Source organism: Homo sapiens, chromosome 4 (genome assembly GCF_000001405.40).
Source record: "Homo sapiens chromosome 4, GRCh38.p14 Primary Assembly".
Taxonomy (NCBI): Eukaryota; Metazoa; Chordata; class Mammalia; order Primates; family Hominidae; genus Homo; species Homo sapiens.
The window spans coordinates 187,213,548-187,285,636 of NC_000004.12; the positions used below are offsets into that span (position 1 = coordinate 187,213,548).

A 72,089-nucleotide genomic window follows, 5' to 3' on the forward strand; every position below is an offset into this window, starting at 1 on the left:
TGATTCAGTTTTCCATACTTCAGCCATCAGTCTACCATCAAGCACATTTTTTACTGGGCAAATGAAAAGTCATTGCTTTCAATTTTTTTTTTTTTTTTTTAGACTGAATCTCACCTGTCACCCAGGCTGGAGTGCAGTGGCACAATCTCGGCTCACTGCAACCTCTGCCTCCCAGGTTCTAGCAATTCTCCTGCCTCAGCCTCCCAAGTGGCTGGGATTGCAGGTGCCCACCACCATGTCCAGCTAATTTTTTTGTATTTTGAGTAGAGACGGGGTTTCACCATGTTGACTAGGCTGGTTTTAAACTCCTGACCTCAAATGATCCACCCACCTCAGCCTCCCAAAGTACTAGGATAATAGGTGTGAGCCACAGCACCCCGCCAATATTTTTGTTTCTAATAAAACAAGAACTAGTAGTGCACTCCGTCTAGAGCAAGATAGTGTGGTGGGGACAGGGAGCAAGTAGGTAGGGGATAAATAGGTCAAGAACTGAATTCACAATTGAGGCTTTAAGCTTGATAAGAAATAAAGCAAGTTTGAATCATCTGGGTCCCTGGGGAAGCATTTGTTTAGAAAAAGATCAATAGTAAATAAAAATACCACGCACCTAGTTTCCAGGTATTGATTTATCTAAAAGGGACCTGGCTTTCACATATTTACGATATGCAAGTGCATTTCAAAGCTTTGCCTGACAGCTGGATGCAAGCTGGGTGAGGCTGTAGGGGTGACAGTGTCATCACATGTGAGAGAGGCTGTGGGGGTGCAGGTGTCATCACATGTGAGAGAGGCTGTGGGGGTGACAGTGTCATCACATGTGAGAGAGGCTGTGGGGGTGACAGTGTCATCATATGTGAGAGGCTGTGGGGGTGACAGTGTCATCACATGTGAGAGAGGCTGTGGGGGTGACAGTGTCATCACATGTGAGAGAGGCTGTGGGGGTGACAGTGTCATCACATGTGAGAGAGGCTGTGGGGGTGACAGTGTCATCACATGTGAGAGAGGCTGTGGGGGTGACAGTGTCATCACATGTGTGAGAGGCTGTGGGGGTTCAGGTGTCATCACATGTGAGAGAGGCTGTGGGGGTGACAGTGTCATCACATGTGAGAGAGGCTGTGGGGGTGACAGTGTCATCACATGTGAGAGAGGCTGTGGGGGTTCAGGTGCCACCACATGGGAGACAGGCTGTGGGGGTGACAGTGTCATCACATGTGAGAGAGGCTGTGGGGGTGACAGTGTCATCACATGTGAGAGAGGCTGTGGGGGTGACAGTGTCATCACATGTGTGAGAGGCTGTGGGGGTTCAGGTGTCATCACATGTGAGAGAGGCTGTGGGGGTGACAGTGTCATCACATGTGAGAGAGGCTGTGGGGGTTCAGGTGCCACCACATGGGAGACAGGCTGTGGGGGTGCTGGGTACCACCACATGTGAGAATACAGAAAACACAAAGCCGTCAGCTACGGAGAATTAAAATCAAATTCGCATAGCTCTGTACTCTTTCAGGGGATGATTCTTGGCCTATTTTAAATATTCTGAATTAACTTTTTCATTTCCTACATTTTTTCCCTGACACAAGCACATTCCCTTAGAAAGAGAAGAATCATACCGTATCTCTATGGAGATAAATATATTCCTTGGTTTAAAACAAAATCCTTTCTTTCTTCCTTATTTCCTTCATTTCCTTTCTCTCCCCCTTCCTCCTTCTCCTCCTCTCCATCTCTTTCTTTCTTTCTTTTTTTTTTTTTTTTCTGAGATGGAGTCTTGCTCTGTCGCCCAGGCTAGAGTGCAGTGGCACCATATTGGCTCACTGCAACCTCCGCCTCCCAAGTTTGAGCGATTCTCCTGCCTCAGCCTCAGAGTAGCTGGGATTACAGGCACCTGCCACCGTGCCCGGCTAATTTTTGTATTTTTAGTAGACATAGGGTTTCACCATTTTGGCCAGGCTGGTCTCGAACTCCTGACCTTGTGATCCACCCACCTCGGCCTCCTACAGCGCTGAGATTGCAGGCGTGAGCCACCGCGCCCGGCCTCCATCCCTTTCTTATTATTATTTTAGCTGAGCAGCCCTCAGGCGAGGGTGTCATCTGCGCAGCGGGAGGCAGAGTCTGAGTTAGGTGCATGGTGGAGTCACACTGCCAGCCGCTGTGGACCGTGGGAACGATGCCTGGCAGGGTAAGGGTGGCAGGGGTGCAGCGTGGGCTGTTGGTGATTGGGAGAGGAAAGACGGCATCCACAAAGGGTGTGACGGGGTGATGCCCACGGAGGGTGCTGAGGGAGATGATGGCTTTGACAGGCGTTGAGTACCTTTATTGGTACTCTGGTGCCGAGAATCACCAATATGGAAAAGGAGAAAACTGGGATGAACCCGTTAATGTTGGACTGGAAATGGAAATATCGTGTGGATTTCAATAGAGAGATAAACAGATACTATAATTACATGCAATATAATTCATCTGTTTCCTAGTTCTGTCCTCTGAGAGTCAGAGAGAAGTGACACCTCAAGAGCAGTCGGCACATCTTTTCCGTGGTCTGTAAATGCCATTCTCCACTGAGAGGACTCATGGCTCCTTGGAGAGCTCGCTGAATCCTGAGCTGGGGAACGGAAGGTACAGATGGGCCAGAAACACCTTTTTGTATGGGAAGATAAGAAAATGGTCCCGAAATTATAAAACTATGTTGAGAAGACATTGTCAAATCTGGGATCATTTGATTGTCAAATAAGTAATGACAGTGACAGATTATAACCAGTTGAATAAGATGGGAATCCATGAGTCTATGCAGATATGAATGAATGAATGAGAGAGGTAAAATATTTTCCTTTTATCTCTGATTTAAGCAATTCAGCAAAAACATCAAGGCATGTAAAACATGTGGGTGAAAGTTAGATGAGGTACAAACTACTTGGATAGTCTCAAGGTACCTCTGCACAAAATACTTCCAATTCCAAAGGTAGAAGAGAATAGATTTACTATGAGGGAACCTGGAAGATATGACCTTAATCCAGTGCTCATGTTTAATATCACCAGTAATGGGACAAAGTGCATTTGTTTGCAACCTGAGGGGACACAATGAGGAAAACATGGAATCACTGCTCTGATATTTCTGCTCAAAATGCTCAACTTGCATCTGGACATGAAGAAAAATCACATAAACCTAAATAGGAGGACACAGTACAAAATACCTAGCCTCTAATTTTCAAAAGTTTCAAGTTTACACACCAGTCAGGTAAAGAGGGAGAAGGCATGAATCCAGCCTGAGGGTAACTAAACAGACATGACAACTGTATTAGTCCGATTGTACATGGCTATAAAAAACTCCCTGAGACTGGGTGATTTATAAAGAAAAGAGGTTGAATTGACTCACAGTTCTGCATGGCTGGGGAGGCCTCAAGAGACTTACAATCATGGCGGAGGGGGAAGGGGAAGCAGATGCCTTCATCACATGACAGCAGGAAAGAGAGAGTGAGGGAGGATCTGCCACACTTTTAAAGCTTCAGATCTCATGAGAACTCCCTCCTATCACGAGAACAGCATGAGGGAAACTGCCCCATGATCCAAACATCTCCCGCCAGGTCCTGACACAAAGGGATTACAATTTGAGATGAGATTTGGATGGGGACACAGCCAAACCATATCAACAACTGAATATTAATATAACTGGATTCTTTCTATTGGAAAAATGGTGAAGCTTGAATCAACTATATGGATTAGATGGTAGTAATATACCCATTTGACTTCCTGATTTTGGTGGTTATATTATGGTTATGTAGAACGATGTCCTCATTTATTAGAAATTTATACTAACATATTTGGGAGGTGATGGGGCATAAGGTTGCAACTTAATTTAAAATGATTTTAAAAAGAAAGAACTTCTTGTACTATTATTTTAAATTTTGTAAGTTTAAAATTATTTTAAAATAAAAATGTGAATACATACACAAAGAAGTGCAAACAAAATCGGAAATTTGAACAAGATCTGTGGGTTGTATGAATTTCACATCCTAGCTATAATAGTGTACTATTGTTTTGCAAAATGTTACTATTGAGGAAAATTGGTTAAAGGTATAACAAAACTTGTGTATCATTTCATGCAATTGCATGTGAATCTATAATTAGTTCAAAAAGATTTTAATTATAGAAAATAGTTTTAAAATGTTCGATTTGAGGGAACTAGCATTGAACGAGCAAAGCTTTTCAGTGAATCATCATAACAGTTCTATGACATTTCACATTATTTTATTCAATACACAGACTAAGAACATAAAGGGAGAGAATTTAAGAAATATGCTTAAGACTTGATTGTTATTAACTAGAATGAATGAAATTAGATTAAAAATGTCTGGGTCTACAGATAGAATAAAATATTCCAAATATACTCAATTACCATTACTGATGAAACTAATAAATGCATAATTTTTGTCAAATAAAGTAGATCTAAATTTTTTTAAAAAAAATAGGTACTTAGTTCTCTGTGCAGGTTATGAGGGTAAATAATTTTTATTACTAAGATTCCACAGAACCTAAATTTCAATATGAACCTGAAAATAATATTTTCGTAATTCACCTACAAACAGACCCAACCTCTAAAAGTTCATAAGGAATGACTTTGGTATTTTCTTGGCAGAAATTGCAATTTTATAAATCAAACAGTTAGCAGTTGACATGAAAATACTTAAGAAAAATATAGAAACAGAAATAAGACGTGAGAATAGATGTACTGATTACCTAAGTAGGAGATTCTGTCCTCTAAAATTAGCTCACTTTTAGTGTTGGACACATGTGATAGGCTGAGGGAAAATAGATTCTTCTTTAAGAACATGGAACATCATTAGGCAAATTAAGTTATTGCTGGTTATCTGCTCTCTGAAAAAAAAAAAGGCCCCTATTCTAACACTGGAACTCCAGATGCAGCTCATGGAATCAGCATGTGTTGAACTAAACGTAGAGCACATGACAGGTGAGAGCTGCTGGGAGACGTAGGGAATGGCCACGCGTGGGAGCAAACAATGAGACCAATTCCTCTTTGGCAATAATAAACAGTCTTGTTTGTCTGAGACGCAGTCTCACTCTGTCACCCAGGCTGGAGTGCAGTGGCGCGACCTCGGCTCACTGCAACCTCCGCCTCCCAGGTTCAAGCGATTCTTGAGCCTCAGCCTCCCAAGTAGCTGGGACTACAGGCGCGCACCAGGATGCCCAGCTAAGATTTTTGTATTTTTAGTAAAGGCAGGATTTCACCATGTTGGCCAGGCTGGTCTGGAACTCCTGATCTCAAGTGATCCGCCCACCTCGGCCTCCCAAAGTGCTGGGTTTACAGGCATGAGCCACCGCGCCCGGCCAATAAACAGAGTCTTAAAAATGTAAATTCAAAATCATAGGGAACATATTTCCGACTTATCTCTGGCCGCAGTAAAGAAAACAACGGAGATGGAAAAGCTCAAGAATGCAGTCAGCTTTCTCCATCCACCCTGACATACAGTGTGAAATATGACTGACTGAAGCTCCGCTTTCAAGATAAAGGATGATCGTCACAACGGCTAGTATTTGTGGGCTTCCCGTAGTTGTCTAGAGTTACCAAGTGGCAAGTGGCTGCCGCGAGATGAACGCGGAGTAGCTTGGCCGTAAAGACCATGTTCTCGGTAATTAATTAGTCCTTTGTGAGCAGTTCAGTACAACTTTGAAATGTATTTACAAACTTCAGAAGTTATAACAGATTTTTGGAAAGGACACTATTATTTAAACTGTAAACGGATCTTGCTGGAAATCTATAAAGACAGTTTGGATGTATTTACACTGACATTTAAAAAATATCTTTTTTTTTTTTAACCAAAGGAAATTCTTTATTGTAAATAAGATATAAAGTACAACAAAAGAACTATTGTGCAAATTGTAAGTCATAAGGATTTTTTTAATTAAAACTTTTGTTTTCTAAGGATCCAAGTTTTGATGTCAGAAATCTACACCCAATATACAAAAACAATGTTAAATGGGAAGATATAGTGACATTTTTCATTACATATTTTAAGCAATTTACTTTTGTTTTGCCACTGTGTATATCATCCACTATATAACAGAATAAAAGAGAAATACTGTTAACAAAAGCAAATGTTCTAATAATAATTTTTCTACCCAACTACCTCCACATTCCCAAAAAACTCCTACAAATTAACAGGACAACATTTGTAATTTAATTGCTTTGAAGCATAGCTACGATTTGTTTTTGCATTTTTGTTTTGAAAGTTTAACAAATGACTGTATCTAGGCATTTCATTAGCTTAGAACTTTAGTTTGCCTGCAGTTTCTTGTGCAGATTTGAAAACTGTATACCAGTGTGTTTTCTGTAGACTCTAAGATACACTGCACTTTGTTTAGAAAAAAAATCTGAAGATGAAATATATATTGTAAAGAAGGGATATTAAGAATCTTAGATAACTTCTTGAAAAAGATGGCTTATGTCATCAGTAAAGTACTTTTATGTTATGAGGATATAATGTGTGCTTTATTGAATTACAAAATTAGTGACCATTAAAAAATATCTTTGTGTACTTTGCTGGCTACATCTCAAGGACTTTTTTAAATCTTTTGGGAATTATAGTTCAAATTTCCATATTTTTCTACCAAGTGTAAGGATATAGCTGGGCTATTCTCATATTAACATCCAGACCTCCTAAAAGCATGATTAACTGAGAGATTTAAACCAATGTCCTTTTTCTGCTCTTTTAAGACACAAAAAAACTTGAAAGAACTATATTTAGTGTCTACTAGAATCACTATCCAGTACATTTAAATAATGCACATTTAAATGAATAATATATAATTTAGATCAAAATTTTTTTTTATGTTAAGTGTGATTAAATACATTTCCCCTAATCTTCAATTATTATTCATGTTGATTTGCTCCTTCTTGAGTAAAGCCAGCTCACACCAAATCATTACTGGGTTATCCATGATTTTATGGCACTTGTCACTGGCTCCTCATTTGGGAATTAAGGTACCTTACTCAAGTATCAAAAATTTTACAGCCCTTTCTCTCTATCTTCTGTAGACTTATTATCCCTCTATTAAGAGAGACATAATTAATTTCTCTTAGAAACTCTCAGTACAAAGTCATAACTTACATTCCAAGTTCTAAGCTTTCTCTCCGCTTTGACTAATTTTTATGTTGTAACAAAAACTATGCAGCTGAACAATATAATGGTCTGAAAAAAGTGACAATATTTTTAAAAATTTTATGCAAATGTTATTTGCACAAGAATTTTAAAGTTTTCCTCTTAATGCAGTCCCCAATCAGATATTCCACAAATTGATTTTTACCTTCCTCTCCTATTTAAGAATAGAAATGTCTTAATAAATTGAAGTATGTTAAGACACTGTGAGAGTCTCTTTAAAATTGTTGTGTTCAAGAAAAGGATGGGCCAGGTGTGGTGGCTCACGCCTGGTATCCCAGCAGTTTGGGAGGCCAAGGCAGGCGGATCACTTGAGGTCAGGAGTTCAAGACCAGCCTGGCCAACATGGTGAAACCCATCTCTACTAAAAATACAAAAAAGTAGCCGGGCATGGTGGTGGGCGTCTGTAATCCCAGCTACTCGGGAGGCTGAGGCAGGAGAATTGCTTGAACCCGGGAGGCGGAAGTTGCAGTGAGCCGAGATGACGCCACGGAACTGCAGCCTGGGTGACAGAGTGAGACTCTGTCTCAAAAAAGAAAAAAAAAAACGGTGAAGATAAAATACTTAGGAAAAAAAACTTAGAGATGCTGCTAGACTACTCACTAGATATTATTATACAATTATTGGAAAATAATTTTCAGACTGACAAATGTTGACTATATTTTGCCAACGAATCCAGCTGCAGGGAGAATCCTGACCTGCTGACAACATAGCTTGCAAGTTTACTGCACAGTGCTCCATTTTAGCCCCGCCTCCAGGAGGTGCCGGGTCTTCGGCGATGAAATTATTCAAAAAGTATGTCTGAAATGATTCATTCTTTTCCCCTTTCGTTTGCTTTTGAGGCCCCTTTTCTTAGCAGAGAATTTAGAAAAGTCAGATTGGGATCAGGTACTGTGATGCAAGGGCCTGGTCTCTTCAGTTCTGGTTTAGGCCTTAACAGAAAGGACAAGTAGAATGCTTGAGGCTTTCACAGTCAACCAGTTCAACCAACATTTGGTGACCAGATAGGATTTGAGGGCAGAAGCCCAACCAGGAACAAATAGTTTTATTTGTTAGAGTATAGCCTGCATCCCATCCTTTAGAACTTAAGAATAACCAACAGCTAAGTGGGGAGGTGAGTTAGGTATGGCCGAGGCAAGGGGACAGCATCCAGAGAAGTTAGCCGGGTGTTACCCCAAATCTGGGCCATAGTGGACAGTTTTCCATGTTCAGTGTCATTAGTTGTTTTAATAACAATTGTCATGATTAATGAAAAATCCTTCATTAAGGAAATGCTGAAATGTGTCTTATGATCTTATTCCCCTAGATTTTAGATTGGGATCTCAGGAAGACAAGAGGTCAATATTACTCTGAGCAATTGCCATCCACAGGGAAATGGATACACGAAGGTGATGGGGAGCTGATTCTGGGCTCCTCAACACCAGCAAGTAAAGATAACCCTTCCCCGCATAACGTTAAGTCTCTTCTATTGATAAAGAGTGTGTCAGGGAATTTTAATTATCTATTGCATTAGATACTTATGAAACTTTGTAGAAAAACAAAATACTTGTGCACATGAAAAGAAAAGGTATTTGCATCCTATAAATTTCTATTTTAATTTTTGCTAGTATTCATGTTTGTGTATTTTATACTTTTAATGTGTTGAAACATACATTTTTATTTTGACTTTTGCAATTCATGGTAATATTTATGCTTCCATCTACTAACAGAATTGACAATTATATATAGGATTTTATTATAAATATTATATTATTATAATATTATCCATGTAGTCTGATTCTGACCAACGATGTTGCACTTGACCAGGTTGCTCTGAAGTTGAAATGAGCCAGTTCATAGTGCTGTAGGCTTAGGCAGCATTGTGCGTTACTGAAATTTATTTTTGAAGTTTTAATTGCAAAATGTAATAAAAACAAAATTGTTTTTATTTTTGTTTCTGTACATTTTTTTTCAGCATATGGCTTATGATTTCTATTTCCTTATAGGTGAGCTTTTAATTTATAATGATCATTTGCTCAGCAGGAGAAGGCCTGTAACTTTGTATACTTGTATGCACGTGTGTGAGATCAAGCTTTTATCAGTTATATTGTTATATATCTTGTCATTTATGTGTGTCCTCACTATCATTTATAGAAATTATTTTAATTTTAATATATATAAATATTCATTGGCTATTTTTCCTTTGATGATGTGTGTTCTTAGTATTGCACTTGTTCCCCTACCAACCCAGGCTTTATTTAAACAGAATTGCCTACAGCTCCATGGTGCCTTAAGAAAGCAGTCATATAGCAAAAGTAAACTGAGGGAACAGATCGCCCCACCAAAGTTGCAAAAACTCCTTGTGTCTCTAGCTGTAATTTACCATTTTTAAGGGAGTATTTTGCCAGCTGAAAATGAGTTATTTAACCCAAAATGTATATCCCTAACAATGTACACATCTCCATTTGTATCTACTAATATTCTGGTAATTGTTTTATTTTTGCTTCCATCATAACATATCTTTCCAAATTTACATGGCAATATATTATTTTAATAATTCTTTTTATGATGGGATAATTTCAATTGTGTAGACATTTAAACGCACCATTTTTAAAGTCTGAGAATTGATCATTTTTCATTATTATCTAAATATTTAAGATTCTAAGTATGAACTAAATCTGTACAGTGACTCTATACTGTCTTAACTGGGACCATTATCCACTGGAAATTATCCACCAGATCTATCTATTGATCTATTGATCTATCTATTTATCTATCTCATCATCTATCTGTCTTAGCCCCGGGGGTAGGTTTTTAGCACCTAGATCAGTTTTTCACAGCTATTCTCCATGCATTCGCTTGCTTTAGGTCATGTGAGGTGATGATTTCAGAGTTGATTCCGAGGTTATGACCAACCTATTGGATTTGTTTCCGTGGTGGAGCTGCAGATGTATGAATTTATAACAAATTCTCCAGTTGATTCTTATACACACTAAATGCGAAAACTAGAGCTCTAGGAGTTTTCCTTTTCTAGGCTCATCTAAGTACAATCAAATATAATGTAAGTTTTATTACCCAAGTTAAAGAACATTTAAAAATAACCAATATTTAAGGATGAAATATAAATTATTTTTTCCACATCAATCATATGAAATTGTTAAATATCTCTCCAAGAGATTTTAAAGAAAATTAGTTCCTCTACCTGTAAAAATATACAGGTGACCATTTTCTAGACATGCGTTACTTGAATTTCTTTAAATTACTCTCTTCTGAATGAATAAAATTTACTATCTATTGATTGGCGAATATTTACTGTTTTATTAAAGTGTAACATACATACATAGAAAAACTGTCCAAAGCCTAAGAGCACAGTTTTGTAAATTTTTACGAATTGAGCACACCTATGCAACCAGCACACATATCCAGGAAGACAGCACTGTCAGAACTCATCCCTCCTACCAGTCACTACCATCTCCCCAGGGAGCATTTCACCTATTCCGATTTATAATACCACACTTCTGTGGTTAGCCTAAACTACAGGTTTGTTTAGGCTAACTTTGAACTTCACACAATTATAAGCCCTTCATTTCTGGCTTATTGTGCCCCAGCATTACGTTTCTGAGACCCAGCCATGATGCTGCCTGTTATTACTTTATTCTCATTGCTGTATGATATTCCATTTTATGAATATTCCATACTTTACCAAAGATAGAAATGCCTGGATCATAGATGACCCAGCTAGGAGTATGAGGATGCTGGATGCTGATGGTGTTTAACAACCAGAGTCTGAGAAAAAAGAAGAAAAAGCACTCTGATTTACAGCACTTGCCAATTTCTGAGGTGCAAATCTTTTCACCTTTGCCAATTTCAAGCAACCAGTGGTGCATCTCGCAAGCTGGTCAGCCAGCCCAGCACCCCTTTGGCAGATAGTACCAAGCAGACTTCTCGAGCGGCTTCAGCCCCACCAGCAGTCTGTGACAGTTCTAGTTGCTCCACATACTTAAAGAGGATTTTTACTGCTGTGGATTAGTTTGCTTTTAGCAGTTCTGGTAGGGACGAAGTGGAATTGACTGTGATTTTTAATGGGCATTCCCTTGTTGACCAATGACATTAGTCAGCATATTTATATTAGCAGCATATTTTAATATATTCATTGGCTATTTAAATATTCATTAATTGGAGTTCCTGTTAAGTCTACTATCCGTGTTTTCTAAGTTGTCTTTTATTTTGGTGTGAATTTTTAAAATGTAACATAAATAAGTTTCTCTCTTATTCATCATAACTCTTACACAACTGGATATCTGTTTCGGAATCTCAGAGTATCAAGCCTAGACTTTGTGTTACTAATAGAGCCCACTAAATCTTTTCAACAGCAACTTCCCTGATCTTTAAAAGCAGATTAGAGCTTCACCCTCCACTTAGAGTGGAGAAAGGTTTTTACCTTCTAACGACTTCTTTGTGAAGTTAGAATAAAAACATTCCCTGTGCCATCTGCCAGACCTTGGCCTGCTTTGTGCCTCTGTCTGCCCCCATCACTTCTTCCCGGTTCCTGTCCCGAGGACCTGCTGAGCTCACTGTGCCTTTGCACTTACTCATTTCTGTACCTGGAATAATCTCCCCTCGGTTTGCACTTGACTCTCTGCTTCTCTTCACTCGGTCCTCATAGAAGCCTTTCCTGACCACTCCTCCTTTAGAAACACTCTATCCAACTACTGAGCTTTAATCACATCATAGCAATTACTAACATGAGAAATGGCCATATGTATTTGTTTACATCTTTATTTTCTGTCTCCCACCTTTTAAATACATGATGCAATAAAGATACTTAATCTGTCATTTCATTCCTGCATCTAATACTTAAAACACGGCCAGGTACATAATTAGAATTATTGAATGAATAAATTAAATGCTTATTTGAAAAAATTGGTTTCTTCGCAAACTTCAACTCCTAGAGCATTGTACACAATTGCAAACATCATTTATCCCCTTAGCCATATTTTCTTAACAAAAGATTTTCCCGCACTTTACAAAAGTGTGATTTTTCATACTTTCTAAAAAGTTTTGGCTGGGCACAGTGGCTTACGCCTGTAATCCCAGCACTTTGGGAGGCCGAGGTTGGTGGATCACAAGGTCAGGAGATTGAGACCATCCTGGCTAACACGGTGAAACCCCACCTCTACTAAAAATGCAAAAAATTAGCTAGGTGTGGTGGTACCTGCCTGTAGTACCAGCTACTTGGGAGGCTGAGGCGTGAGAATCGCTTGAACCTGGGAGGTAGAGGTTGCAGTGAGCCAAGATTGCACCACTGCACTCCAGCCTGGGCGACTGAGTGAGACTCCATCTCAAAAGAAAAAAAAAGTTTTATTTTCTTGTGGTAAGAACACATAACATAAATAAGTTCTACCCTGTTAACAAATTTTAAGTGTATAGCATATTATTGTTGATTATAAAGACAGTGTTGTGTAGCTGATCTCTGAAGCTTATTCATCTTGCTTAACTGATTGGTAACTCTATTTTCCCTTTCCCCTGCCCTGACAACCACCATTCCACTGTTTGATCCTATAAATTTGACTGTTCGAGATACCTCATGTAATTGGAACCCTGCAGTATTCATCTTTCTGTGACTGGCTTATTCCATTTAACATAACGTCCTCAAAGTTCATTCATGTTGTGACATATTGCAGAATTTACTCCTTTGTAAAGGCTGACTAGCATTCCATTGTATGTGTGCACCACATTTTCTCTATCTATTCATTTGTGGATGGACCTTTAGTTGTTTCTACATCTTGGTTATTAATAGCGCTGCAACAGACATGAGAATGTCAATATCTCTTTGGATCCTGATTTTAATTCTGGTAACAAAAACAAAATAAACAAATGGTACTATATCAAACTAAAAAGCTTATGCATAGCAAAGGAAACAATTGGCAGAGTGAAAAGACAACCAATGGAATGGGAAAAAATATTTGAAACACATATATCTGATAAAGGGTCATCTCCAATATTTAGAAGGCTCTCCTACAAGGCAATAGAAAAAGAAAAAAAAATGAATGACCTGATTAAAAACTGGATTAAGGACTTGAAAAGACATTTTTCCAATGAAGACATACAAATGACCATCAGGTATATGAAAAAATGCCCAATGCCCCTAGTCATCAAAGAACTACAAATCAAAACAACAGTGATTTAAAAAAAAGACAAGTGTTAATGCAGATATGGAGAAATTGGAATCTTTGCACACCACCGATGGGAGTGCAATATAGTATAATGCTGTGGACAACAGTATGGAGGTTTCTCAATTAAAAATACAATTACCATATGATCCAGCAATTCCACTTCTGGGTAATTATCCCAAAGAATTGAAATCTTCCCTATTTTTATTTCAATATTATAAACAGCATATTTTTCCTTTGATGATTAAAGCTGGTTCAGATCCTTTTATTCCAACCAGATTCTACTTGGAATGCATAGTTTCAACTGTTGGACCTGAGACAAAAGTGAAGAAGAGAACAGGATGTACGTAAGGCAAGGTCAAATAGATGCATGTCCTATGAGGCAAATATTGTTCTAGGTGCCAGGAATGCCACAATGGACGCAATAGGTAGATTTTTGGGAAACACGAAATTAAGAACCGGGACAATCTTTATAAGACAGAGAATTGCAAATCAAATAAAAGCAAACACGAGGCTACACTTGTGAGGGGTAATAACAAAAGTGGCAAGAAAAGTAAGGGACCAGGGAAGTTGCACAGTAAATCCAGAAAAATTCTTGAGAAGACCTTTCTATTATGCTGGGGTTTCTTCCGAAGTTATGTGCAAAATCTTGAGGCTACTCTTGTGGCATCTGAACCTGGCCTGTAACATATTTCCAGTGTTACCCCGCCCCATCTGTTGGCAGAGGGAGATCTGGTCCTCTTGCAGCAGTGGTGGAGAAAGAATTCCATCAAGTTTGGGGGGATTTCTTGCTGGATCCTCGTTCCTCGGGTTGTCTCTTCAGAACCGTGCAATTTCGCAAGTCCTTCAACCAGTCGAGTCACAGCAAGGCTTCAATATGCTCAGACGACAGATTTGTCTCAAGTGAGATGCTGGGTGTGATGTGGTTAGGCTGAAAGAGATTAATGCAAAATAAAAGATGAGTTAATTGTAAAGCTGAGAGAAATTTGAGATGGAATGTAGTTGGGTTGCTGATGATTGCTGTGCCAATTTCTGTTAGGTAGATGAAGCAGTAATTTTGGCATGGAAGCCAGGCTTGCCCTTTGGTATTGGAGCATTCCCTGGGATTCGCTCATCAGGTGGAAGATGGTTTTTATTCTAATTTTACCTGTGAGAAAGTGGTCAGCACGAATTATTCAGTTCTTGACTGGGAGATTATATATACCTAAGCTGTGTCTCCACATGACTCAGCCTTTGCAAGTCACATTGAAAAGGAATACAACTATGACTGCAGAAGCTTTGAGGTATTCCCATTGCTTTTAACAAGTCCAGCCTAGGCATTTCACTCTGCTCCTCACACAGGAAATTTACCATACATCTGTTTAGGTACAGTTTCCTCTTTCTGTAATTACACATTCGTGAAAGCCACACATACGCAAAATAAATAAAAATATTTTTGTGTGTTGATGTCATTCTGCTCCTTTATTCTACTTGCTCCTACCTCTGTCTCCACCCTCACTAAACACACTCATGCACAATGTCCAGCCCATGCTACTCACCCGAGCCCTCTAGCCTAGCTTGCTGCACCATTCCTGTGCCCTGGTGCAGCTGTTAGACAAGCATAGCCTCACAGGCAGCCTGCTTACTTGGATTTAGGGCTGCAGCTGAGAGGCCTATAGATGACTTTTCAAACAAGAATCTCTAGGGTTCAGGGGAGGAGAGCTGTGAATGTTTGTATAACTTGTTTTTCCTGTTACATTGCTAGTGTGAACATAACATTGGGCAGATAGTTTTGAGAATTAGAGGAGGAAGCCATAAAGAGGAGAGTTTTCTTGGTAGATGTGGACCGTACTCTTAAAAAATTTTGCCATGAGCAATGGAATAGCTTAGTTTGTTTGTTCATTAGTTATATAGTGCCAGAAGTTTTATTTAAAAGTTCACTTTAAATGTTTAGTATTCATCTGACAAGAAGAGGTAAAATGATGATACACGAACTTTAGTTTGAAAACTGAAGGTAACATCCTGAAACTAGGAGATAAACTGAGTCTTGAAGTTAGATATTATATAACCCAAAAAACGATCACTCTAGATTATTTCTGAAGTTATGGTCTGAAGGAGGCCATCTTTGAAAGGGTATCTGCATTCACAGAAAGAATGTCACAGAACTGGGATAGGGATTGATCCATGATGAAATGTAAGAATAAAGATGACCAGACAGAGAGGGAGAAAGAGACAAGAACTAAAGACAAATTCAAATGGATTCTAGATTCCTAATTCAGCTCTTAATAGTGGCATATAATGTGATCTTTAAGGGAAAAAAGGTAGGAAAAACTATTTGGACAAATGAAACTTTACAGAGCATAATCTTGTTGAAAGCAATTTAGTTAAAAGCAAGATGGTCAGCAGATTACTTTGGCAGAAATATGATGGGTTCTCAATGACAATACCTAGACACTAGTTTTTTTTTTAATCCTAGTCATCTTTGGTGCACCATGGGGACACTTTGTAGAACTTCATACATGATTAGCTATTTTTTCCCCAATTTTGGGGTATTTTTCTACTTTTTTCATTTTGATATCTAATATGGTTTCAGACTTAGTTGTGTTTAACCAATAATTCCTCATTATTTTGCTTTTTGTTTTTACATTAATAATTCAAATTAAAATGATTTCCACACTACTCTGCTTACCATAAGAGGATGTTGGAATAAAACATTTGGGAAATTGCCTAAATAAATTATGGTAGGTTACAAAATATGATCCTATTTTGGCTAACATATATATTTGTATAATAAGTAATAAACTAACTTCATATTTTAGAAATAGATTTGTATGGATAATAAAAAGGTTAATGGATGATTTGGATGAGTAAAATTTCATTATTTATTTATTTATTCTAGAGATGGGGTCTCACTCTGTGACCAAGGCTGAAGTGCAGTGGCACAATCATAGCTCAATGCAGCCTCAAACTCGTGGGCTGAAGTGATCCTCCCAGCTCAGCCTCAGGTGCACACACTAAGCTTGGCTAATTTTTATTTTTATTTTTGTAGAGATGGGGTCTCACTTTTTTTCCCAGGCAGATCTTATACTCCTAGCTTTAGGTGCCTCCCACTTTGGCCTCCTAAAGTGTCAGGATTGCAAGCATAAGCCACCATGCCTGGCAAATCCCATTTTTTTTTATGCTCTCATTTTTTCTAATTTTATTTTTTATTAAAAAATACATTTGACTTTTAATACGGGAAAATAGAAAGAGAAACAAATCATAAATTGGATTATTAATTTAAGAGACATAAAATTTTGAAGAATGAGGTTTTTGTACTTTAATAATATTAATTTTAAAAGAATCATGCCTATTCTATTTATTTGGCTGTGTTTCCAACTTTGTACAAGGACATAAAATAAACAGCTTTTTTAAAAAACTCATCCACCTTTGTTAGAGTTTTAGGTCATTCTAATGTTTCCCTATTGAAAATGTGAAAGAGTAGGCATAATTAGATAAGAGTGAATTAGAAATACTGGTAAAATATAGAGAAATAAACAGGTAATGTGGGAATAATTGGCTGATAATTGGCATTAAAAATTAGACAATCTGGTCGGGCACAGTGTCTCAGGCCTGTAATCTCAGCACTTTGGGAAGCCAAGGTGGGCAGATAACCTGAGGTCAGGAGTTCGAGACTAGCCTGACCAACATGGCGAAACCCCATCTCTACTAAAAAAAATGCAAAAATTAGGTGTGGTGGCATGCCCCTGTAATCCTAGCTACTCGGGAGGCGGAGGCAGGAGAATTGCTTGATCCTGGGAGGCAGAGGTTGCAGTGAGCTAAGGTCATGCCACTGCACTGCAGCCTGGGCGACAGAGCAAGACTCTGTCTCCAAAAAAAAAAAAAAATTAGACTATCTAAAAAGTTCTAATGGGTGGAAAAATGCAAACTTTCTACGATATGCATCAAAATAGTCTAAATAAATAACGACAGATTACAAAATTGTGTCATGATCTCATTTCTCCTCATAAATAAGACACAATTATTTATATAATGTATAATATGCACATTTTGCATTTTAGAAATGAGTCTTTATGAATATTAAAAAGGTTAATGTGAGGTTGCACAATATACAACAAAAGAATACTTGAATAATCAGTTCCTATTGACATTCATTTTTGACACAATTCTTATACACACTAATTTTGAGCAAATTGTTGGGTTGAATCGCAGGTTTCAGCTGAACTATGTTCAGTCAAATTTAAGCAATTTTTTTTCTACCATGTATCTTGAATTGTATCATATATTAGGCAACCCAGGGCTACTAGAAATTGTGGCTAACCTGAAGAAGAATCTTGCAGGATCTGATAGAGGTGATTGAATATGGAAAATATGGAATACTTGGGCATGAAAATTTGATGGGAGACATATTGAGAAACACATAAATGAATTTAAAGGAGTCTTCAGGATGTGTGCTGTAGGTTGAGGGAGAAGGTGTGTGAGTTCGGGGACCATGAGTCCCCAGTTCTGCTAATGCAAGAACGTGTAGGTGAGGAAGTCTTGGTGGATTTTAATTTTCCTTTGGGAAAATAGAATCTCCAAGTACCTTCATGATACTTGTTCACTCATGTAAAAGGTGTCACGTGTGAGTATTCACTCCAGGAGAGTCAAAATATACACATAGATTGGTATAAATATTATACATTTTCATTGATAATCAAATAGTTAGATGATATCCCAAATCATATAAAGAACTACTGTGTGGCAGTTGAATGAAAAGATCTGAATATATTAACATGGAAATATTTTTATGATATTATTATGAGAAAATAATTTTGCACAAATTTTTATATCACATGACCCCATTTATACTAAAACATTGTACATGGCCTAACTTTTTATTCATTTATGTATATCTGTATGTAAATGCATAGAAAAACATTCAAAAGTAACAAAGCACATTGTTCTTATTCCTGAGAATGAAATGAGAATAGGTGACGACAGTGGGCGATCTGTACTTTTACCCAAAATACATTAGTATCGTATGCATTTGTTACATAAAAATATATTCCCATGTTACTAGCAGGTGTGGCAAATATGAAAAGCTTGAGTAACTCAAAGAAGTAAATAAAGAACTAAATGGAAGAACATCTAAAATTTAAATTTTTAAAGTAGCTAACATTTAAATGAGTCTTCAAGTGTTTCCTCCTCAGAAAGATATTTTTTCCTCCACATGGAGGAAAGAAGAGGGCAAGTGAGAAGATAAAAATTATTGAAGATGTACATGCTCAGGAGTTAGTCATATAGTTGTAAAGATTTGCTTTTCGTAAGGGTAGAGCCAGGAATTGTATCTCTACAACTATTTGGGTCAGGTCTGGATAAATATTATAGTGCTTTCAATAGAAGTTTAAAAAAGAATTTTTAATAATGAAAAAAATTCTCTTAAGTATTTTCTTCGTATAACTTTTCCCTAGAAAGTGTTACATGATGACCAAAGGTAATAAATTACGACATAATGGTTAGCTAGTTGGAGTTTCATTTCAAAGGTATTTAAGTACCTCAGGTTGACAAAGGCTTGTCTACATATGCAAGATGGATTAGGTAATTATACACAATAAATCAGGGTGAAAAACCTATTACAAAGCAAAGGTAGGGGTGAGGGCTGTTTCTGTGTCTAAGATTGATTGCTTAAATTAGTTAAACTCACTGTGTTCTTTACTTTGCAAGAACACTAGTGACCAAACGAACACTTTTCCTACTGGGTCAGTATCTTGCATATACAAGGTTCTCAATGAATATTTGTCATAAAAAATTGAATTTAAATGTAAGAATGCTTTCAAAACACTACGTATTCATTTAAAACTCTGTTGTTTTGCCTAATTTATAATATTTTGGTTTTAGTTTAATGCTCTATGATATTTTATTTACTCTTTTAAAAGCTAAAAAATAAGTTATTAATAAATTATTCAACATGTTAATTTTTGAATCAGAAGAAAGCAGAAATTAAGAAACTGATGGTAAAAGCTCTTGGATAGTTTGGCTCAAACTTGAGTGATAAATGGACAATTTAGAAGGAATTCACCCAGACATCTTCCACACATGAAGGTACCCCAGTGGCTTTTTCACTGCTCTCATTCTTCTCTTTATCAGTGTTAAACAGCTTATCACGTGCATCTCAGCTCTAAAGTGCTTGCGCACTTCCTCCAGCCTTTTCCAAAGCATTTCTACACTCTCTTTACCTTAAAGCAATGAGAAAACCCAAAACAATCTACACAGCACTGGGATTGATATGGTTTGGCTGTGTCCCCACCCAAATTTCAACTTGAATTGTACCTCCCAGAATTTCCCCATGTTGTGAGAGGGACCCAGAGGGAGGTATTTGAATCATGGGGGCCGGTCTTTCCCATGCTATTCTCGTGATAGTGAATAAGTCTCGTGAGATTTGATGGGTTTATCCGGGGTTTCCTCTTTCACTCATTTTCTCTTGCTGCTGCCTGTAAAGAGTGCCTTTCACCCCCTGCCATGATTCTGAGGCCTCCCCAGCCATGTGGTACTGTAAGTCCAATTAAACCTCTTTTCCTTCCCAGTCTTGGGTATGTCTTTATCAGCTGCGTGAAAACAGAGTAACACAGAGATTAACAATGTGGTTTAACAAGTTTGCTGTATAATGCTTAGAAATTCCATACAAAATAAACTATTTACAATGGCAGCAAAAATATGTGGCATAGGAATAAATGTAAAAGCGACATCACATATTTTTGCTGCCACTGTAAATAGTATATTTTGTATGCAATTTCTATTTTGGAATATTATAAAACATTAGCTGAAAAATATCAAAGAAGACTTAAATAAATAGAAAGTTATACCATTTCATTGGCAGGGAGAACTCAGTATCATACATTTGTCAGTTTTCCCAAAATTGATCCAGAGATTATTGACATTTCCAAGAAGAATTCTAAAATAGGTTGTCATCAAACTAAATAAGCAGATTAAAATATAGATATAGAAAAGCAAAGGGCATGAATGTCCAGTCACACCTGAAGAAGGAGATTAGGTCAGGAAGACGTCCCCTATGAAAGACAATGCTTATTAAAAAGCTGTAGTTGTGATATAGTGGATATTAATTCAAGAAAAGCCAAATAGTTGAATGCAATGAATAAAGAATCTAGAAACAAAGACACATGTGTGTAAAAATATAGATGCATGACAGAAATGAAACTGTAAATTGGTGGATTGGTTTTGGAGCAGTTAGCTAAAAATCCATTCCAGACTGATCAAAAAATTAAATAATAAGGAACACTAACAAATGTTAAAGACCACATATGATAATATATTTATGACTTGGTGGTGGCAACATGATTGTCAAATAAGAACAAAATGCACTAGCCGTAAAGGAAATATGGTTAAATTTTATCACATTAAAATTAGGACTTCATGTTCATCATAACACACAAAAAGAGAGTGAGAAAACAAGCAAACTATGACACAAGACCAGCAACACATACTAGTGATAAAAGTCAGGGTCCAGAATATATAAACTTGAATATATATAGAAACAAACAGCTCGACGGAAAATTGTGCAAAAATATGAACAGGTAGCTTACAAAAGTGCAATCATGAATTACTAATACATCTATGAAAAAAAATGTTGTTAAATCCCACTAGAAATCATGAGGATGAAGGTAAAAATCACAGTTAGCTGCCATTTGACACCAACAGACTGGGAAAACAAATTTAAATCTGATAGTACAAATGTTCAGAAGATTGTGACTCCCATTAATCAGCGGTCTTTGGGGCTTTACCTAGTAATGGTAAACACGTACGTTACCTATAAACACAGAAATTCCACTCCTTGGCATATAAGCTAAAGAAACTCTTGCCTATATGCACCAAGAGATATATACAACAATGTTTGTAGCTGCATTTTCACAAAAGCAAAACTTGGAAACAATTTGGTGTTTTCTAAAACCAGAATAAACAAATGAAAGTCACATATTTAAACATGTATGCATCTCAAAAACATAATACTGAGCAGTAAAAGAAAATCACATGCGCACAAATACACATTTATATTTGGTAAGATTTATTATTATAAAAGCTAAAATTAGGCAAAACTAAATATTGTTCAGGAATATTAATATTTTCATATAAGTATTGATAAATTCAACATAATAAAATACCAAAGCTATTGATAATGTACAATGGTGGCTAAATGGGTAGTAGCCTTTTTATCATTCTTACATATTATCCGTTATATATAGTTGGCATATATTTTAAAACAACAATATGAAATAACGTGATGAAAAAATTAACGAAGCTACAACATGAATCCCTTTTTGAGCAAGTTGTAAAAAGAGATCTGGGAGAGTTTCTCCTCTCTGTATCTAAAAGTACCATCTCATCTATATTTAAGACGTCGAATATAGACTCATGCAGTTTTGGTTTAACTCTTTAAAAACGGCTTTCAACAGGGTTTCATGCTCCCTTAATTGCTTGTTGTTAAAAAAAAACCTATTTTCTCTGATGTCTTATTTTAATTTTTATAAACCAGTTTAGTTTAAAAAACAGTGAGTTACTCTAGCATTTACACTTGATTTGCTTTTTAAAAATACCTTCTAATTAAGAAAAAAATCATAGTTTAATATAGAGTCATTAGGACAGGTGGGGGTGGGCGGCGAGGGGGTGGCTGGACTTCCTCGGGAGCGCAGATCTGTGTCCTCGCGGAGATCATCGTTCTGCACAGAGGAAGTCTGTGACGTGCGCTGCCACCCGTTGCTCCTGGCAGCAGTGAGGAAAACCAGCTTAGGGAGGCCCGGGGAGCACAGCAGAATGGCAAGCAGACTGCCAGCCAGAGGGACACTGTTCAGTACAAACTTGTTGACTCGGGGCACAGTCTGGACAGGCCGTGTGACAGCCTTGTGTTTCAATTACTCCAGCCCAAGGAGGCAGGAAAAAGGACCATCTAATTGAGAAACAGGCATTGTATCTAAATTGAGATTTCCAAGGGTGCATCCTTGTTAAAAAGGAGAACTCATGGTTAGGTGCAGCCTGCCCTGCAAAGCCTGGGTCACTGAGCATCAGCAAGCTTATTTTTAAATCATCTTTTTTTTTTTTTATGATGACACCTCCGACTGGAAATCATTGACTTGGCAGAATAGCAAGTCACACATTAAGCAACAAGCGAAATACACTAATCGTAGCTTGACTGTTTTGTAAAGAATTTCACAGCACAAAAAGTTAATATCATTGATTTGGAGGAAGTATGTAGGGGAAACCCATATGTAGTGAGTATACTAATTGTGACAGCTCTTTTAAAAGCAGGCAGAAGGCATTATTGCTGAGGCAGCTTGAGGAGCTGTTTGTCATTTTAAAAAAGCATGGAAGCCACAAAAAAGAGTTGGGCAAGGCTTGGGAGAACTGAGGAATTATGAGAATAAAAAACAAAAACCGGTAAAAATTCTCTTCCATTTCATTTGAGGAGCTCGGAATTCAATGCTTTCTCTTAGATAATGAGAGAGAGCAGTTAGAGGCAGACGGAAACAGCACGAAGTGCTCATTACTTTTAAATGTGCAATTTAAATACTCAAGTGTATCCATGGAAAAAAAGATTTAAATAGCAAGCTTCATTACTATTTGCTCCTAGAAGACAATGATCTCTGCAGATTGCCCCATTCTGTTGAAGTCAACATGGAGATGAATAGCAATTTTGCAGTTTGAGAAGAAGAGGGGTATGTGGGAAAACTGAAATGTGAACAAAACAACAGTTGGGCCTTTTTCCATTGTTTATGGGTGCTTTGGGAATTCTCTGCAGCTTTATCTTTCATGATGGCTTAATAAGTAAAAATACAGGACATAGTCTACATGTTTGAGACATGATTCACAGAATGGTACTAATTCACCTAAGGGCCTCTGCCTGGCTTAGTCCACATAGCACATCTAAGCATCTGGAATCACAATGGCAATCTTCCCAAAGGCCAAGGGCTTTAGTTATTTTGCTGGTTATGTACATAGACCAGCATAAACTATGCAGCCATCTGTATTTTTCTGTACCAAGACTGAGTAAAATGAATTTATAATTTTGAAAGTGTTCATCCTTGATGACCCCTTCACGCTAATTTTTATTCTTTTCAAACAACTGTAGGGTCTGGGATGCCCGGAACTCTGTTCACTCCAAATGTCCCATCCATCCTCATTTGCCTGGTTGCCCACAGCTTTGCCATCTCAGTATGTTCCCCACACAACGCCATGGGCAATTTGTAAGATCGCTAGCAGAGCAGGCTCTTGAACCACGCTGCCTAGGTTAAAATATCCACTCCCAGCTTGCTGTGTGGAATGTTGGGCAAATAACTTAGGTTCTCTGTGCTTTCTTTCCTGGCTTCTGAAATTTACCGAAGAGTAATAATACATTCCCATTCAGTTACTGTGAGGGAGAACAGAGCTCAGCACACTGGCATGCAATAGGTGCTCAGTAAGCGTTATATGTAGTCATCCACACCACGCATCACTACTGTGACTGTGTTCCACCCTGAATCAAATCACTTTCTCTGTCAGCACCAACTCCTTCGACTGGGGTGAGTGTCAGCAGCGAGTGACATGCAGAGCCACACCAGGGCCCACAGCGTTTCCCAGAGAGGAGAGGTAATCCACAGGGGAGGTTCAGAATATGGAGCCTCCTAAGATAGCATCCGTAATGTCGCAACCTTGGGGATATCAGAAGAATGGCAGGTGATTTTTTTTTTTTTTTTTGAGACGGGGTCTTGCTCTGTCACCCAGGCTGGAGTGTAGTGGTGCCATCTCGGCTCACTGCAACCTCTGCCTCCCGGATTCAAGCCGATTCTCCTGCCTCAGCCTCCCGAGTAGGGACTACAGGCGCCCGCCACCACGCCCGGCTAATTTTTTTTTTTTTTTTTTTGTATTTTTGGTAGAGATGGGTTTTCACCATGATATTTTACTGAAACTACCAAGGGGGGAAATTGAATAACAGAGAACTCCAGAGTGTGCATTATCACAAAGGGCAACTTCAGGTAGAAGTCTCACTGATGTTCCTGGAGCCTGGGGATCTTGGTCATCAAGGAAAAGCTGCACAAAAAAAAGACAGGGTAAAAGGACTTCTGATTTTGCCAGAAGAGCAGCCAATGTTATGTAAAGAAAGACAGTTGAACCCTTAGGTTATTTTAGGTCATAAAAAAAGACTTGATTAAAACACATATTGTAGAGAAAATTTATAAAAATTTTAAGGATGCCAGTTCATGTGTGGACATAAGCTAATGAACTGGCTGGGGCAAAACCACTGGATTTTTGATGATATTCTAAGGAAGATGGCTTGATTCCTGGAAATGAAATTTATTAATAGAAGAGATTACCAGGCCTAAGGCATATATGCTATTTTATATTAATTTTTAAAGAACTGAGTTAGGATGTATTTTACATCCTAATAGGAATTGTAAATAAAAAATAACTGTTTGACAATTATGCAGAAATGGTTTTGTATTCAGTCTTGTTGTCTGTCATTGTCATCATACTCTTCCAAGGGTATATATTTTTGTGCAACTTACAGTCCAAAGGCAGGAAAGAACCCACAAGGCCTTTGCTTCCACTTAGATGGAGTTAGAAGTTGTTTCCATAAGGTGATAAGAGAGGGAATTTAGTTCTCATTATTTCACCTGCCCCTACACCCTCCATTCATCCAGATAGAAAGCCTTTTGATAGAATTACTCATTGCCCTTCTAGATATTTAGGTAGCTTCTTTAAAAATACAATTCATTAGATGGGCAGTGGAAGTTGACCAAAATATTCAGGGACCTATCATAGTAAGTATTGATTTATGAGAGCACTTTTCTCCTGACAGGGGGTGCTAGGGAAGCATGGAGAACAGGAGACCAACTCCATGGGGGAAAGATGAAGAGCAATGGTGTTTTTGAGCATGGGCCCTGAATTAAGTAAGACATATGTTCAATTTCTAATGTTGACACTTACTAGCTGTGTAAATGGCCTTGGGCAAGTTCATGGTACAAGCTAAGCCTCATATTTCTTCATCTAAAACAACAGGGATTTTAGTTTCTGTTGTATTATGAAATAGATATTAATAATAATTATTGAGCAATTAGTGAAACTGTTCATAACCAGACTGACTGTAGGCAAGTATGAACTCTAACAGATTAACTATGTGTACAGCATAGAGACACACAAGTGGATAATGTGAAGATAGAGGAAAGGACATATGCATTCGAATTTCAATTTGAATTTCACAGCGGTAGTCAAATAATACCTACCATCACCAGAAGCATAAGAAGTCCCCATGCAGAGCTGTGGTTTTCTAGCCCTTCTTCACGCTTCCCCATAGCCTTGATGGGCTAGATGCTGGCCATGGTTACCATGCACTCACCTGGCGAGGGCTTTGTTATAGCTTCATGAGTCTCAGAAGTTGGACCTGCTGGCTTTAGAGTCCGACTAATTTTGTTTTTCTCCTAGAAGTTGTTTCTGAATGGATAATTTGGTGTTAGACAATTAGAAATTCACTGGATTTCTGGTCTAGGCAAGATACATTTGATTGATTTTTCTTTTCATGTAATCGTTTCTGGTAAGTCTCTGAATGAGCATGTTTTCAAGCTTTTTATTATAAATAACAAAGCAAAATACAAGTTATAGAAAGACATTAGAGCTTTCTTCTAATCTTCTTGCCTGTTGTCAGTCTCCTTTCTCCTTTCTTCCCTCCATTCCTTCTTCCTCCTTCCCTTCCTTCCTCCCTTTGTACCTGCCTTCCTTTCCTTTTTTTTTTTTTTTGTTTGTAGTGGACAAATTAGTTATCATCAATTTATTTCTGAATATCTCAAAACTTGAAATGCACAAACATATGCTGTTAGTCACAATACTTAAATCACCAAGTGTCCTTTTTATTTTTTACATTAACCATAGCTTTGGGTTCAACTATACTGGAGAATTCTATTCCATTGAATTAAAAATTGCACTTCAATATCAATACTGCACTAAAAGCTCTGGCATTGAATTGGTGTAATTTTAACCTTCTAATAGAAATGGTTGGTGTGGGGTTTCTATCCAGCCAGCACATGCTTTAATTTTGAGAGAAGTTCTTTGAAGAATGTCTAATTGTTTTCGGAAGTATGTCCTTTTGTTTTCATAAAGCTCACTTTTCCATTCCCTGTGCCAACATTTTTAGCCGTTGTGGGATTTTCTACACTGTTGCTTGAAAGTCAAATTTAAGGTCTTAGGCAATTTCTGCTTAAAAATTCCATGTGACAGATAGAATGGAGGTTGAGACTGAATTGTACCAGTGATCAAATTAGGTCAGCTCTACACAGCCATGGCTGAATATGTATAAAACCAAAACATTTAGGCTTTCACGTTATTACTAAGTCAGTCTCTCCCCCTGCCCCACCAAATAGAATCTATCTTTTTATTGTTAGAGGAAAAATTGTTCTATGGTTTGTTTTTTTAATAGATTTACAAACCTCTGAGTTTTTATAAAATACAATGGGTATTTAATTAACTTATGAACTTAAAGCTTAAACCACATTATTTCCTTTTTTAAATGCCGAATGGAAGGAGCTCTTCTGATGGGTGAACCTACCCTTCCTTCATATAGCTCAGTCCGTCAATATCTTGTCTCAGCATGTCTTTTTTACAATTTTACCCAAAGAGAGATGGATAGAACAAGGTTGGCTAATGGCCAGATCAAGGTGGGGAAAGGAATCCTAGTGTAGATAATTTAACCCCTTTCCTCCTGCCTGTCCTTACATCCACAGCCCTATGTGGCTAAGCATAAAGAGAAGTGCTGCACCTTGACTGCTGAATTCTGAAAAGGTACAGAAAAAGTAAGTGGACAGAATAGAGAAGAATTACAAGTCAGATAGATATTCCTCTGATGAGTGGAGGGTGGGTGCAGAAAGGCAGGAGGAAGGTTGCGGAAAACCTAGTAACACCCATGTAGTAGAGCGTTCCCATGAAACAACTTCCAGACTCGGAGAATGAAACCTGTTTACCAATGTACCTGCTCAAGGAGGATTTTCCTGATCCCCTTTTCCACCCTCATTCGCTCATGCCCCAACCTGGAAGAACAGAAGTAATAGCTATTGAAAAAGATAGAAAAGGAGAGAGAAGCTGGTCACTCCTTTCCTTAGCTACATGAAAGAGAATCTTCAAGTGAAGATCAAGGTGTTGTTTCATGGAACTAAACGTTCTATATATTTTTTAAATTCGTGTATATTTTATGTCTTGAATGTCATGATAGGACCAAATTCCATGAGGTCCTCTATAACTAGGACAGTGAAAAAAACCTGACTTGTGAGATACTTATCACAAAGCAACCTTATCTGAATTCTCAATTTAAGTTTTCCAGGATAATTTACCCTACTTTTGGATTAAGAAATAAAAATCTGGCTGGGCGCAGTGGCTCACGCCTGTAATCCCAGCACTTTGGGAGGCCAAGGCGGGCAGATCATGAGGTCAGGAGATCAAGACCATCCTGGCTAACATGGCGAAAACTCTGTCTCTACTAAAAATACAAAAAATTAGCCGGGCGTAGTGGTAGGCGCCTGTAGTCCCAGCTACTTGGGAGGCTGAGGCAGGAGAATGGCGTGAACCTGGGAGATGGAGCTTGCAGTGAGCCCAGATCGTGCCACTGCACTCCAGCCTGGGCGACAGAGGGAGACTCTGTCTCAAAAAAAAAAAAAAAAAAAAAAAAAAAATCTAATCTCTCTATGACATACCGGAAAAGCATAGAAAATCCACACTATTTGGAATAGTTCATGTTCGTGGATAAATATTTGATAATTTATAATACCTTCAGCAGCTAGGCTCGCAAAAGAGCTTGAAAAAAGTGTAACATTATGAATGACATATTTACTAATTTTTGGTCTACCTCGAATGATATCAAATTTCATCTTTGGTCATGAACATTCCTAAATCCTGATAGAGATATACAAGGACTTTGAGGCATCTTGCTGTTGCATCTTGAATGTAATCCAACTTCTCCATGTTGTATTTACCTGAATAGTCAAGATGACTTGACACAGGAGGGCATAGGGCATACTACAGTTCTTGAGTTTTTAAAAAGCATTATAAATGTAAACTTTAGAAACTTACAAAGAAAAAATGCACTGATCTTATTTGTGCAACTTCCTGAGTTGTGATAAATGCAACCACTCATGAAACCACTGTCCACATCAAGATATAGGATATTTTTTATCATGCCTGAAAATTTTCTTTTAGCCCCTTTCAGTTAATCTGCATAGCCACAGGAAACCACTATTCTGATTTCCATAATGATAAATTAGTTCACCTAGTCTAGAACTTCATGTAAATGAAATTATATAATATATACTCTTCTCTTTCCAGGTTCCTTCACTTGGTATAATGTCTGAGATTCAACCATGTTGAGAGTATCAGTAGTTAATTCATTCTATTGTATGAATCTACAACAACTTGTTTATCCTTTCTCCTGTTCGACATTGGTTGTTTCCAGTTTGTAACTACCATTAACAGAGATGTTCTCAACATTTTGTACAAGTGTTTTCAAAAGTAATTTTCAAAATATAAACTTTGTACTTTTTTGTTGTGTACTCCTATGCACATTTACTTTATTGTTTTTGATGAAAATATCAATAGGATTGTTTTTCCCAGATTTATTGAAATATAATTGACATATAATTGTATATATCTAATGTATACAATGTGGTGTCTTATACATATACAATGTGAAATGATTACCACAATCAAGCTAACATATCCACCAACTCACATGGTGACAATAACCATTCTAACAGTTATGAGGTGATATCTCCTTGTGGTTTTAATTTGCATTTCCCTGATAATTAGCAATGTTGAGCATTTCTCCATATACCTGTTGGTCATTTGCATGTCTTCTTTTGAGAAATGTCTATTCAGGTCCATTGCCTATTTGCTAATCATGATATTTGCTTGCTATTGAGTTATTAGAGTCCTTGGCATATTTTGAATATTAATCTCTTATCATATATTTACTTGCAAATATTTTCTCACATTCCATGGGTTGTCTCTTTATTTTATTGATTTTCTTAGCTTTGTAGAAGCTTTTTAGTTTGATGCAGTCTATTTTTGCTTGTTTTGCATGTGCTTTTTGCTATTTTATCAAAAAAATCATTCTCCAAATCTACATCAAATAGCTCCATGTTTTCTTCTAGTTGTTTTGAGTTTCAGGTCTTACATTTAAGACTAACCCATTTTGAGTTGATTTTTATATATGATGTGACATAAGGATACAATTTCATTCTTCTGCATGTAGATATTCAGTTTTCCTAACACCACTTATTGAAGAGACTGTCTTTTATTCGTGCGTGTTATTGGTGCCTTTGTGAGAGAGCAATTGACTGTAAATGGGTGCATTTATTTCTGAACTGACAATTCTTTATTATTACCATTTTTAATTGACACATAATAATTGTACATATTTATGGAGTACGGTGTGGCATTTTGATAAATGTGTACAATGTGTAATAATCAAATCAGCACAATTAGTAAATTCATTACCTCAAACACTTATTTCTTTGTGCTGGGAACATTCAAAATCTTCTCTTCTAGCTATTTTAAAGTATACAAAAATTGTTGACTATAGTCATGCTACAATGCTATACAACAGTGGAACTAATTCCTCCTAGATAGCTATGATTTTGTATTCATTAACTGACCTCTCCCCAGCCTCCTCTCCTGACTACACTTCCTAGTCTCTTTATTCTACTCTCTACTTCTGTAAGATCAACTTTTTTAGCTTTCACATATGAGTGAGAACATGCAATATTCATCTTTCTGTGCCTGGACTATTTTATTGCACATAATGTCTTCCAGACTCATCTATATTTATGTGATTGACAAAATTTCATTCGTTTTTATGGCTGATTAGTGTTCCAACATGCATATACACCACATTTTCTTTATCCGTTCATCTGTTGTTGGACACTTAGGTTGGTTTCATATCTTGGATATCATGAATTGTACTGCAATAAACATAAGAGTGTAGATATCTCTTCAGCATACTGATTTTTTTTTCCTTTGAATACACAACCAGTAGTAAGATTGCTGGACTATATAGTAATTCTATTTTTAGTTTTTTGAGGAACCACCATACTCTTTTCCATAATGGCTGTACTAATTTACATTCCCACCAACAGTGTATGAGTTGCTGGTTTGTGTATTCTGTTCCTTTGGTTAATATGTCTGTTTATATAACAGTACCATGCTGTTTTGTTTATTATAGCTTTGCAGTATATTTTGAAACCAGGCAGTGGGATGTTTCTAGCTTTGTTCTTGCTCCAGGGTATTTTGTTTACTTGGGGTCTTTTGTGGTGCCAAACAAATATTAGAATTTCTTTTTCTATGTCTGTGAAAAGTGCCATTAAAATTTTGGTAGATATTTCATTAAATCTGAAGATGTCCCTGGGTCGTATGTACATTTTAACAATATTAATTCTTCCAATTCATGAACACATGATATCTTTCCATTTATTTATATTTTTCAATTTTTGTCATCAATGTTTTATACTTTTGAGTGTACAAATCTTTTATCTCCTTAAATTTATTTCTAAGTATCTTTTTTTTTGATGCTACTGTAAAAAGGATTGTTTTCTTCATTTCTTTTTTGGAATAGTTCATTGTTAGTGTATAGAAATTCTACTAATTTTTGTATGTTGATTTTATGTCTTTCAACTTTACTGAATTTATTTGTTAGTTCTGACAGGTTTTGTGGAGCTTTTAGTTTTTTTATATAAAAAATTCATGTCATTTACTAACAGAGACAATTTAACTTCTTCCTTTTCAATTTGGAGGTTTTTTGTTTCTTTCTCTTACATAATTTGCTAGAACTTTCAGTACTACGTTGACAAGTGGTGACAGTGGGCATCTTTCTCTTGTTTCTGGCCTTAGAGGAAAAGGTTTTAGCTTTTCTCCATTGAGTGTGATGTTTTCCATGGGCTTGTCCATGTGTGGTCTTTATTGTGGTCTGGTACATTTTTTCAATACCTAATTTGTTGAGTTTTCATCATGAGAGAATGTTGAATTTTGTCAAATGCTTTTTTTTTTTGCATCTACTGAAATGATTATATACTTTTTGTCCTTCATTATGTTAATCTGATGTATCACATTTGTTGATTTGTGTATGATGAACCATCCTTGTATTCCAGGCATAAGTCCCACTCAATCACAGTGAGTGATCCTTTGAACGTGGTATTGAATTCAGTTTGCCAGTATTTTGTTGAGGATTTTTACATCTGTATTCATCAGTGACATTTGCCTGTAGTTTTCTTTTCTTGTAGCCTTCTTGTCTGATTTTAGTATCAAGATAAGGCTGGCCTTGTAAAATGAGCTTGAAAGTATTCCTTTTTCTTCAATTTTTTGGAAGAGTTAGAGAAGAACTTGTATAATTTCTTTAAATGTTTGGTAGAATTCAGCAGTGAAGCTATCAAGTCATGAGGTTTTCTTTGATGTTTTTGAGGGTTTTTTTTTTATCATTTCTAATTCAATGTCCTTAATCTTTATTGGTCTATTCATGTTTTCTACTCCTTCATCAGTTAATCTTGGTAGGTTGTTTGTCTCCAGGAATGTATCTGTTTCTTCTAGGTTATCCATATTGTTGGTATACCTTTTGCACCTCTGTGGTGTCAGTTGTAATGTCATCTCTTTCATTTATGATTTTATTTTTATGTCTTATATTTTTCTTAGTCTAGCTAAAGGTTTTGGAATTTTGTTTATCTTTTCAAAAAATCAGCTCAATTTGGTTAATATTTTTATTGTTTTTTCTGATGTCTATTTATTTTTGCTCTGATCTTTATTATTTTCTTTCTTCTACTAAATTTGGGCTTACTTTGTTCTTATTCTAATTCTTGGAGATGTAACATTAAGTTGTTTGAGATTTCTCCATTTTTGATGTGGGTGTTTATTGCTGTAAATCTATTAGAAATGTTTTTGTTGTATCCCATATATTTTGGTATATTGCATGTTCATTTTTATGTCTTGAAATATTTTTAAATTTTCTTTTAATTTTTTTCTTTGACACATTGATTGTTCAGGAACATGTTTAATTTCTACATATTTGGGAATTTTCCAAAATTCCTCCTGTCATTGATTTCTACTTTTATAGTATTGTGGTTAGAAAAGATACTTGATATGATTTTAATCTTCTTAAATTTGTTAAGGCTTGTTTTGCGACCTAACATATAATCTATCCTGGAGAATGTTCCCTGTGTACTTGAAAAGAATGTGTATTCTGCTGCTGTTGGATGGAGTGTCGAATATATGTCTGTTAGGTCCATGTAATCTTTATTGTTGCTCAAGTTTGCTGCCTTTGACCTGGAGCCCGTGTCTGCAGGGGCTGGCCTAACACCAGGGTTTAATGGGGTGGGCTTGGTAGCAGGGTCTGTGGCAAAGTCAGGTTCTCATTTTCCTCTCTTTTACCTTTGTGGAGGTATCTCTCAGCACAGTGCTTCCTGGGCTTAGGAGAGGAGTTTCAAAAGTAATATGAAACTCTCCTACCCTCTTCAATGTGTGTTTTCTTATTCCTGTGCTCTACCCAGGTGCTGTAACCTCTCATCTGGTTCCCTTGGCTCTTGTGAAAGTATTTTTATTTGTGAATAATTGTTCAAATTAATGTTTCTGGAAGGGATGAGGGCTGGAAACTTCTATCTACTATCTTGCTGATGTTGTTCTGTCTTGAGCTGCGTTTTTAAGTAGCATGCTGCTTCTTGCTGAAAGAGCATCTAACAACCTTAAAATAGGACTCTGGTGAATACTTCCACACCTTCAAGCATCAGAAGTCTGCCAGTCTGTGATTCCAATCCTTTCCCAACAAAAGTCAAATGCTAGCATAATTGAGAGAACAAGATGGTTGTCACCTTGGGAAGTAAGGAGTATGAAGAATTATTCAGGCATGTGTCACTGGGGATATAGGTGCCACTGATGCAAACAGGAAAGTGAGGAAGAAAAAGTATGATAGGGTTTGAGTTTAACTTTAGGTAAAAACAACACTACTTATGAACTGTAATGGTGATTAGGCAATAGGAGATATTTACAGCGTGGACTACAGTGTTTGATATCAGTATTTAGAAATGGTCAATAGAAAGGTAATTCAGGTTGAGGCTATTAGAAAAATGCTGATTTGACACTGCGAGATGTTGGAGTTACAAGAGAAAAATGAAAAGCCTCAAAGGTAAGAGAAAGAAAGAAAATGTTCCTTATTTTGATGATCCAAATTCTTAGGAGTCAAAAGTTAAAAAAAAAGCTTATTGTAAAAATTTATGATTATTAAGTAACTTGATTACCATTAGTAAAAATACCACTTTTTAAAAGTCATAGTTAAATAAAAGTGTTTGAAAATAAAGATGGAAGGATTTCATATTAGGGGAAAATATTGTTTATAAAATGTAAGTATATTTAAATATATTTAATTTAGAATACATCAAATGCCCTTGTAAAATATTAGAAAATTAAAACAAGAAAACAGATCTATGAACTTAACTTATCCCAGAGATTGACATATTTTTCTTCATAGTTCCAACTTATTCTAAAAGTAAATTTTACTCAGAAGTTTAAAAATACTATTAATCATTAAGAGTTGTGTTTATTGGAATCTTTTTATGGTAGCCTTGCCTAATTACAATTAAGCTTATATTTAACTTCTGCAAATGTCAAAATAATTAATAAAGTAATCCAACAGCTCTCTCTCTCACTCTCTTTTCTCTCTTTCTCTCTCTGTTCTCCTACAAATGTATATATATCCATGTTCAACGTGCTGCACTAGGTGCTTTGGCTGACAACAATAAGGTAGAGTCCAGAGGTAATATAAACACATACGCAAATAATTATAATACAAGTTAGAATATTTTCTGGTTCATTAGATATGAATTATTGAGTGGTGGTTATAAATGTTGAATACATTCTCTATTCATTCCTGATTGATTATAGTTAGGTAGCGGTGTAAGGCAAATTTTGATGGAATGATGGCTAATTTCAAAAATCTCAATGCTATAATTTTTAGAAAATAAATAGGTATATTATGAAGCAAATAAGCCTTTTGCTCCGTTTAGAATTTCACATTGATTTATGTAGTTTCCTGAAGAATATTTACGGCAATGTAATTAATTTTGAATGTTCAGATAATGTTATTGTCAGGCCATGCAGACTTAATTCATAGCAAGCTCTTAGGCAGAAGAAGTACATAAAATCCAAGCTGTTGACTATTAGTTTCAGTAAGTGCATTGAAGCAATTTTTAACAAGTGCTCTTTAGGTAATTCAGATTTTAGACTTAATCATAAACCTTTCTAGAGCATTTCTATGCCAACTAAACTTTAAATATAAACAGAAAAATCTGTATGCCAATATGTTAATAAAATCTAAGCATGATAAAGAAAAAATAGACATGCTCACTGAGATTTTAAAAGTTAAAACATTGCTTACTACATACTAGTCATAGTTGAAGAGAATTTACTAAAGATTTTGGACTCACTTAGCAGTGTGCACACATATCTTACTTACATAATTACTTGAAGCAACCACTTGAATCCATCTTGTTCATTTTGCATTTTATAAGAAAGAACAAACTAATTATGACTCTACACAGAAGACAAATATAAGCCTTGTTTGCTGGGTTCATTTAGTCGTATACCTCTGCCGCTCAGAAGAGCATAAAGTAGAGAAAAAGCAGAAGTGGTCATTATTCTGCATGTTGTAGCAGTGTGCTTAAAAGGTTAAATATCCCCTGGAGCCAACTGTCACTAAAGGATGGAAGGGATGCTGGTTTTCTTCCATGCTAGGGCACAGGCAGCAACATGCTGATCAGGAAGCCATACCTCGAGAGAATGACTTGAAATGGGCTAATGTGGACAGAGTGAAGATTTATGTGCTGTGATGGAAGAATGAGGAAAGTGCTAGCACAAGACACAAGTCAGCCCGATGGCAAGCGAACCGTTAACGTGAGCTGAAATTCAGTGCAATATACAAACAAGGGGCATGACAGAGAGAAAATATTTGAATATCTGCGTATGTAGGCTTACTCTAAAGGAGAACAATGTTGCCTCTTCAAAGGTCTTCAGTTGAACTATGATAACTTGATATGTGCTCCCTTAAACTTATGTTTAGAGAGAAATAGACAATTTGAGAACACAAGAGCCAAAGTATTATAATGCGATATATTTAAAGATTTCAAGCCATGGTTACTTTCACAGACAACAGCGTGAAGCTCAGGTGGCCCAAGATATTCAATTCTGTCTAGAGCTCACTAGGTGTGGTCTTGGATCAAGTTGGTGCTGGAACAATGATGGATATACAACTCGAAAGATTTATATTCATTCTGTGGCAACTCCTAAAAATGCCCTACTTGTTTAGGGTCTTCTATATGAGGTGCCAACCCTGCAGCTACGAGTGTAGGCAGGGCTCACCTGCCCAAAGTGAGAGACGAGCATCCTTCATAAGCAGAAATATGCTTGGAAGTGGAATCATAGCTTGTGCCGAACAGTGAGCAAAGCTTCTATGTAAGCCATGTGAATGGGTGATGGCACTTTACAGATCTGTCAAATTTACAGCCAAAATATTGGTGTCACTTCAGTTGCTTTATTAAATATTACAGGGTATTATATGTCAAATTTTATTTCTAGTTAGCAATCCTATTACTTCATTACAGATTTGGATTATAAAATCTGAAGTGAGTTGTCATTTTGTAGCATAACTGTATCATGTTTATTTTAGTCAATTACATAGTTGATTTAAAAAACTGATTTTCTGGGTCACACAAAATTAATTTTCATATTTTTTACAAATTTGTCACAAAGACGAATCAATGACTAATACGTACTGCATTATGTTTAAATGATTGATTGTATATGGGTGAAGCTACTTCTCTAATTATAAAACTTTCCCCTGACTGCTTTCTATGTGTTTACCCTGTTGGAGTAAGAAAGGGATAAATGGCAACAATTTTCTTTTGAAATGTTATATTTTCTGAATTTATATATGGACAGTATTTTTCCCACAGTTACATGATAGTAATTGATTGATTAAATTACTATCATGTAACTGTGGGAAAAATACTGTCAATCAATTCATAAACATTATGTTGAAAACTATCGACCACTATTAGTTTAATTGGGTTTATGTTGCTCTTAGTAGGAACTAAACTATATTTACTAGCAAATAAGAATTCATTGTAGATCTCTGTTGGGAGACAATCCTCTTTTCGTCTTTTGCATTTTGGCATGTCTTGGGAGCAGAGGTGGTAACTGCTGGTCTTCCGTGCTATTTTTTTCAAGGATTTGTTTAGTAGCAGATGCCTTGGAAGATAAAGATAAGTGTCTCTCTCCAGGGAAAGAGCAGGTTTGCTGAAATAACAACAATATCTTCCTTTAGAAGCCCTATTGTAGGCTTACTGCCTACAATATAAAATACTGGGGAACCTAAAGGCAGGGTTCCTCTCCTGTAATACAATGTATTGCCACTGCAGGTACAGGTGTCCTCTACTTCTCTTTAAGTTGCCCTTTAGGAATTAAGCTTGCAGAAGTAAGACAAGAAAATGCTGATACTCTGGCTACTGATGGTTCTTGAGTAATAAAGTCCTTTGCCTCTGACCTGTGAGTCCCATGACTTTTGACAGAACCCATGAGACTGTGCCAGGCTAACTTATTAGCTTCCAAGTAGGATAAAAATCTCGGACCCTTCATTGTTCTTGGCAGTATCATGACACGAAACAAAGAACAATGGGAGCACTTTAAGAGGAGAGAAAAGAGAAGGAGACAAGGTTTTCCCTTCAGACACTGTGAATTTCTGCCCTTGGCATGAAAGTGTGTATGTGCATTCAATTAAGTTAATATGATTTCCTTAGATTGTCATAATCTCCTAAGTGTGTGTGTGAGTGCATTTACAAGACAGGAGGCTTCTGACAGTTGTTAAAAGGATTCAGGAGCTTAGATTGTGGAAACAGCTGGTTGATTTTTCTCCATCACTTTGGCTAATAGGGGAAATGAAAGAATATACTAGGTGATTTTATATATATATATATATAACTTTTAACTTTAGGTCTATAGAATATTGAGGGATAGTTAAGATTTGATAGACTTCTGAACTGATCTATAAAATGAACTGTGTGCAGTCTTTGCCTTTATGTATTATACTTTAATGGATCAGATCAGACTTTCTCTCAAATTCTTTTTGTCTAGAGCAGGCCTGGTGAGTGAAATACAGGTGGTGTGACTTCTGCAAAAGGTGGATTAGCCCCAAACACGTGGTGCGCGTTCACAGGGATTCTGGGAAAAAGTCTTCCTGAAATAAACTCTTCCATTTGCTCTCAGATGCCTGGAATTCTTTACCACCAAAAGGAAATCCTTTCATCCAATGTTTACAGTAAAGGATTACAATGCACATACACTGGGAAAGGTATGCTTGCTTAAGCTGGAACCTTGCTGTACAAGAATAATAGATTTCCTAATAGCTGGTCTTCAGTCTTAAACTGGTGGTGGTAGGTCTTTATATGAAAGGGAGAAATACGGTCAGAATAATTTTGTTAATTAAGATAATTCTCATTACCCATATCCAGTGCCGGCAAGCAAATTTTTATCGTGCATGCAAACGCGACTTGATTGTCAGTGGTTTCCTAGAGGGCTGCTCAAGGATTCTAGGGCATGTCCAGGTTCATTGAGACCGCTCTGTTGTCAGTGAGCCACGGTCTCCAGGAGCATCAAGGGAAAGTTGTTGCACATAAACTAGATATTTGGTTCCCACATTATTAGCTGCAAATGGCTTACTAAAAGTAAATGTGTCCATTTCCGATATCCTGTCATCTAGTAGCCAGGAGCTGATGTCAAAAATTAATGGCACATTTTCATTTCTTGTCTTTCTAGTTCTCCCTTCGGCAGCACCTACAGCATATTCTTGCTTCTGAGCTGAATATCTGCGTTCCTGCTAAACCAGAGATCACAGTTATCAGGTGATTGATCAACTCCAGTGTATCAAATCACAAAGTTGAACAACCATATCATCTAATTTTAGACCATTTTGTCACTCCAAATCTATTGTACTTATTAGAAGTGGCTCCCCATGCCTTCTCCCCATCTCTACCGACCTCTCTGTCCTCAACTCTCAGGAACCACTAATCTATCTTCTTTCTCTATAGATGCCTCCTCTGGACATTTCATATGAATGGATAAATATAATACGAAGTCTTTCGTCACTGCTTTCTTTCACTTAGAATGTTGTAGCATGCGTCAGCACTTCCTTCCTCTTTATCACTGAGTGGTATTCCATTGTATGGATAGGCCTCACTTGGTTTATCTACTCATTAGTGGATGTAGTTGGATGGTTTCCAGCTTTAGCTTTTATGAATAAAATTGCTATGAACATTCCTGTGTGAGTTTTTGTGCAGACATATGTTCTTATTTCTCTTGGGTAAATACCTAGGGGTGAAATTGTTGGAAGATGTAATAATTCTGTGCTCAACATTTTGAGGAATTACCAAATTATTTTCCAAACTGGCTGCACTATTTTACATTCCTACTAGCAATGCATGAAGATTATAATTTCTACACATCTTAGCTTGTATTTTAGTTATAATTTCCATGTTTCTCTCCCCCAATAAACTGAAGATTGAACTCTATTTTGAGCTATTTTTCATTCATTTTTATGTTATCAGGAATCTCTAAAATATGTAAAAATTAGAAGAGGGATGGAAGGCTGAGTGTGGATATAACTTGACAGATAGGAAATTTAAAAACTTAATCTAAGATTTTAACACTTTTTCTTGACCTAATTTTTCCTGACCTTCTTAATGGGACAGGCTCTAATGTGCTATTTAGCCTGATTTTCACACATATTATTATGAGTACTCAAATCTAAAAATAACAACTTTGTCAATATTTCCTCAGGACTATGACCAGGGTGCCATGAGAATGTGATATTATAATATCATCTCTGCACTTAATTTTAAAGAAGGAAATCATATTCAAATGACAATGCCTTCAACAGTGGTTCCATGAAAAGAATAGCAAATTTCTGTTCAACAATGAGCGTGAGAAAGAAAAACAGGAGAACTCAGGAAATATGAATAGTTTAAGTTAGTTCAGCCATTGTGGGAAACAGTGTGGTGATTCCTCAGAGACCTAAAAACAGAAATATTATTCAACCCAGCAATCCCATTACTGTATATATACCCAAAGGAATATAAATCATTCTGTTATGAAGACATATGCACATGTGTGTTCACTGCAGCACTATTAACAAAAGCAAAGACACAGAATCAACACAAATGCCCATCAATGACATATTGGATAAAGAAAATGTGGTACATATACACTATGGAATACTATGCAGCCATACAAAAGAACAAGATCATGTCCTCTACAGGGACCTGGGTGGAGCTGGAAACTGTTATCCTTAGCAAACTAACGTAGGAACAGAAAACCAAATACTGTATGTTCTCACTTATAAGTGGAAGCTAAATGATGAGAACACTGGTCACATAGAGGGGAACAACACACATTGAGGCCTTTCGGAGAGTAGAGGTTAATGGGTGGGAGAAGGGAGAGAATCAGGAAAAATTACTAATGGGTAGAGGGCTTAATACCTGGCTGATGAAATAATCTGTACAACAGACCCCCATGACACAAGTTTACCTGTGTAACAAACCTGCACTTGTACTCCTGAACTTCAAAGTTAAAAAAAAAAACACTTAAAGTAAAAATAAAACTGTACAATTAATGAGACTTTTTATAAGTCAAAAAAGCCATTAAATAATATTCTCTTGCACGTTACATATTGAATTTCGCTACAACCTTTTCTGTTTTACCTAAGTTTTTCAGAACTGACATAGATTGTGTTAATTACACAAAAATTCAGAGGGTGGCAAGAGTACATACATTTCCATATTTTAATCTTCACCTTGCAAGAAGGCACATGTGGCTTAGAAGCTCTTCCGTCCAGGACTGAGGTATTTACCTGACATATCTTAGATGTCAGTGAATCAACTGTCAGCATTTATTGATCATCTTCCAGGATATTAGTGCTTTGCAAGTATCTCTGGATTAATGAGTAAACATTTTGCAAGTGATTTGCAAGTATCTCTGGATTAATGAGTAAAAGAGGCAGTGAGGAAGAGGCTCAGAGATTATTCTAACTGATGATTTAAAAATATTTTAGAATGACTTGTGCATGGTGATTACTGAATACTCATGAGGAGCCTTCAGTCCACCTGTGCTGGGCACACATCAAGTCTCCATGTTGTATAATGAGTCTTTTTATGAGTTCACAATTTGTGTCATTGATTTTAACAAATTGACATTTATTATCTGAGCAAGTTTAATATTTCCCCAAACCTTCAGCTATGCAAAGACATGCTTTTGATGGTAAATCTTCAGTGTTTTGTATGGAATTCCAGCACAGGTATGTCTCATTTTCAGAATCACTTTTTCTTGGAAGTCTGTCTTAAAAAATATTACATTAAAGAAAGAGACCCTGGATTGTCCTTAAGAAAAAAGATGATTGAGTTTAGCAAATCTACATTTCCCCATATATATCTACTTTCCACAGTAAAACGAATCCTGATTCTGAAATTTCCTTATGATATTTTTATCTAATTTTCATTTTGAGGGCACAGAAAATGGAATGAATTACACTTATCTTCATCACTGGGGTTTAGTATAAAACAAAAATGTTCCCAAATGGCAAAACCAAGAAAAGGTATAAAACTTAAACATAACTTTTATTCTACATCTATATTAATACAGTACAGAATAAACTCATTGGGTTTTGTTCGATCCTAAATATAGCAAGAACGCCTATTGTGAGTCTGCAATTGAATTTTTCTCACTTGAAGCTACTACCTAAAATTTTACCTTACCTTTAGACAGTTAAAATAGGGGAAAAAAGAAAATGTTTTGGACAAGTATTATTGAAACATGATTTGATCAAAATCATTTCGCTCATTTATTTTGATTATATTTTCAAATTCATATAATATATGACATATGAGTCATATAACATACAATATATATGACATATAAAAGTCATGTAACTCATATTTTTACTTTCTGGCCAAGAAAATGCCATTTGTTACTTAAGGTTTTTCTTTTAGTGAAAATTCAAAATCAAATAATGAAAAAGTGTTTAACACAATTAGAACATATATTGGAATAAACAATTCCTATTGTTTTGTATTGTATTGTTTGGTTGGTTGTCCATAACAGACCTCTGTGAGAACTGGATTATGAATTTTTATTGCTACGATCTACTTTGATTAATTCATAATTGCTATGTTTCATGAGTTTATAATGCTGACAGAGTTAGTATATCTCAAAGTGCAAATTCATAAAGGAAGGGTAACTTGATTCTAATTCAATTACTTAGGAATTCAACTTTGAGCCAGTTGGTACTTAAAGAAGTCTGGATTTGTTGATTTTACTTCACAGTAATACTTTCCAGTTGCCATTGCTATTTATTTATTATTTTTGCATATTCTCCACACTTATCTAAGATGGCTGCTATACTCAGAATTTCCAGAGATTAATATGCTGAGGTCTGAAAATTCAAGTGTGCAATAAGCATTGTCTGGTAAACTATAAGCCCTTCCATGTGAAATTAGTCTTGGGCTTGGTTCGTAATTGGTCACCCTTTTACTTCCATGCAATCCTTTTCTTTACAATGAGAAAATGAGCATATCATTTATTCATTCATTCACTGATCAGATATTCATGAGAGCCTACTGTAAGCCAAGCATGATTCCAGCACCGAAATTAACTGTGGTGAATCAGGCAGGCAAGCTCTCAGCTCTTGGGAAGCTTACAGGCTAATGAGAGAGACAGCCAATTAACAAGACAACAATAAATAAAGATCAAAGTGCTATAAAAACTACACAAGGGAATGTGGAAAAGGGGAGTCTGGGGCACTTCATCAGATGGGATAGTTAAGAGTGGCCACTCTCTGTAGATGACATTTGAGCTGAACCCTCAATAATGAGAAACAAGAAACTATGCAACGATCTTGGAAAATTACCTCCAGACAGAGGAAGTAGCAAGGCAAAGATTCTGTGCCTGTGATTCCTTACCATTTGCATTTTCTGCTTTGTTAGGGGTTCTTTACATAAACATTTATCCACACCAATAGGGCATAGTAACATCTGTTCTTGTTAATTTTACTCAGAGGACTGAGTAGTTTAGAGGAAAAATCAATTGGTGATCCATCTCTCTACTGCAAGGATAACATACTTTGTTTTACTGGTGTAAAAAGTTTGGGTTGGACTTTCTTGTGTTTTCAAAACTGGTTCCCCTCTTGGGATTAGTGGCACTGAGAGTCATCATATAGAAAGCAATAGAGAAAAAAAAGTGGCTGTTGTGAATAAGAGAAAACGGGAGAAATGCTGGCCTCTGGTCTAAAGCAAGAACAAAAACCTGATATATCTTGGTTTTGTTTTGTAAGAAAAATCAATGAGTTTATCTTATTTTCTGACATGTTGGTGTTATATTGCTGAGTTGTCATCTTAATTTCTGTTCTTAGAGGCAATCAGATGCATGGATCCTTAAAAAACAGTAATCCTGGGCCGGGCGCGGTGGCTCACGCCTGTAATCCCAGCACTTTGGGAGGCCGAGGCGGGCGGATCATGAGGTCAGGAGATCGAGACCATCCTGGCTAACACGGTGAAACCCCATCTCTACTAAAAATACAAAAAATTATCCGGGCGTGGTGGCGGGCGCCGGTAGTTCCAGCTACTCGGGAGGCTGAGGCGGGAGAATGGCGTGAACCCGGGAGGCGGAGCTTGCAGTGAACCGAGATCAGCCACTGCACTCCAGAGTGCAGACTCCATCTCAAAAAAAATAAAAAAAATAATAAAAAATCCTGATTATCGTTCTAGCGGTTCTCAAACTGACTTGTGTGTACAAAAAGGTGCTTCCTGTAAGTAATTGTTCATCACCTTATAAGGCTTATTAGGATATATGTTATAACTGTATAAATCTATTATATATATCTTTATATAAACACACTCATATATACATAGTTATATACATACATACTTTTCATCAGAATTACTGAAATCAACTAATACCACCAAACCAAACTAAGGAGATAGTCCCCCCATAAAACTTGAGGCTATGATGTGTCTGATAAGCCATGGCCAGAAGCTTGCACATGCACTCAAGCACGAGCACTAGTGCACAACCAGCCAAAGTGAGAAAACCAGTGAGATAAAGAGGCCTGCCTAAGGTCACACAGAAGGGCGGCGGGTAGTCTGAGAACACAGCCACGACTCTGGGCTGCCAATTCAGTCCAGTGCTTCCTCCTGGGGAAAATTACAGACCAGCTCAGACGGTACCTGCACAGACAATGGCCTTATTCTTTCTTTACTCTCCTAATTTGATTATTTTTTTCTTGCCGTAGGACTTAAGTAAGACATTTTGGCAGGCACTTAAAAAGAGGAGTGCCAGGCACAATGAAAGAGTCCATGGGTGATTCTGCTGCAAGACCAAGGAGAAATAAGTTATTGATGATGTTTAAAGGCAGAGAGGCCCATGGCTTACTGAGTACCCAGTGTTGCTGATAACTCTCATCTTCTTATTCCTCTGTTGGAAAAAAATTATAGGGTTGAATTGCTCCTTAACTGTTTTCTAAGGAGAAAAAAGGGATAGTGTTTATTGCATTGATTTTTTTGCTTTATTTAATTTATTTTTCAAAATTCTTCTTTAATAGCACATTGAAACATGGATGTGTAAATTGTTTTATGTCTTCTTATCTTCAAGTGCAGTAACTAACAATGACAATTTTTCCAGTTGCTTATCACTCTGCTGCAACCAATAATAGTTATTCATAAGTTACTCTTTTTAATGCATAAGGCTATTGAATAATGTTAGTCTTAAACTAGGTATCTTATTCCATAGTTGAAGACTGTAGACTGTTTTTGAACATTCTTTGAACCATTTCTTGTGGTTCAAATGAGTTCAGCCACCACTATAGTTTCACCAAGTCTTCCTTAGAGTGAGAGTACCTTGTCAGCCTTCTGGACTTCAGTGTAAATGGCAAATTGTAAGGGGTAAATAAGTGTATGTGTGCTTTGTAGGAAGGCACCAGAGGTCTGTGCAAGTTTTGTTTGTTTGTTTGTTTGTTTGTTTTTGGAGACAGAGTTTTGCTCTTGTTGCCCAAGCTGGAGTGCAATGGTGCGATCTTGGCTCACTGCAACTTCCACCTCCTGGGTTCAAGCAATTCTCCTGCCTCAGCTTCCTGAGCAGCTGGGATGACAGGCGCGTGCCTCCATGCCTGACTAGTTTTTTGTATTTTTAGCAGAAACGGGCTTCACCATGTTACCCAGGCTGGTCTTGAACTCCTGACCTCAGGTGATCTGCCCGCCTCAGCCTCCCAAAGTGCTGGGATTACAGGCGTGAGCCACCGCGCCCGGCCAAGTATTTTTAAATGTACTGTCCTTGTGGAGGATTTCTTTGTCATAGAGCTCCTTCCTCTAGTGACCCTTTGTTAATCTGGGACAGTGTAAACTCAGCCATAAACTGTCAACTCCTGGAGAGGGGCTAGAGATCATTGGTCTTTTTATACCCAAGGCGTTGCCTGGAGGCCGGCCCCAGTGCAGATTCTCAATGAATGTGTGTTTGATTCATAATCATGTATGTACTATCTCTCTTCTAAAGGAACACCTTTAATCAAGCAAAGGAAATATAGCTGTATAAGTGGAGTATCTAGTCGGATCAATCATCTCGTATAGAATTTTGTGTGTTTATTCCTCTTTCAGTAGCTGAATTGATGCAAATGATAAACACTAAGGTCGCTGAACGGACATAAGGTAATGATTTTCACGGTGTTTTGGTTATACAATCTCCAAAACATGCAGCTTTATCTATAATACCATTCATAAGTTTAAAAATAATTGGTAAAAAGGCTGCAACTATACTTTCCATTGCCCTAAATATCTTCCAGAACTCATCTTGAATGACTTCTCCATCCCCCACCCTCCTGTGCCTTCTCTCTGCCAGAGGCTTCCCAGTTCGCCGGCCCAGACTCATCTTACAAAGAAAATACTCCGAATCAATTGGCAAGTGCTTACAAGTCATTAGCTTCTTGCTGAGTTAATTAGAAGTCATTAACTTCAAGGGTTAGGACACACAGAATACCCTTGCCTGGGGTTTCTGAACCGAATTTAAAGTTGTACATGGAAGACAATATCTAAATATCCTTAGTTTAAGAAATATGTTTAAGAAATAGTAAGAGTTTAAGCCCCCAAAAGCCCCAGTGATGTTCCCTCTAAAAATAAGTAAACATGTAAAACTAAAAACTCACATTTGAAAACTGTGACCTCCCAAGGAGTTGGACTGTAGCCAAAAAGCACATTGGATCCATTCCTGTATCCAAGGTAGTTTTTCCATTGGCCACCAGGTACTAAAGTTCCAACTCCCCTGCCCTAGAAATGTCGTGGCTGGCGGAGCCTGGGGGCATTGTCAGCCTCACATGCAGGAGGCATGGACATGTTCACCGCATGCACACACACCTTCACAATCAGTGCACTTACAAACACACATGCACACCTAATTTCTATTACTTGATAATGTGAGAATAAGAGCCAGAGTATACCTAAAAAGGAAAAGTCAAGCTTTAGAAAGTAACCACCTAAGTAAATTCCAAGTACTTGAGTCTGTACTTAGTATTTGATAACTTAAATACTCATTTGTACCACAGGCAAGCTAATTTTGTTAGATACTCACTGGGAGGTAGTTCTGTAATAGTATTATTGTTTGTATGCTGAGAAATTTATTCATTCAAAGAGACAGTCTGTATGCAAATCTGACAAAGAGATTTGAAATTGTAATGATTTCAGACATAGAAATGTTGTAAGTATTTCCAATTCTGCTTCAGAACTTACCTATTTAGATCTTTGCATCTTGCTCTCAATCAGTGTGTGTGTATCTCTCTCAAAAAATGTATGCAATGAACCAATGCTATATTCTTTGATTAAAAATAGAGACATGGTAGGTTTTTGATTTAAATGATAGGCTGGGGAATTTGACAACCCTGCTTTTTATATTGAGAAATTCAGTTAATTCTTCTAAGTCCTAATTTCTTCTTGTAAAAGATGAGAATAATAAAACATAGATGATAGTGAAATGAATTAATATGTAAAAGCACCTAAAATAGTGCCTCGCACATAACAAACATCAATAAATATTAATATCAACGATGTCAATTGTTGTTTGTAGAGCTAACCTATTCTGTCTTCATACGGATATTTTTGTACTGAGCCATGGTTAAGAATTCTAAAACAGATTTGATTTATCCCAAATATGAATATGTAGGAAGATGAAGCTAGGCAATGTAGATATTTCCTGTGACTATAATCTATATAGAGGTAAAAGCTTGCATTTTAACTTCACCTTATTGATAATGACTTACATTATTTCCTCTGTCTCCCATTTATTCCGTCACATTCTTTGTGATCACTGACAATTTCCACACTTGATTGGGTACCACCTTATTGGAATCTATACTTGACATTGTCCTTAAGCTAATGTGTGAACTTAAATGAGCTTTAGCAAAGCTTTCTTCAGTATCAATAGCAAAAACAACCTCACCTGCCATAAAATAAGCAGTTTCGGGTGTCTCGTGAACGTATGTATGTATGGCCAGACACGGTGGCTCACACCTGTAATCTCAGCACTTTGGGAGGCTGAGGCAAGAGGACACCTTAAGGCCAGGAGTTTGAGTCCAGCCTGGGCAACATAGGAAGACTCTGTCTCTACAAAAAAAAAAAAATTAAAAAATTAAAAAACACATTTTTAATGACATAAATACTTAAATGACAGCATTTAAAAGCAATGCTGTCAAACACACCAAATACCTAGGAATAAATTAAATGATAGATATGAAGAGTTTGTATGCTAAATATTATGTAACACTGAAAAATTTAAAAATGATTCTGAACATCACATTCCTAGATTGAAGATGATAAAGATGGCAATTCTGATGAGATTGATTGTATTCACTGAATGTAATCTCAGTCAAAATCATGGGAGAATTTGCAGAAATTGAAAAAATGATTCCAAAATTTACATGGGAGTACAAAAGACTACACATAACCAAGATAATGTTAGTTTTAAAAACTACTTAAAATGATTATTTAAAAGTTAAAAAATTGTTCATTAAAAATTTTAATTGCAAATATTATAAAAATTGATTAAACATGCAATTAAAAATTTTAAGTTAAAATTGTATAAATTTTCCAAACCTTCATGAATTTTTACTCATATATAAGCACTATGAAGTTTAAGATGTAGAGTTTTTTCAGAGGTCAGGATGGCTCCCTCATGCTGCCATCTCCCAGTCAAAATCCCCCTTCCAATGCCTGCTCTTCCAATGCCTATCACCATAGCATACTTTCATTTGCTGTTGGACTTCATATGAATGGAATCACGTAGAATTTACTCTTTTGGGTCTGGATACATTTACTCAACATGGTGTTTGAGATGTATTCATGTTGTTGTATATAGCAGTTGTATTGTTGCATTGTATATAGCAGTATATGTTGTTGTATATAGCAGTTACATTGCTTTATATTGTATGTGTGCCATTCCATTGTAGAGTTTATTACATTTAATATATGTACTGTACTGTTAATAAACATTGTAATTGTCTCCAATACATACCTAGGAGCAGAATTGCTAGGTGATAGAGTAAGCATATGTTAACATTTTTCAGAATGTGTCAGTTTTTGAAGTGGTTGTACCGATCTACTGTCCCACTAGAAATATGTAAAATTCACCCCAAATGCTTGCCAGTACTTGTTAACTGGTCTTTATAACTGTAGCCATATCATGGGTGTATAATGGCGTATTGTTATGATGTGAATTTGCTTTTCTCTGATAACTAATGCTGTTGAGCACTTTTGCATATGCTTATTGACCATTGGAATATACTCTTTTGTAAAGTTCCTGTTCAAGACTTTTGCTCATAAAAAAAAATTCTCATTGATTTGAAGAAGTTCTTTTCTATTCTGGGGAAAAGCGCTTTGTCAGATTTATATGTTGCAAATATCTTCTCCCAGTATATGGCTTATCTTTGTCACTTTCTTACCAGTTCTGCTTTGATAAACATAAGTTCTAAATTTTACTTTATTTTATTTATTTATTTTTAGACAAGGTCTGCCTCTGTCACCTAGGCTGGAGTGCAGTTGCACAACCTCGGCTCACTGCAGCCTCCGCCTCCCGGGTTCCAGCAATTCTCTCGCCTCAGCGTCCCAAGTAGCTGGAATTACAGGCACCTGCTACCACGCCCGGCTAATTTTTATATTTTTTAGTAGAAACGCAGTTTCACCATGTTGATCAGGCTGGACTTGAACTGACCTCAAGTGATCTACCCACCTCGGCCTCACAAAGTGATGAGATTACAGGCATGAGCCACTGCACCGGGCCAGGAGTTCTAAATTTTAATAAAGTTTATTTCATCAGTCTTTTATTTTTGTGGTCAGGACTTTTTATGTCCTGCACAGTCCTAAGTTTATAAAAATATTGTACTATATTTTCTTCCAGAAACTTTACTGTATTTTCTTGCATATTAAGGTCTATGATTCATGTCAAATTAATTTTTGTGTATGGTGAGCGTTAGAGTTCTTTTTTTCCAATAAGATATTAATGCAACAGGATCTATTAAAAAGAATCATGTTTGCTTCCCCAACTGCATTTCACTCATGCGTTTATTGTAAATCAGGCAGTGATTTATGTGAGCATCTGTTTCTAAATACCTTCCAATAGTGTATTTGTCTATCCTTGTACCAATACCACACCATTTTAAACTTACAGCACTTTTATAGTAAGTCTTCACATTTACTAATCTGTGTGCTATTCAATTTTATTTCAGTATTTCATTGGGTATTGTATTTCTACATACATATCAGAATCATATTATACATTTCTTTTTAAAAAGCCTGCTGAGATTTTAATTAGAATTGCGCTGAATATGTAGAACACTGACATTTTATCAATATTGACTCCTCTAGTCTCTCCTTTTATTTAGGTCGTCCTTATGCTGCAGATTTCTAGAGGTACTGTATACTTTTCATTTGATTATTCTCAATATTTTTATTGTTTAAATTATTGCAAATGATAGTATATTAATTTATTTTCTTTTCATCAATTGCTAGTGTCTAGAAATATAATTGATTTTTTAATATTGACTTTGTATCCAGGAACTTGTTGTTATAGTCACTTAATCATTGTAACAGATTCTTTGTAATTCTTCTGGCTTCTCTCCATTCACAATCCTGTCATAACTGAAATTTACCTCCTTTTCAAACTTCGTAACTTTCATTCCTTTTCGTTGCTTAAGTGAACTGCATAACTTAAGCTCTGCTACAATGCTGACTGGCTGTGGTGTTAGTGGACATCTTAGTCTTATTTCCAAACTCATGGAGAAAGCATTCAGGTTTTCTACAATACATATGATGTTATCAATAGTTTGTTTTTGTCAATGCCCAGGCTGGTCTCAAACTTCCGGGCTCAAGCGACCCTCTTGTCTCAGCTTCCTAAGGTGCTGGGATTACAGGCATGAGCCACCACACCCGGCCTGTAAGTAAAGTTTCATTGGAGCACGGCCATACTCATTCATGTATGTATCATCTATGGCTGCTTTTGAGTTATTATGGCAGATTGAGGAGTTGCTTATAGAGACCCTGTAGTCCATCAAGGCAAAAATATTTACAATCTGGACTTTTAGAAAAATAGTTGGATGACTCTTGATTTATCACATGTCCAAGGTGAGAGGCATAAGGCTGCTTATTAGAGCACTGTTTCATAGTAAAAAAAAAAAAAAAGCAAGAACAGTTTTAAATTCTCATTAATAAGGGAGTAGACAACTGGACTGTGGAATATTCAATCACAGAGAAATTCTGTACAGCAGTTAAAGTGACTGAGCCATGTTTCAACACTGACAAATTTCAAAAGAATGACTAAAAGAAAATTCCATTGATATAAAATAACTATAAAACACTTTAAGTAAACTTTTAAACACACAAATAATACAGTATGTATTTTTCTGAGACATGTATCCATTTCACTGCCTTTAGTCTCCACGTGTAGTATGTATTTCATGTTTACAAATACCATGCCCCCACTGAATTGCACGTCTGTGGGAGGGCTCAGTATCACCTAAAGTGGACCCCTCCCAAATTGTGATTCAGGAAGAAGCAGTGCAGTGTAGTGATTCAATGCATAACCCTAGAGATGAGCTGCCTCCATTAGAAAATTGGCTCTGCCACTTTGTAGTCCTGTGACTTTAGGCAATTTACTCTTGGGCCTCAGTTTCCTAATCTGAGAATAGAAACCAAGGCTTCTCTCTCTAAACTCAGATAACATTAGAATGGAAGGACTGGACAAAGGTCATCTAGTTGATTTGCATGGATATTTCCTGGGGGCCTAAGGATTCCTTGAAAAACCTCAGATGTTCTTTATGTCTGCAGATTAAGAGACACAAGAGGTATCCTAAGGGGCATACGTGTACATGTGTGTACGATTCCGCCTCTACGCCAGGAGAAGTAATGCTACTGAACACTTTATATATTTGACTTCCACACACTCATTTATTTGAATGTTTTAGGAAATCTCTTTCTGACTTGGCTGTCTCTTTTCTCTCTTGTCTGTCATCATTCTACCAATGCCCTGTGTTCCTCCAAACTACATGGTTTAATGAGCTTTTTCTTCTATCAAAGTACAGTATGCATGTAGAAAATATACACACCATGAGGTAGGGCTAGAAGGATTTTCACAAGCTAAACACCCCCATGTAATCTTCATTTGAGTAAAGAATAGTATAACCTTAGAAGTTTCCTTCATGCTCCTTCCCAGTCTCTGATCTTCTCCCAAAATAATTGTTATCCTGACTTCTAACATCATTGATTACTTTTGCCTTTTCAAATTCTTACAGACATTTAATATGAATAAATTGTTTATCTGCTTTATCGTATCTGTCACGTTCTGCTCAATATTATGTTTATGAGACTCATCAGTGTTATAGTGCGTGGCATTATTTTATTCATTTTCACTACTGTATGGTACTCCTTTTTATGACTGTCAATTTATGTATCTATTATGCTATTTAAGTACATTTTTATTGTTTACATTGTTGGCTATTACAAACAATGCTCATGTAAACATTCTTGTATATGGCCTTTAATAAACACAGGTATAAACTTTTGTTAGGAATATATTAGAAATGGAATTGATGAGTTCTTGATGTTTTGCTAATGTCAATTTTAATAAATTCTACTACACTCTTCCTCAAGGTGTTGTTACCAACTTACCCTCCTACCAAAAAATGGATGAGAGTTCCAATTACTACATAACCTTGCCCACATTTGGTATTGTGGTTCTTTTTAACTTTTGCCCTTCTGTTAGATATTTAGTGGTATTCTATCCTCAATGTGGGCAACTCCCTCCAAAGAAACAAAAAGGAACACCCCTCACCCACAATTTTCACACTGTAGCTTGCCTTTTCATTCCCTTACCGGTCTTAGCTTGCTAAACAGAGGTTTGTAATTTTAATGAAGTTTAATTTTAAAATGATTTTTCTTATATTTAGTGCTTTTCAAGTTCTGTTTAAGAAGTCTTTGCCTACACCAGGATAATTAAGATATTTTCTTATGTTAACTTCTAGAAGCTTTATCATTCTATAATTTACATTTAGATCTATGATTCATCTGAAATTGACTTTTTGCATAATATGAGGTAGGTGTAGAGATTTTTTTTCAAAATATATATTTCCAATAGCCCTGTGCCAGTTTTTGAAAGGAGTGTCCTTTTCCCTGTGATTTGCAGTACCATCTTTTCCTTCAATATAGCCATCTACGTGTGTCTATTCTTGACTCTCTTCTATTCTATTTGTGCATTTTTCTTCCTTACACCACACCAGATGGTCTTTATTGCTATAACTTTATCATAAATCTTGAAATCCAGAGTTGAGTTCCTCAGCTTTGAATTTTCTCCTTAAAGAATGCGCGGCTGACTTACTGTTCACTATCCCTCCTGCTGACAATAGGAGGAAAATCTTGACAAAATAGCAAGAAAATAACTCTTTGAATATAATGGACAGCAACCAACACAGAGAGTACTAAAGAAAAAAAATCACAGAATAACCTTGGTTTATTTCCTCAAAGCATTTCTCAATTCCCTGCATGGGGAAATAGCCCCAGTAGACATTAAGAGCTATTCCAAGCTGTGGAAGCAAAGGTAGGTGGCCAAAATTATTGAAATCTGAGGGGCAAAAACAGAGGAAAACTCAGAAGTGAGCCTCCAAATATGCATATAAATATTCTTTATATCTTTTGTATTTACCCACTTATTTATGGTATTAGTCCATTCTCACACTGCTATAAAGAAATACCCAAGACTGGGCAATTTATAAAAAAAGAGGTTTAATTTACTCACAGTTCCACATGGCTGGGGAGGCCTCAGGAAACTTAGAATTGTGATGGAATGTGCCTCTTCACAGGGCAGCAGGAGAAAGAAGTGCCTAGAGAAGGAGGAAGAGCTTGTTATAAAACCATCGGATCCCATGTGAACTCACTCACGATCACAAGAACATCTTGGGGGAAATTCTCTTGAATTGTAATCCCCATAATTCCCACGTGTCAATTACCTCCATCTGGTCTCTCCTTGACACGTGGGAATTATGGGGATTACAATTCAAGATGAGATTTGTGTGGGGACACAAAGCCTAACCATATCATTTATCATTGCAGGTATTTGTCATTACCTCTAAATTTTTGTTTGATATGATTTCCCTTCATTCTAAAAAATTCTTTTTATATTTCTCTTAGTGCTGGTATACTGGCAATGGATTCTCTCAGATTTTGTTTATCTGAAACTCATTTTATTCACATTTCAAACAATATTTTTACTTAAAAAAATACTATTCTTATGGAAAATAGAAATTCTGAGTGGTAGTTCTTTTCTTAAACACTTTAGAAATGCCATTCCATTGTCCTCTGGACATCACTGTTTTTTATTAGAAGTCATCACTCATTCAAACCATTGTTCCCCTGTCTATATCTTGATTTCTGGCTGCTTTTAAGATATTTTGCTTATCTTTGAATTTCAGTAATTTGCTTATGCTGTGCCTAGATATGGCTACCTTTACGTTTATCTGGCTCTGGGTTTGCTGCAATTTTTGGATCTGGGTTGATAATTGGATCATCTTTTTCAATTAGTTTTTGGATCATTGGTGCTGGCACAGCAAATGTTATGTATGTTAGAGTGCTTGATGTCCTTCAGGTGACTGCAGTTTTTGTTTGTTTGTTTTTTTTTTTTGGGGTATCAGATTCTCTTCTTCAGATTGGGAAATTTTTAATATTTTATCTTTAATTTTCATTGTCCTTTCTTATATAATCTCCATTCTGCTATAAAGTTCTGGTGGATTTTTATTTTAGATGGTGTCCTTAAAAGAACTGTGTTCATGCTTGGCTTTAATAGATACTACCAAATGCTTTCCTAAAGGGTTTACATCAATTTATACTCTCCTTTATCAATTTGCACTCTCACCAGAAATGTGTGACAGTTACATATGTTTCACATCCTTGCTAACACTTGGTATTGTCAGTCTTTTCATTTAGGCAATTCTGATGCATGTGTGTAGCAGCAGCACATTGTAACTAATGATATTTATATACATATTCAGATTTATGTTCACATTCATTCTGTATCAATTTCTACATATTTTTGTCATTTTAGAATCTAGCCTAAGTATAAATTGTTAGAAAACCATCAAAAGACATTTGATATTCATGCAAACTAAAGTTGTAAATAAGGTGGTAAATAGGGAGCAGTATTAAACATAAGTGTATGTTGTTCTATAAGTAAGCAATAGTCCATTTCTAAGGGTAGGAGTTGTTTTGTAGAACAGCAGGAAAAAACAAAAGTCAGAAACTGCTCCAACTTATGACATGCAATAAATGAAACAATCTCAGCAGTAGACTCAGAAGGTACAGTGGAAAGAATGAGACATAAGAAGGCACAATGGAAAAAAATGGTCTTATCAAGTTCTAGACATTCATTTGATATTTTATAATATATTTAATTACTATGCTAAGATTTCTCATCTGTTTACTTGTTGACTTTTCTTTTACTTTCTTGAACATTCTTATAGCTGTTTTAAAATCACTGTCTGCTAATTCCAATATCTAGGTTATATTAAAATCTGTTTCTACTACTTATTTGTGTCTTCTGATCATGGGTGATATGGTTTGGAGGTTTGTCCCCTCCAAGTCTCATGTTGAAATATGATTCCCAATGTTGGAGGTGGGACCTAGTGGGAGGGGTTGGGTGATGGAGGTGGATCATGAATGGCTCTGTGCCTTCCCTGCAGTAATGAGTGAGTTATTACTCTATTACTTCACCCTAGAGCTGGTCGTTTAAAGGAGCCTGGTGCCCCCTCCTACCTCTCTCTTGCTCCCTCTCTTGCCTTGTGGTGTGTTTGCTCCCCATTCACCTTCCTCCATGATTGGAAGCTTCCTGAGATCCTTACTGAAAGCAAATGCTGGTGCCATGCTTTTTGTATATCTTGCAGAACTGTGAGCCGAACAAACCTCTTTTCTTTATAAATTAGCCAGCCTCAGGTGTTCCTTTATAGTGATGCAAAATGGACTAAGACCATGGCATAATTTTCTGCTTTTTAGATTATCTAATTATTGTTGATTTTGTACATTACACATTTTTGATGACATTGTAAAGAGTCTGGCTACTATTGTCTTCTTTAAAGAGTATTAAAATTTCTCTCTTAGGCAGTTAATTACTGGTAGATCCTCTTAGTACTGTTGGGCTCAGCTTAATTATTTCTTAAAGCTTGTCCTCTTTTGTCCTAAATCACAGCCTAAGCATACAGCCTTACTCTGGGCTGTATGTAGCCCTTTCTCTTAAACTGTGGCGTTTCTGAGGTCTTAATTGAATGGCCAAGGGTCTCAGTGAGGTTTCTCCCCTCTGACTGGATAGGACTTCTTATCTCCCAGCACTGTGGTGTCCTCATTCAAATCTTGATCCCATACAGCACTCTTTGCTGGCCTCACAGAGATTTACCTGTGATTAATAACCTAGTTCTCAGACAAGAACCTATGTAAAACCTCACTCGGACGTCTAAGACTCCTTTGTGTCCAACTGCCTCCTCTATGGAGTCCTGATAAGCTCCAGTCATTCCTGTATCTCTGAACTCCAGTTTGTGCTTACTCCGCTCAGCAAAACCACTGTGCTCTGTTTGTCCTCCGTGCACTGTGGTTTAGAAGGTATCTACTCACTAAAAGCTTGGGTAAGCACTGGGCTTTTATGTTTCCCTTTACTCAACAAAAAATCTTACACTGCCTGTTGTCCAGTGCTTGAAAGAGTTGCTTCATTTTTTTCCCCCAGCTTTACAAATTGTTTACAGTGGAGGGACAAATACAGTACTAGTTACTGAGTCATGACCAGAATTTGAAATTCCCTGTTTGGATAACCAGTTTATACAAGCCTGAATAGAGTTGGAGTGTACTTTCTCCATTTCCATTTTCTGGAATAATTTTTAAAATGTAAAAATTGTTTATTATTTTAGGAATAATATAAATCTTTTGGTAAAATTACATAGATTCAGTAATTTTTAGGTAGATTTTGATTATTTATTTGATTAAATCATTATATTTCATGATTATTGGCCTATTAAGATTTCTATTTCCTTATAAGTCATTTTCAGTAAATTATAAGGAAATTATAGATTTCATCTGAGGCTACAAATTTATTGACATGTGAGCACATTTTAAATACATTAAACCTGTTACAAATCAATATAAACCAATTATATAAATGGTAAAGAATATGGACAGGCAGTTCAGAGATAAATGACTATTGAAAATGTTTTAAAATTTTATCTACTTTCATAAAACAAAATAAAGATACCTTTTTTATTGACCAGATTGTAAAAAAAGTTATATAAGCTACTAGGTAAGTAAACATGTGGTTAACCAGGCATTCATACTCTATTGGTAAGAGACAATATTGCCCTAGAATCTGTCAAGAGAATTTTGGTAAGAATTTTCAAAATCTGAAATATTCACACTCTTTGACTTAGCAATTCCACTTGTAGAAATTGATTCTGTAATAGACATATATATAAGGATATTTATTGAATTGTTATTTAAATAAAAGAGTCTATTCATACAGATAAAAACATGCAACTACTAGAAAGGTAATAAATTTATAAATGATGATATATAGAGGTCTCATATATATATATAAATGAAAATAAAATAAAAATGAAACAAACAAAAACAACACACACACACACACACACACACACACCCCCCACACACACAGTGCAGAGCCATGAGTATAGTAGTATCTCACTGGAATAAAAACGTACTAAAACACACACACATATACCTGAGGAACTGGTATCAGAGAGTACCTCTGAAGAAGGAATTGGGGAACTGAGATCATAGGATAATTTTTTAAACTGTATGCCCTTTTGTACTAGTAAGTTTTTTTGACATGTGAGTCAGAACCTATCTACTACATTAAGTGAGCACTTACTGCGTAGAGGATTTGAATGTGTGGTTACCAAGAGTTACTCTAAACAAAAGAGCTGGACGAGATTTGACAGGAAAGGCAAAAAATAAATAAGGAAAGAATTCTGTCCTCTGGCCATTCTTAATGTAACAGAGAAAAATAAGGCATAACAAATTAAGTAAAAAGTCATTTTTGTTTATTGTGTATGTATTACTGGAAAATAGTAAAAAATTGCATGATGTGTTTTAGCTATTTAGAATGATTTATTGAACAGGAGATGTAAAGCCAAGATTCCAAATTGACAGATAACTATTAAATCACTTAAAAATCAAAAGGATAAAATGCTCCACTAAGCACTGCTGAAATACAACAATCTGATTCTTGTCTAGAAACCTGTATGAGCACATGAAAAAATTGCCATAGCATTTTGACAATTGCATAATTGCCCTGCTCAGATCACTTCCACAAACTCTAATTTCTCTTAATTAAAATCTAAATTCTTTAAACTAACTTATTATCTTCTCAAATCTACATCCAACTTGTTTTTGTTTCTCCCTCTTCCTACCTGTATGCTTCTAAAATTTTATTATTTACAGTTTTTAAAACGTTCCACTCTCATTTCCACCACTCCACTTTCTTTCATGTTATTTTGTGACATGGATTTTTTTTGTCTTGCACTCTGTTAAAAGCTTTCTCAAATTCCTTCTGTTAATACTTGATTTATACTACTTCCACTACAATAAACAAAAACGACTTTATACTTAATTCGTGTATGTCTTATTTTCTCTATATTACATTATAAATAGCTGGAGGACAGAATTCTTTCTTGATCCATTTTTGCCTTCCCCATGGAAACCAGTCCAGTTTCGCGTGCTCAGCAGCTCTCAGTAACCACACATTCAAATCCTCTATATACTAAGTCCTCACTTCATCTCAGCCATTGGTTCATGGAAACCGCGACCTGAAGCGAAACGAATGTAACTAAACCAATTTTCCCATAGGCTTATATAAAGAAGACTTAAATTCCTAGGGCGTATTTCTTTTCCTTTTTTCTTAAATTTAATTTTAAGTTCCGGGATACATGTGCAGAACGTGCAGGTTTGTTACGTAGGTAAACATGTGCCACGGTGGTTTGCTGCACCTCTCAACCCATCGCCTAGGTATTAAGCCCCGCATGCATTCGCTATTTATCCCGATTTTCTCCCTACCCTCGTCCTCCCGACAGACCCAGTGTGTGTTCCCTTCCCTGCGTTCCTGGGGCATATGTCTAGTCACAAAACATCACCAACTTATGCATAAAGACTAAAACACTTCCAGTATTAAACATTGAAATATGTGTGAGCTAAATGTACTATTAAGATAGAGTCAAAAAACAGAGAATTATTTACGCAATTTTTGGTGAATCGGTAAGTGATGGCAGTCGTAGTGGTGGTGGGTAAAATCAAAGAATAAGTGTGTTTGCAAAGCATTTTAAAATTCCAGTTCAGGGTCTAGAGTGGCCAGAGCCTATCCCTATAGCTTTGGACTCCCAGCAGGCACCAGCCTGGCCTGAACACCCTCCCATCACTGGTGATTCACATGCACACTCACACACTCACACCCACATTCACCCACACACCCACACCCACACTCACACACTCACACTTGCTCACACTCACCCACTCAACCACACTCGCTCACACTTATCCACTCACACTCTCACCCTCACTCACCCCCACACACTCACACCCACACTTGCCCACACTCATCCACACTCACACTCACCCACACTTACCTACACCCACCTCACACTCACACTCACACTGGGGCCATGGAGGATCAACTCACAGGTACAGCTTTGGGATGTGGGAGGAACCCAGAATGTATGGAGAAAACCCACACAGACGTGGGGAGAACACACACTCCACACAGACAGGGTCCCCAATGGGAATTCATTTTTTTCTCCTCAATTTTAGAACACAGCGTTGAATGAAATGTTATTCGAGGACCTGCTATATATAAGATTGACACTTGGGATAGCAGTGCTTAGTCATATATGAAGGACAGGAAGGAGCCCATTGTGCCTGAAAAGTAGGAAATAAGCCAGACAATGGAAGATGTGGTTGGAAAAGTAGCAACGCCTGGATTACAGGGGGCATGTCACCTTGGTAAAGAATATGGATTCTTATTTACCTGTATGGTAATAGTATTGGAAACTATTAATCTGTCCCTGACAATCTGCTTTGTGTTTGGTTGTTGTGTAGAGAGAATGCACTGAAGGAGGTGAAGCTGAAATGAAAGCCTGGAGACCAACATGAAGTTGATGCATTAATACAAACAAGAGAACAGTGACCTGGACTAAACAAGTAGCAGTAAAGAAGGGAGAAGTGGCCGGGCACGGTGGCTCAAGCCTGTAATCCCAGCACTTTGGGAGGCCGAGGCAGGCAGATTACCTGAGGTCGAGAGTTCGAGACCATCCTGGCCAACATAGTGAAACCACGTCTCTACTAAAAATACAAAAATTAGCCAGGCATGGTGGTGCGTGCCTGTAATCCCAGCTACTTGGGAGGCTCAGGCAGGAGAATCGCTTGAACCTAGGAAGCAGAGGTTGCAGTGAGCCGAGATCGCACCATTGCACAGCCTGGGCAACAAAAGCAAAACTCTGTCTCAAAAAATAAAAATAAATAAAAATAAAAGAGAAAGAAGTGCTCCGATTCTGGATATATTTCAGATGTAGAATGCAAAGGACTTGCTGATGGATTAGAAGTGGGTGGAGAGAAAAAGGAGGTGCCAATGATGCTCCTAGAATTTGGGTTTGGGCTTCTGGGTGGACAGTGGTGCCATTTACTGAGATGGTGAAAAGTCAGGAAGAAGGTGGCCGTGGCAGATGAGTGGTCAAGTCAAGTTTGAATTTAGACCAAATAGAGGTGCCACTGAAATATCAGGAGAGAAGGTAAGGCTAAGGAATCATAGGCTAAGGAAACATCTGGGCATTAAAAGTCATAGTTATGGGGGAGACAGTTAGGCTTAGTTATGCTTAAGAACAGAAGACAAAAAAGAGGGCCTGAGACTGAGCTTGCCCTGGGAGAGGATTATGTTAGAAAATGCAAGCGGAGAAGGTATTTTAAAAGAAAAACAGTACACGTTCCATCCAATACTGGAGGGCAGTTGAAATCAGGACAGAGAAAAGATCACTGGATTTGGCAACATGGAAATCAGGTGATGATGATATGAGTCCTTTCAATGGGGTAGAGAGGGCAGAAGCTGACTTGAATGGGCTAAGAAGGGACATGGAGAGGAGAGACAGTAGATAGCAGATACAGACAAGAATTTTGACACATTTGCTTTTGAAAGGAAACAGAGAAATGAGGCAGAGGCTAGACCAGGATTTGGTGTGAATAGAATTTTTAAGGTGGGAGACTCACACACAATCCAGTATTAAAGGGCTTATTTAATAGAATAGGAGGATAATCAAGAGGGGAAAACATACTTCAATCATGCAATTTTGATGGCTTCAGAAAGAGTGGCCCTACCAGCCTGAAAATGTGTGAAGAAAGGCAATGAAAGCCTCATGGTCATTTGACCGAATTTTGCCCTCAGAAGTGTAAAGTCATTCCCTTTGAATCTATTATAGTGAGACCTCTCAGTGTTTCAAATTGTTGTCAAGCTCCTCAATTTTTACCAACAAACTTGAGATCAAGGATCTAATCTTAGGAAACACCTACAGACACAGAGGGAGTTAAAGGAGGAATCACAAAGAGTAAGACTAGCTTTAAGGAGAGGAGAGGGTCATTAAATTCTGTCTAGGGCAGCGTACAGATGGCAGGAGAAATGCTCTTGACTTTGATCTAGAAAAGATCACAGGTTTCAGTAAATTTGGGGAAGATGGAAACCAAATTGCAGAGGAAAGTGCATAGTGAGTAGGAAGAAACCATCTGTTCAAAGAAATGTTGTCACCATATGTAGGAGAGAGATGGCATGGCAGAAGGCAGGGGAAGCAAAGTCAATCAATCATTGTCACCAAACAGGCACACACTGGAGTAAACAGGTAGACTTGCTGGTATACTGAGAATATTGCTGCTCAAGGCACGTGTTCATAAAGGCACTTTTTACATCACATGGAGTTAGAAAGCCGGTTCTAGGAGTAGGTGAAAACATCCTAACAGCTTTTCTCATCATAAATCATAATAATTTAGAAAGCAAGAAGACAAGATAAAGATAAATTGGGCATAATGAAAATAGAATTTAGCTGTGAATCAGGAGTTTTGAGTTCTACTACAAAGGAAGGATTTCCTGTAGGCTTGAGTTTCTTATCTATAGATAGGATACAAGAATGGTTCAGATTAAACCACTTTGAAGGTCTAATTGAGATCTAAAATGCCATGATTCTAAAATAATTGCATTTCAATTTGGAAAGTGGGTCCAAAGATAGGGAAAAAATCTGAAGGAATCAGCAGAAGCAAGCATGGAGATCCACATTGAATCTCCCAAGCCAGAAGAGGAACTGCAACCCATAGGCATTGTTTGTTGCCTAAAGATATGTGACATGTAGATAAGTCAGAACAGAGTACCTTAATTCTTAATTTATATTGGGTACAGAATCTGTGAGTGGAACCACATACACTGTTTTTCCTGTAGTCCCTGTGATTGCCTTATGATTGGTAGCATGTGTGGATTAGCATAAAGAGATTTATTTTTTGAGAACCTGGAGACATTATCAGATTATTTAATACCTCCTTGATTGATGCTGAAACCAGATAATGGCAACCTGGTATTTGTCCCTACCCAAATCTTACTCAAGTGCTTTTCAATATAATCTTTGTAATCTTAGCAAAGAGTTACAATAAAGATCAAGCTAACACCTGACAACTGTTCAACATTTGATTTGTTTTTTAAATACAAAGCAAACATTCAGATTGAATTATTGCCTTAATCCACACGGATCACTTTAGTCCTGGATAAACTAGATGGAAGTCAGTAATACTCAATACTGTAGCTCTAAAAAGATGTTGCCAACCCAATATTTAATAATATACCTTTCAGACTGCCAACCATTTTTCATGCATGAGCTTTGAAAAAGCAGTTTCCAACTTGCGGATCCTTTAGTCATTTCGTAAAGGTCATGAGGAAGAATGTGGCAGACAGAGATTAAGTGTTTGTCCTGGAGTCTCTCATTGATGGAAAAGCGAAATTCCCTAGGAGCTATTTTGACTCCAAGGTAGGTTTCTAGCAACTATAGTGGAGCTAGCTGCACGTAGCCCCAAGCAGGCCAATTAATTGTCAAAACCCAGAAGGGAGTGTGCAAAGGGAACTATTAGAAAGGAAACCCCTCAATTTTCACATCCTAATCACAGCAGTCTGATCTCTAGAAAGACCTCTATAAAAGCAGTTTTGTGTTTCTCTAGATCCTTTCAGGCAAATAACCCTAGGGCTCTGATTTCTGCATCGACATTTCTTTGGCCACCGTGAACTGTGCAGCCCTTTGACAAGCCCAAGTACAGTTGCACTGTTTTTCATAAAATCAGCTTTCATTTGTAAAGCACAATGTAAATGTCAGAAATGGGAAATTTTTAGGACAAAACAGGTCACAGTCTTCCAACTTTTCCCACACAGCAGAGATTTTCCCTAATTGTGTTCAAGTGCCTACCTGAACAAAAAGGAACACTTCATTTCACTCTGTGACAGTGGCTGTGGGGTTACTATCATGCTCTGGGAATTAAAGAAAAGAAATTAGAGCGCTCTGCTCTTTTATCACCTCCTGAGAGTTGGCCTCATGGCTAGAGTAAACTTGGCCTTGAAATGGAGTTCAAATAACTTAAGGAACAGAGGTATCATGGTATTAAGCACCTGTAGGAAAGCAACATATGGCAAAATGGTGCATAGGTTGGTGATAAGTATTGTAGGAGTCATATATCTCAAGAGAGGATGGCCTGATTTGATGACTTTCACATCATTCTCTGGGTTCATCATAAATATACAAGCCATGTTTGTTTATGAGAAAGTTTGTTTGTTATGCAGATTGGCACTAGTTTTATATTTTAAAAAGTTCTCTACAATTATTCCAATCAAGTTTAAACTTTCAGAGAGACCATTGTTAAGGCTAGATTTATTCCTTCTCTTCCTTTTTTTGTTGGGACATAGCTCAACTTAGTTCTCTTTCAGAACACAAATTTATAATAATCAAATTTTAAAAGGTTTTAATGTTTTTATTATATAATTCATGATGAATAATGATTAAATTTATGGCAAGAGAAATTGGAAATTGATCATGCATATGCTGACATTTTTAGTCAATTGAATCATATACGTTAGGCTGGGTCTGTCCACTATATATCATAAAATACTCACACATTTATGACGGGCAAGGCTTTCAAAATTTACCATATCCCAGAAAACCAAGCCAAAATTGAGCATATGTTTTTCTTTTAATTATCACTTAATAATAATTCTGGGCCTTATTTTTAAAGAGCATTGGCAGGATAACTTGGCGTAGGAATCGACATGCTTTGTTGACTGGCAAGTTCTTGCTAGCGTCTTTCCTGCATTGCTGTGTTTCCTTAAACAAATCTATCAGTATTTGCAGAATTAGATCAATTGGAGCTGGAAACATCTTCCTGGATGATGGAGCCTTTCCTCTGACTCACAACCAGTTGCTGTGTGCAGCTTCTCCTGTACACTTTGGCCTAGTTTTACCACAGTAAGAAAAACGTATGTGACTCCACTTTCAGTTTCCAACGCTCATGTCTGCCCAGGATTCCCTAATTAACAGTTGACTATTTTTAACTTTTTGCGTTTTGTGTCTTACCATGTAGTTTTCAAAATTGGTTCTGGTAAAGTCACATCTGGTACCTTTAGTTGCCTTTTGGTTTCTAGACTCACTTTCTCCACTGTGAAATCTGCATGTGCTGGTACTGCTGGCAGCTCCTCCAACAGACCTGCTGAAATAGCTGCAGAATCCTTTAGGACAGGAAAGGAAGTTGCCCGAATTATTTTCTAGAGCAAAGTAAGTTAGAAAATGTGTAAACAGGTAAAGCTTTGTCACCTATAAGGTGAACCAAAGTTGTGGGGTTCATCTCTCCTCTGCTGTCCTTCCCTTCCTCACCCAGCCTCCTTCTCCTCATATTAATGTCACATTGAAATCTGTGCTACTTGCAGGAACTTGAACTTCTGTCTCAAGCATCTTTGGACACATTCTTTTCTTTCTTCCTGAAGTGGTCTTCCCTCTATAGCCTTCAAATTCATGTGTTAATTTACCCTTAAATTTATTTTCCTTCTCTCCTTTTTTAGCCATATTTCTTTTATTTATGTTTCTTGCTGTGTATATGCATAGATACACACATATATGCTGTATGTGTATATATAATATAAGCTACTTCATTTCCTCTTTACAAGGCAAATATGCAATATGAAAAGATACCACACAGGATATTAAGCATTGGTGAACTGCTGCCCTGAAGTTATTTATACTCCATTTGGAGAAAGTCTTAAAAAATTATCTACTAAAAATTCTGCAGTACAGATTTAGAAGTGAAGTATATTCAGGCCCAGAGGTAACAAAAAAGTGAGAATAATCATTTCTGCACATGGACAGGGAGAAATGTGTTGCTAGAACACTACAAAAGTGATGCTATTTGCATCTTGAATCTTCAAGAATAAGAAAGAACATCAGAGAAAAATGGGACCTTGTTATTTAGCTTGGTTCTGTATTCAAGTGCAATGACATTGAGCCTTTCTTTCCTTCATTTTTTCCTGCTGCAGAATGCTAGTTATGTCTTATCCCCTAGATCTACATAGGTGAATCTGATCAGATTATAATAATTGCCACAAAAATATCATGTGGATATATGCTCTGGGGTTGTACAATACTCTTGCTGAAACAATACAGATAAAAACTGGTTAAAATAAATTATGAGGGTTATTTGATGAAGAATAGGTATTATATAACGGGTCTTTATGAAAAAAACTGCTCTTATAGTTTCTCCTTTGTGACAATATATGCAGATTTGAGGATGATATTTTTAATGTGTAATGATCAGTCCTTTGTCATACCAGTTAGTGGCCCTACCTCCTTCTTTGTAATCAGCTACTATTCTAAAAGACTGCATGTCAGTAAATAATCTGTTAATGCAATAGCCTCAACTTCTCAAATTCTAAATATGATTTGGTAATCACATATCACATAAAGATTTTATGAGAGAATTGGAAAAGAAAAATCCGTCATGGATAATCGGTGTGGTCTTTTGGCTAACACTTTATACTGTGCTTGCGGCTTGTACTTTTTCATATTTTGAATTCATTAATTGTGCATTTCTTTTTCCCCTGTTAGATTATAAGCACCCCGTGGGCAGGGACTGCTAGGTTCTTGATATCTACACAAGGCTCAGTAAGCATTGAGCTGAATGGAGAGGCTGGCCCAGCTAGAAAGCATACAGATTATGCTGATGGTGCCAGCTGGATGGAATTGAACTGAGGAAATTAGCATTGATTCTAGAATTAGAACCACCTCCTCTCAGTCTGCCATGTAGCCAAATCTTAAACCAAGGGTTATTTTGATTTTTTAAAAAATCGCATTACTTAAGTTTACTAGGTAGAAGATTTTCTGAATTGGAACCATGTTTTTCATATTTTTCCTGTGCAAATAATTCTCAGTTGATAATGTAATTAGACATAACCCAGCTAATTTCTTTGGTATTCCTAACATTTAATTAGCATGTTGTTCTTATTCATTAATACTGTGGTGATATTTTCAGTGCTATTCTTGAGCATTCAAGGTGGTATCAAAGAAATGATTTTTCATGACATGACCACCATGCTATTTGGAAGAAGGAATGTTTGTGCTTGAATACACCATGCCTGCGAGAGTAGACTGCCTCTGTGTCCAGCCATCCCCACAGGGGAGACGCCTCGCAGTGGCGAGAATCCTGATACAGACCTACAGGGAATGACTGGCATTGGCTGCTTTCGATTCTGCTGTGATTGCTGATGTCCCCTGCGGTTCAAAGGATAATTCAGTTTCACCAAGTGTTCTCTTGTTTTGGACTCCATGGTGGAGCCACCAATTTTGCTATCTCATAGGAAATTATTTTTGTGAGGCCTCTTTTATTGGTTATCCAGCCTCTCTCTGAAGCCCGTTCACCCTCAGAGCATCTGGAAGGAGACAGGACAAATACAGTTTGAGAAAAAAGAGGATATGATATAGGGAGAATTCCTTCTACACTGGAAAGAAAAAAAAATGGAAAATCTGCCCCTTACACTCTGGTGGTGATGAGGAAGAGAAACAAGAAAGGAAAAGAAAATTGGAAAAAGAAAAGTGGACAGACATGTTTATGTCTCAGTCCACTCTTCTGGGATGAAACGGAGGGAGTGTGGGAAGATGTTAGATCCTTTGAAGGGAAGGCTGAAGTCAGAGACATGGAAAGAACCCAGAAGCAGAAGGTCCCTGAGCTGAGGGCAACAGGTCTGGCACAGAAGCATCCTCAGGAGAGACCCACTGCTGGGTACAGAGCCCTGGAGGAGGCACCCTGAGGATAGGGCGGAGACTCGGAGGCATCTACAGCACCAGATGCCAAAGACAGGCCACAATGCTTCACTGAGTGCTTCACGGAGTAAATAGAACAAGGAACAATTCACCAGGTACTTTGGAGCAAAGACGAGTGAAGATGCAGGTAAAACTCCTTGACTTAAGCTCCTTTTCCCCCTTTGCTCGTAGGGCATTAGATGTCCTCTTCATTCACCTGGATGTCACCCTGTGGAGGAGCTGAGTGCGTTGTGCATGTCCACTTAACGTTTGCACGCATGTGTGCAGATACGTGTGCTATGTATATGCTGGTGGAGGGTGGCATGGGCTGTCATCCAATAGAAGGGGCTTTTACCTGGAACAGTTGAAGTTAATGAACAATTACTAATTAAATACTACTGCTGGGCACCGTGGCTCATGCCTGTAATCCCAGGACTTTGAGAGGCCTAGGCGGGCAGATTACTTGAGGTCAGGAGTTTGAGACCAGCCTGGCCAACACGGCAAAACCCCATCTCTACAAAAATACAAAAATTAGCTGGGTGTGATGGCGGCATCTGTAATCCCAGCTACTGGGGAGGCTGAGGCAGAAGAATCGCTTGAACCCGGGAGGTGGAGTTTGCAGTGAGCCAAGATCGCGCCACTGGACTCCAGCCTGGGTGACAGAGGGAGACTTCATCTCAATAAATAAATAAATAAATACCAGAAGAATGGCAGATACTGTGAATGGTTGTATTAGTCGGAGTTCTCCAGAGAAACAGAACCAGTAGGATACAGAGAGAGATGTGTAAGAGGGGATTTATTATGGGAATTAGTTCATGCAATTATGGAGGCCAAGAAATCCCACAGCATACTGTCTTCAAGCTGGAGATCAGGAAAGTGAAATTTAGTTTGAGTCTAAAGGCTAAACTCAGACAGCCAGGAGCAGCCATGTCTAAGGGCGGGAGAGACAGTTGACCCAGATCCAGATGAGAGAGTGAATTTGCTCTTCCTCCTTTTTTTCACTCTATCCAGGCCCTCAATAAATGGGCTGATGCCCAGCCATGTTGATGAAAGTGGATCTCCTTTACTCAGTCTCTCAAACTGATTGCTTATGTCTTCCAGAAACATCCTCAAAGACACACCCAGAAATACTATTTTTCCAGTTATCTGGGTATCCTATAACCGTATCATGTTGACATTTAAAATTAACCATCACAATGTACCAGGAAAGGTAGACCTCTGTTCTACTCTCTAGTTGGATGATGCTGGAGGGAATATTAGGACCTGTTGTAGAGTATAAAGAAAGAACATTTTATTTGCAAATATGCATAATTGTAGTTGACACCCTGCTACCCATAGGTTAAATACACAATTTATTCTGGGAAAGAAGAGTAAAACTATATTAAAAGTTTTAAATGTGCTGCTTTCTAATCATGGAATACATTATTTTTGCCACTTCCATTCAATTATCTGTCATGGTATTCATGTTCTCTCCATACTAGTCATTATAGGATCTCGGCCAAGCACGGTGGCTCACACCTGTAATCCTAGCACTTTGGGAGGCTGAGGCGGGCGGATCACGAGGTCAGGAGATGAAGACCATCCTGGCCAACATGGTGAAACCCCGTCTCTACTGAAAATACAAAAATTAGCTGGGCGTGGTGGTGGCGGGCGCCTGTAATCCCAGCTACTTGGGAGGCTGAGGCAGGAGAATCACTTGAACTCGGGAGGTGGAGGTTGCAGTGAGCTGAGATCTCGCCACGGCACTCCAGCCTGGCGACACAGCGAGACTCCGTCTCAAAAAAAAAAAAAACAACAACAAAAAAAAAAAAAAAAAAGAAGAAGAAGAAATTGTCTTTATAGGTTTTCTCTAAATAGCCATTAATGTCTGAAAAGGAGATGAAGAGCTTCTCTCTGTGACAAAGTTTTGTTTTACACTGGCTGTGCTTTTGCAGATCCAGCTTCTCTCGCCAAATTTGGTCCTCCTTAAGGATCTATTGCACGTGGAAGAAGACAAGTTGAATCCGACAAAGTTCTTTTGCTCAAGAGTGATATGCCCTATTAAGGGAGATAACAGGGACACAGGTAAATCTGTAAGTCAGCAGTAGAACAGTGTGTGACAACTGCCATGTAAGTGGAGCAAATGGGGCATATGCCTCAGACAAGGGAGGCTGAGTCTTACTGCGTTTATTTTTACTTAACTTATATTGCAAGCATTACGTCTGTATACAGTGGGGAAAGAAATAAATGATGAAGGAAGACTTGTAAGTCTTTAGGAACTTAGCGTTCTAACAGTCCCTCACACCTCTAATCCCAGCACTTCGGGAGCCCGAGGTGGGTGGATTGCATGAGTCCAGGAGTTCAAGACCAGCCTGGGCAACATGGTGAAACTCCATCTCTACAAACAATTAACTGGGCATGGTGGCGTGCACCTGTGGTCCCAGCTACCTGGGAGGCTGAGGTGGGAGGATCACCTGAGCCCAGGAGGCCAAGGTTGCCATGAATGCTAATGCATGCCAGCCTGAATGACAGAGGGAGATCCTGTCTCAAAAAAATAAAAGGAATTAGTAAAAAGAAAATATTTTGGCTTCACGGTGATAGCTATAGGGAAACTAGGTTTTCCCAGTCTTTCTAGATAGTATTTGATCCTATATGCTCCAGAATCCACGGGCTTTGACTTTGACTTTCTTTTGTCTTCTTTCCATTCCTACCGACCTACTCACATAGCTCCTTAGTTATGTCAGACCAGCAATGTCTCTGGGTCACCTCTTCGGACAAAACCATATTATTGCTTATGTTTGAAGCAGCATCAAAGTCACCAGCTTCTCTCAAAGAAGAAGGTGACATGTGACTATGATCCCTGATGGCTGGATTTTTGATGCCAGGATCCCTGTAGTCAGAAACTTCTTATTTTTGGAACACTATATGGCTATTTCAAGTGGAGGCTCAGTTCTTTCTGGGAGTTGTACTACGCAGCATTTTCTTGTGTGAGAAAGGAAGCTAATCCCCTTGGGGCGGCTGTGGGGCTAATAACCTCGTTGTTATAACTAATCTACTTTAAAGTATAATTCTTCAAAGATGCGTTTTACAATTTTTAAAGCATATTATTTTCACAGTTGAAGCACTCAGAGGAAAGGGGTATTCAGGGTATTTTGAAGAGATTAGACACGTATTTTTTCACGACATTTTTCCCCCATGATTTTGTAGCCTCTCCCTACAGAAAGGAATAAAAAGACGTTTCTCTTTGTTCCCCCTGTTCCTGCTCTTGTAATTGGACTTGGAGTTCTTGCGGAAGGGAAAGAGATTGAAGATGCACCAATGATTTGCTAATCAATAGTTATATATATATATATATATATATATATATATATATATATATATATTTCCATTCTAAATGTGCAGTGCTCTGTAACTGAACCCACATCTTGGCTCAATGCCCAGTGGAAATTTCAGGAACAAGGGACAGTGTGTCTCAGTCCATTGTTTCAAATAACTCTCCTTGGCTTCTTTAGGGGGATGAAACAGGCATTCACATTAGGCCAGAAGGTTATTAGATCTCCACGAGATGCTGCCCAGGTCTGGCTGCACACCGTGAATATTATTCTGTCAACGCAAATGTCCTTAGAATCTGCTAGAATTGAATGACTCTTAGCAGCTTTACAGCTGTCTTACAACATTTGACATCTCCCAAAAAACGCTTCTTGGCACCAATGAGAATTAGTCACTGGGCTGATTTATATCTAAAAAGTATGGAAAATGAAGTGGGATAACAGTATCACTGTTTCCATGTATCATGTTTATAAAATAAGTATTGTGTTTTCCCCCCGAAGGCTGGGATTGATTTTTTACGCCACCCACAGCCATCCCCCAACTTTTATAGCCCGGGCAACTATAAATAAGTTTAGGAAAATTACTCCTCTACGGTTTCACAAAGCATTTCTTATCTGACTGCCACAGCTGTCACTGATCCAAATGCTCTTATTTGGGATGTCTACGGCTGGAAATATTATTGCTTATGTTCTTCAGGGGCTAAAGAACGTTATCATATTATTTTGTGAATTTAATTCATTTCTCCTGTTTGTGTCAGGGGTTTTTAATGTCTAGTGATTTCTCAAACATACCAAAATAGATGATCTTCAGCCTCTTCTATGTTGTTCCCTTTTCTACTGTTAATGTTTATTTATAAACTAAATTTCTGATTTTAAGGGACGACTTTGAGCTTCATAATTTACTTATTATATTTCAATATTCCTAATGTGAACCCAGAAACTAATTATCATCCTGTTCAATACTATTAATAGTAATAAATTCTTCAAGGTAGTTATTCGGGCTTTCAAAATATTAAACTATAAATATTTCTACCAGTTCTTCTTTATGTTCTTCTGTTTGTTTTCTTTAAAATTAGATGTCTTTAAAATGTGCATAGACAATGAAATATTGCCTAGAACAAAACACAATGGTATCCACTTGAAAACCTGTAGGATTTAAGACATTGTATGCAGTTAATTCTGCATGCCAATATTTCCTTTACTATAATTCAGTTTTCTCCTTAGTTGATACTATTTATTCCATCTGAGAGCCCTTGTTATTTAAGGTGTATATTTTGAAATTGAATAAAAAAGAATATAGTCAAATACTATTTAGGGTACAATAATTAATATTTTATAATATGTTATTCAAGATCCAGAAAGATCTACACAAATACAAATTTCATTAAATATTATTTCTCATATATGTAATCAATTCTGTTTTTATTTTTTGAAGATGTGACTTTTGGTTTTCTAGTATACTTTGATGACATTCTGAAATAAATAAAAATCATTTTTAACATTATTTTTCCCTTGTTACAAGTCTTAAAATTAGGTAAAATTGAACTCAGACTTGTCACAGGGATGAAGAAAGACTATTTGTAAAGTCTTTGGAAGAAAAGGCAGAATTTCATTTGAAGCACCCCAAGGTTTCTGCTTCAAACAATTTCCCCCAAATTACTTGCCTGAGAAATACATCAGCTATTAAGTAAATGTCAAATATTGGAGAAAAAGTCAAAATTATTTTGCAAACACCGAAAGTCATGGTGAAAAATATGACAGATCTTATAATGGGCAGGAATGTATTTTACATGCATTTTTCACAACTCTCTAAAGACTGAAAAAAAAAAAAAGCCCACAGAGTCAGATAGAAAGAAATAGAAAGCCCAGCAATTAATTTGAGGATTTGATCAAAATAGACGTCAATGTACATACCTTCAGCCAAACTTTTCATTTTTTCCACAATAGTACTATTCTTTAACTAAGTTCTTTTCTCCCTCTGAATTGTCAGAATAATTTTTTCAACTCAAGCCTTTCCCAACTGCAGATTAACCGTGGATTATTTCCAGTACCTACCTACCTAAACTTTTTCTGAGTATCTCAGTGTCATGTTGTGATTGGTTTAAAATGACTTCTTCTTTTTCTATTCACATCAAACCGGGGAACAATATGATCAAGCATCTTTCAAAATAGAAAATTGCTGGTATTGCTAGAGACAATCGTGTTCATATTGCAGGATCATGTTAATATTGCAGGAAGTCTTTGGATGAGTTCTGAAAAGTCAGGAAGGAATCACAAGAATAGGTGCTGCAAAGGGAGCATCACCAAATGAAACTTTTCTTTCTTTGGATCAAGAGGCCTTGGTTTAAAATTAGCTAGTGATTACAGAAGTAATCAAGTCAAATAAAAGGTTGAGACAATAAAATTCAATTAGATTTCATACTAAAGGTAATGGGAAGCTACTGGAAGGTCTATACTAAAACAATGGAAAGAGAATTTAAGGAGATGGTTTTTACAA

At 37.1% G+C, this 72,089-nt stretch overlaps 1 long non-coding RNA gene across 1 annotated transcript; it reads right to left on the reverse strand.

Annotated features, from left to right (window-relative positions):
- Positions 1-10,433: 10,433 nt before the first annotated feature.
- Positions 10,434-47,013, reverse strand: LOC107986335 (uncharacterized). Its single transcript, XR_007058508.1, has 2 exons — positions 46,850-47,013; positions 10,434-14,243 (listed from the first exon to the last, which is right to left on the reverse strand). It is a non-coding gene; the product is annotated as an uncharacterized LOC107986335 (long non-coding RNA).
- Between the last annotated feature and the right edge of the window lie 25,076 nt (positions 47,014-72,089).